The 63,549-nt window shown below is 39.3% G+C and overlaps 6 protein-coding genes, 3 long non-coding RNA genes and 2 pseudogenes across 10 annotated transcripts; 6 read left to right on the plus strand and 5 right to left on the minus strand.

Annotated features, from left to right (window-relative positions):
• Window positions 1-1,204: 1,204 nt before the first annotated feature.
• LOC124329154 lies at window positions 1,205-2,508 on the plus strand. The gene is made up of 4 exons (XR_006916586.1): window positions 1,205-1,390; window positions 1,452-1,710; window positions 1,940-2,183; window positions 2,244-2,508. It is a non-coding gene; the product is annotated as an uncharacterized LOC124329154 (long non-coding RNA).
• A 13,477-nt stretch (window positions 2,509-15,985) lies between these two features.
• On the minus strand, window positions 15,986-17,837 carry LOC124314622 (mediator of RNA polymerase II transcription subunit 6-like). Its single transcript, XM_046779893.1, has 5 exons — window positions 17,719-17,837; window positions 17,473-17,632; window positions 17,238-17,412; window positions 16,438-16,510; window positions 15,986-16,380 (listed from the first exon to the last, which is right to left on the minus strand). Exons 1-5 carry the CDS (start codon window positions 17,732-17,734, stop codon window positions 15,986-15,988), a joined length of 819 nt encoding a protein of 272 aa, XP_046635849.1. The 5' UTR covers window positions 17,735-17,837.
• Window positions 17,838-18,000: 163 nt separating this feature from the next.
• LOC124314684 lies at window positions 18,001-18,694 on the plus strand. The gene is made up of 3 exons (XM_046780023.1): window positions 18,001-18,184; window positions 18,252-18,470; window positions 18,677-18,694. The coding sequence occupies exons 1-3, from the start codon at window positions 18,017-18,019 to the stop codon at window positions 18,692-18,694; spliced, it is 405 nt and encodes a 134-aa protein (XP_046635979.1). The 5' UTR covers window positions 18,001-18,016.
• A 96-nt stretch (window positions 18,695-18,790) lies between these two features.
• Window positions 18,791-21,736, minus strand: LOC124314760 (annotated as a pseudogene).
• Window positions 21,737-21,744: 8 nt separating this feature from the next.
• On the plus strand, window positions 21,745-22,496 carry LOC124321205. The gene is made up of 2 exons (XM_046784110.1): window positions 21,745-22,317; window positions 22,384-22,496. The coding sequence occupies exons 1-2, from the start codon at window positions 21,752-21,754 to the stop codon at window positions 22,472-22,474; spliced, it is 657 nt and encodes a 218-aa protein (XP_046640066.1). The 5' UTR covers window positions 21,745-21,751; the 3' UTR covers window positions 22,475-22,496.
• A 1,255-nt stretch (window positions 22,497-23,751) lies between these two features.
• On the plus strand, window positions 23,752-25,794 carry LOC124314838 (annotated as a pseudogene).
• A 1,909-nt stretch (window positions 25,795-27,703) lies between these two features.
• On the minus strand, window positions 27,704-28,929 carry LOC124321257. Its single transcript, XM_046784169.1, has 2 exons — window positions 28,900-28,929; window positions 27,704-28,784 (listed from the first exon to the last, which is right to left on the minus strand). Exon 2 carries the CDS (start codon window positions 28,673-28,675, stop codon window positions 27,794-27,796), a length of 882 nt encoding a protein of 293 aa, XP_046640125.1. The 5' UTR covers window positions 28,676-28,784; window positions 28,900-28,929; the 3' UTR covers window positions 27,704-27,793.
• An 801-nt stretch (window positions 28,930-29,730) lies between these two features.
• Window positions 29,731-34,216, plus strand: LOC124320835 (peroxidase-like). The gene is made up of 16 exons (XM_046783737.1): window positions 29,731-29,793; window positions 29,866-30,343; window positions 30,413-30,850; window positions 30,912-31,224; window positions 31,289-31,509; window positions 31,574-31,619; window positions 31,712-31,839; window positions 31,898-32,091; window positions 32,148-32,367; window positions 32,435-32,783; window positions 32,849-33,005; window positions 33,075-33,159; window positions 33,223-33,311; window positions 33,373-33,571; window positions 33,636-33,738; window positions 33,817-34,216. The coding sequence occupies exons 1-16, from the start codon at window positions 29,782-29,784 to the stop codon at window positions 34,136-34,138; spliced, it is 3,354 nt and encodes a 1,117-aa protein (XP_046639693.1). The 5' UTR covers window positions 29,731-29,781; the 3' UTR covers window positions 34,139-34,216.
• Window positions 34,217-35,144: 928 nt separating this feature from the next.
• LOC124321160 lies at window positions 35,145-36,047 on the minus strand. The gene is made up of 2 exons (XR_006914166.1): window positions 35,763-36,047; window positions 35,145-35,694 (listed from the first exon to the last, which is right to left on the minus strand). It is a non-coding gene; the product is annotated as an uncharacterized LOC124321160 (long non-coding RNA).
• Window positions 36,048-37,688: 1,641 nt separating this feature from the next.
• LOC124329404 lies at window positions 37,689-51,721 on the plus strand. Of its 2 annotated transcripts, XM_046788480.1 has the most exons (8): window positions 37,689-37,945; window positions 38,028-38,102; window positions 38,180-38,393; window positions 38,455-38,609; window positions 38,678-38,879; window positions 38,951-39,202; window positions 39,263-39,751; window positions 51,712-51,721. In XM_046788480.1, exons 1-7 carry the CDS (start codon window positions 37,808-37,810, stop codon window positions 39,745-39,747), a joined length of 1,521 nt encoding a protein of 506 aa, XP_046644436.1. In that variant the 5' UTR covers window positions 37,689-37,807; the 3' UTR covers window positions 39,748-39,751; window positions 51,712-51,721. The 2 variants fall into 2 exon arrangements, with proteins under 2 accessions (XP_046644436.1, XP_046644433.1); XM_046788477.1 differs by lacking the exon at window positions 51,712-51,721 and having other exon boundaries at window positions 39,263-39,832.
• Window positions 40,115-41,031, minus strand: LOC124329425. Its single transcript, XR_006916796.1, has 3 exons — window positions 40,844-41,031; window positions 40,651-40,718; window positions 40,115-40,357 (listed from the first exon to the last, which is right to left on the minus strand). It is a non-coding gene; the product is annotated as an uncharacterized LOC124329425 (long non-coding RNA).
• Window positions 51,722-63,549: the final 11,828 nt, after the last annotated feature.

Below are 63,549 nucleotides of genomic sequence, written 5' to 3' on the forward strand. Positions count from 1 at the left end.
TTTATTAAGCGCTGGCTCTTATTCGGGCCATCGTTGCTATTGTTTGTCACACTGTGTACATAATATGGGCGGTGGCTCAGTAACCCGAGGAAAGGCAATTATTATATAACTGATGCACCATAGTCCATACACACACACACACTGTCCTATACTTCTAACGTCTATAAAATTGCCAATAGAGTGGTTGTGCGCAACTTTTTTTGAGACGGACGGGAGTAACGCTGTTCTCCCTTTATTTTATTGTCCTTGCAATAATAATTAGACGTAGGCGGGCAGACTGTACATGTAAGGGAGAGGGGGGCTAGTTGGCAGATGGGGTAAGTTTGCATTTTGCTAGTTAGACCCCATACAGACCAAAACAAATCAAGCCTTTTACACCAAATCTGAAAGACATCACCCAGATTGCTCACACAAAATTTCAAAAGTATACGAATTCCCCAACAGGAGTTATAGCAAAAAGAAAAAAAAAACGGGAAAAAGTTTTTTTTGGGCCTCTCAGCACTTTTCATTTTTCTCATAGTATAAAACTCTAAGAGAGTCAGAAAACCCAAGCAAAAAAGAATTAATGTTTTTCTTATTTTTAAAAGAAACCCCACATTTCTACATTAAAAAGTTATTTAGTTATCAATTTATTTGTTCGAAAAATGTTGTGGGATGTGGGGTTAGTTGGCAGAAATTTGGTGAGGCATGTTGGCATACAGATTTCTCACGAGATGCTGAAATGCAAGTTTTCAAAATTTGACCTAGAAATTTGTGAGAATCGTCAGCTTTTTTTGCAGTTTTTCTCAATTTCACAATTTCGTGTAAATGAACATTGTAAACAAATTCGATCAATTCATAGAGAATTAAAATCTGAATCTGATTCATTCATTCAATTTGCAAAACGTGTGGTCAAAAAATTCAAATAAATTCACAAAAAGTGACCCTGCCAACTAGCCCCCCTCTCCCCTACGCGCAGAGAGAGATATTTACTCTATACATGAACTAAATTGACCAAATCATTTCTAATCTCTCAACCTTTTTTTAGTGACAGGTAAAACAGGATTAACTTCTTGTCTTCCAAAAAAGGCAAGCGGTTTCGTTCATTCGGTTAATGGGGTTCCTCCGAAAACTGATTTACACATGTTACCACACGGAGTCTGGTGCCAAGATTATGGCCACCTGGGGTCCGATCCAATCTGGATTTACATAAGGAAAGTTGTGGACCATGCAATGCAACCGGTCCAATGGTAAAAAATGGAGAAGGCAAATGGAATATGCCACCCTTGAAATGCATTTGATCTTCCGCAAACTGTTTTTTGATAGTACTTGTGACAAGATCATCAAGTGGTTCTGCAATTCCTTCATACCTCTTTGAAAATCTGCGCAAATGTATTTCTGACAATTTCTGGTAACAATTTATTTAATTTCTTAACAAATAATTTTAAGTATTAAAATGTTTCTAATTTTAGGATAATTAGAAAATTTCTAAAAGACACAACCGGGATAGACTATGAGATCCATATCATTCAAGAGGCAGCCGCCAATGGATCTATCCTCAGTTTGGAGTCGGACATGCACAACCATGACAAATCGGGCGCTGAAACCACCGATCTCCATCTTCCATTGGCACATGTATCCGATCTTTTCAAGTACCATTACATGCCAAATTGGAAATTGGGATACATGGTCAACTACCCCGGTGATTTCAATGGGAAAATCTCTAATTACGTAAGTATCCTAAGACAATTACTAGGCGCTCCTTCATCCCACGCAACCTCTTGTCCCCTTCTACTTTTTTTTCCATATTTTTTGTCTCCCCCTCTCTGTTATTGAGAACGAAAAAGAAAATATTAGGAGTCCATCCTTCTGGGATTTTTTTCTCTTATTCTATCTTCTTCCGCCCACTGAGATGACAACAAACCCATTTTAACGCGATTCATTTTTGCTAAAAATGTAGGTCGCAAATTTGAAGGATCTACAAAATGCAGGAATACCACCTGCTGATGTCATCTACATGACACATGGTATTGAAATTACCGGATCCTAAAAAAAAACAACAGGCGGTGTTCAACCAAAATTTATCGTGTTTAATGGACAAATGCTACTATATGATGTTAAGATAATACGTTCCCCTGACAGTAACGGCATAGCAGACTGTATATATCCATCGGTAGCTGGTTTTTTGTCGGCAGTTGGAGAACGTAAATATTAACTAACTATTTTAAAATTAATAATTAATTTTTATTTTTTTTTAAATAAAGACGGAGTTTCTCGTACGGTTCGGAATGCGAGCAGGCGTAAGCTTCAAGTAGTTCCAAAATCGGACTTAAATTCGTTGGATTGGCGGTCCTACGCCGTCATGTCGAAGACTTCTTTAATGATTCATTTTGTTTATCTGGATGAACTCATTTTGTCTCTGTTTGAGTTTGTTGTATGAATTGATATGGCAACGTCATTCGACATGTTTAATCGAATTTTGTTTTTGTAAATGTAATATAGGGCAAGTTCAAAAGCCTTATAAATAAAATTCAGAATATTCCCAAATTTTAAAAAATATAAAAAAAGATTTTTTTTGTTGGTTAGTGAGTAGATAGAGAGAGAGAAGGGGTGATAGCCTATTTCAACTAACAACTAATGCCCAACTGTCATAGATGACGTCTATGATAAGATGCCATTTGGAAAGTAATGGCGACTACCGTCATACCTCCCTTCTCCCTATAGTTGGTAACGCTGCCGAATGGTGGCGCTATCTTAAAATTTCCCTTCAATCTTTATCTGGGTTGAAATCGCAACATGGTCTCCACGTACGTACGGGCATGTCCGTACCAAAAAACCGTCGCATTTCCAGCCTTCTCATTGGCTCACAGGCTTCAGAGGGATGGGCTATTTATTTTTTGTTTTGTTTTCCTTTCTCGGTTTTTAATGGCCGCTTCGCTCTGGCACATACAGTTGCTTTTTAGTATCATTCCTGTTTATTCAAGTGCAACTGTCAGGTGTCAAAATACTAGCAATTTATGATAATTACAATTCAAATTCAAATTCTCACATTTCAATTCTCAAATTACAATTCTCACATTACAATTCTCAAATTGCAATTCTCACCTCAAATTTAATCTCCTCTCATGGAATTTACTCCACAACAAAGTGCTTCAACATCCCGTCTGAAATTATGCAAAGAGTATTTCCCAATGTCCCCTGATATTTTTAATGCAACAGGTAATTGATTGTTATGTCCGCGTGTTATGTTTTTTAATAGTGATTAATAATCTACCCTCTCCCTCTTGATATAAAGACTCAGATGAAGAAGGCTCATCATTGGCCGATGGTTCTGCCAACTCATGTTCTTCAAATCAGATGAGTGAAGATATCGAAGACAATGAAGTAACCTATTACAAACAGTGACATGATTTGATTATATATGTGTTTGATTTTTCAGGTTGCATTTCTTCGAAGAAGAATTCAAGTGTTGGAGATTGAAAACAGGTCCCTTTACAGAAAAATTGACGATATGGAAAAGAAGAATGCAGAACACAATAAAGTGAATGCTAAGAGACCAAGAACAAGTCATTTATTGGTAAGATAGTTGTCAAACATTTATTTTCCTATTTTCATTCATGTAAATTTCAAGGTTCCTTTACTACACGCATCGACTGTGGAAATCGAGAAATCGGAGCTGGACGAAGTGTTGGTTGCTGCCAAAGCTTCACGTGAAAATTTAAATGCTACTGTCAATCGGCTTTTAGAAGCTGTCTACTCCAAAACCTTTTTAGGAAGTCATTCGTTATCTGGGGGAGTGCCGAAAACAAAGAAAAAAATGTCTACCCATCCAAATCAGACGGTCAAGCCAGGTCTTCCCAAAAATGACCTGGATGATATTATTCGTAAGCATTGACTTTAATCTTTTAATCTACTTGTTTAATGGCGTGTCTTATTAAATATGGTTCAAATTTGTTTCAGGGTTTGTTAAGAATACTTGGGAAGAGATTCACGGCGACGTTCTTCCAGAAAAAAACTGTCCCGTTAGAAGTGCAATTAAGGTTAAGCTAAGCACTGAATATCGTGCCTTGAAAAACACGTCCAAGTGAGGTTTGTACAAAGAAACGACAAATTTAATGAATTCTACCATTACAGAAAAAGTTACCTTACAGGTTGTGGAAATTATTCGACCAAGTGAAACTGCAGGGCGCTTCATTTCATATCGTCTTGTCTGTTAATATCCACATTTAAGTACCATTACATTTTTGGTCGGAGTTGTGAGCCGCTTCTTTCGATGTGCTGATTGCCATTAAATAAAATGTCTTCGGGAAAGCTATTTTGCGTGCAAGTGTACTATTATGTCACTATTTCATACTCGGTGTCAACTATTTAATGCATCCAAGTGTTGTTATTGATGTCTTTTTGGCAAAGCATAAACATTCACCATCCATTTTAGTATTTCAACTTAGGTATATTGACGTATTGTTGTAAAGGTTATTGTGCTGTAGGCACTAGGCACTAGGCAGTAGCGGCGTAAACTCTTACACAGTTTAATTTTAATTTTTAAGATTGTAGCCAGCTTACATTAACTTTATTTCATTGCATCGCAAACATGATAATTTTTCCAGAATCAACTGTGAAATATTTGTTTATTCACGTTTAAAACACGTGTCGTGGTATACTTAACACAGATTTGTTTTACATTCGTCTGCATCGGAGATTAATTTCCTGCACTGCAAAAAGAGATTACGCGAGATTAGGTTATTGTTTTAATTTATTTAAAAATGGATGTTAGCGAAGGTTCCGATCAGCCTGATACACCAGAAATTGATAGATTTGTGTTCAAGAAACCGGCTTCAACTTCTGGCATTAAATCAGTTGGATTCTTGAAGAAGCATTCGGTGAGATATAATTCGACATTTTAGTGAAATTATGACTTCAATCGAATGTTTTATTTAAGGATCACTTGAAAAATAATGGCAAGACCGACAAGAATGCAAAAAATTTTAACAAATCAATACGATCCACAAGAAAAAAAAAACTTTTTGAGCAGGTTTAGTAATATCACAGTTTAACAATATCACATGTGTAATCTAATTACTTCTTGTTCTTTTTGACAATTCTTATAGGCTGATCAGCTTCATTCCAGTGGGATGGACACTTTGATCTTTACATTTACTGAAAACATTAAGGGCAAAAATGTTGTTGATTGTAAGGTAAAAGGGGACTACGCTCAAAAAATGTTTTGTAGTTCAGCGGGCAATCATTTTCAAACTTATGGAAAGGGAAAGAAGCTGTTGGAGGTAAATAGATAGGCCTACTGTGTCTTATGAAAATATCTAAGTGTAAAACTGATTCTTACAGCCCAAGAAAGTATCGAGGAAGTGGAAGCTACTGTACCAAATGTAGCTGACACAGACCAACGTTCAGCCGGTTCAGCATCACTGTTGGCTACTGGAAAGGAAGTTGAAGTGGAAGCTACTGTACCAAATGTAGCTGACACAGACCAACGTTCAGCCGGTTCAGCATCACTGTTGGCTACTGGAAAGCGTTTGCGAGAATCATTTACTACTCACGAAGAAAATATGGATGCCGATAGTAGTCCTGTGGCTCGAAAAATTCGCGTTAATACAGCTAGGGCTGCTAGTGCTATGCCTAAAAAAGGCATCTAAACAACAGAATCAGAGGAAACCCAGATTTCAACAGATGTTAGTCCTGTTCCCAGTGTTACCCATCTCACACAAGAAAACCAGGGAAAAATGAGATATAAGTTCCTAATTCACCTGTCGGATGTTAAAAGTGAAGCCATAATTGTTTATATTCCTAACAGTCGGACTAAGTGTTCCGAAGAAGAACTCTGCAACAAAGTGAAGAAAATGTGGGAAGAAAAGGTAGCAAATTATTGTTGTACATCTTTATTATTGTTTACTGTAATATCTTCTTTTTCAGAACAAAGTTGAGGCCCAGAGAGCTACAATTGTCAAGCAACCTGCACTCCTGCAGCAATCAAACATGTAGACTGTTTTTAAAAGTTTTGATTATTGGAATGTCATGATGCAAATACATTTCAAATTTTAAAACAATTCAAATTTTTATTCAAAATATGTTATAGAATACCAAAATATCACAAAAAAAACAATTATGGGACAATTGAAACGAATTAGGATTGCTTCACAACAAAACTTTTTTTTTACTTAAACAAATTATAGCTTTTTTGCATAAGGTTAAAAACAGTTCTGCATTTTTCATGCAATCTTGCAATAACAATTTGAACAATTATGGGACAATTAAAACAATTATTGAGTAAAATTAAATTGAAAAGATATAATGTGTCATGACCGGCATGACTTAATTTTGAGCACCTTGTAAAGCAGACAACCAGATTGCTAGCATGTCATTTTTGAAAGCAATGTTGCCACTCTTGGTCAAAGCGATTTTAGCGAAGGCGGAAGAAAGAGATCTAAAAAAAATGAATTAAAATTTTGAACAGCTTTGATTCAATTGAAGCTTATATCCTATGAAAGCTCTTAATCGGATACGTATTTTTCTGTGAATATATAATGGGTAATTCAATTTCATAACTTGTAAATTAAAATTTTAAGTTATGGTAGTAAATTACTCACTAGTACGGAACTGTCTATGTTTTTCAAAAATTTATTTACAGCTTAAATATATCTCAAAAAGCCTAAAACTTTACATAATTCGATAGCTCTTGATGAGATCTATCTTTTCATATAAAATTTATTTAAAAATGTCAATAATATCGAAATCCCCTGAAAACGGATTTTTTTTTACTCATACTTTTATAGCGAACCACTTCTGTAGGCGACTCTGTAGACAAAACGGAAGAACTTTTGTATGAGAAACTTTTACTTTTTACATTTTTATAATAAATATTATATATTTAGATAGATCTCCTTAAGAACTATCAAATTTCGTGATGTTTTACGCATTTTTAGATGTATTATAGCTTCAAATAAATCATTTACAAAAATAGACAGTTCCGTACAAGGGAGTAAATTACTGTCATCAAACAAAACACATCTCTTTCGGCTGACAACTAGTCTATATCACTTACGACTATAGGTACCTTATGCGAAAATGAATTTTCCATCCATTCGCCCGGATAAGTCTTGTCTCCTTAAATACCAACACCTTCACCAGCGCGAGAATTTAAATTATCATAAACCGAAGTCATTAAACTTCGCAGTGAATAATCATCAGCAATTGGTTGATATTTAGTGTATTGTGCACTTCAAGAAGATTTGTATTTTACAAATTATCCAAATATATAGAAATAACAAAAAAATGACTCTTCAAGTAATTTATTGGGTTTACAATGACAACATACAAAATTAATCGTCCTCATCTTCTGATGAAGACTCATAATCATATTCGTCGTCGTCTTCTTCTAACTCATTGTATTGAATTACTGATTCTTTGTCATTTTCAAGATCCGCACAGGCATAGATTATTACAGATAAGGTAGAATCTCTTCTGAAAGAGGAAATGACATTCTCCAAAGTATTAGCAAGACGATTAATCTCCAACAAGACAATATTGGCTTTTGACTGTAATTCAAGTTGTTGCAATGATGATCCAGACAAATCTTGAAGATACATCTGTCGATCCTCTTGCAATTTGATTCGCATGTCGTACAACGATTTCATAAATTGCGTCATTTCTTTTTCCGACTGCACTATTTCCTCCTGGGACCGCTGCCAGAGCTTCCATGTGTCAACAATATTGAAATTCTCCATGAAACTAACTTGAGATTGAAAATAAAATTGATGAAGTCAAAATAAATGCACGAATGTCAGGATTTGTGTTTGTTATACTTTCTGGCTTATTCCAAGGGAAGATTCCTACTAACACGTCAGCATGGGTGAGAGTTAATGCAGAGCGGTTGTTAATAAAGCCAAGTAATATTTCACTTGCTTTGTTCATGGTCTTCAAACTCTCCTGATATTCATCTTGTTTCTCGTTATTCTCATTATTGCGCACCACAGTGTCAACATCTACACTTATTGATTCCCTGACCTTTTCAAATGAGTCGCCATCGGCTGCAATTGTTCTCCCTACATTAATAGATGTTTAAAGAGCGTTATTTGAGAGGAAACAACAAAAATTTAAGTTTAAAAATAGTTACTTGTAGATCTTTCGATTTTCTCAGTCAATAAACGACAAACGAGAGAGACTTTGTTCAAATGCTCTTGAGCCGAAAAGAGTGGTAAATCATCGGAGATTTTAAAGCCTAGATGGATTTACGATGGCGACATTAAAAAGAAAACTTATTCGAAAATACTGTCTTGTAACTTACTTTTATAGAAGGAAATCTCTTCCCGCCACGAATCTTTAACGTACAAGAAATACATTTACACATTAATACAATATTGCGCAATGTATATACATGTCAATTTTACCTTCTACAAGAAGCCAAGGAAAATAACCTTGTTCAAAATCTTGCATAGTCAATTCGTACGATTTCCCCCCAGATTTTTTAAATGCATTCATTTTTGTAATTAGCTCGGCAGCTCTTTTTTTTACCAGAGTTTCCGCTTGGCGGAACTTTTTCCGTTCAATTGATGATGCTTGAAAAATAGTATCAGTGATTACGATTTAGGATCATTAAAGATAGATATGCATTAACTGCATAACGAGTGTAACACTTACTTCCAACCTTTTTAACTTTAACTTGCAGATTTTTCATGTGTACATAACTACTCTCTAGCTTTAGTTTTGTTACTGAAAGCGTTCCAGTTCTTGATCTCTCCTCCGCTACCATAATTAGAAAATCAATATTAAGCATTAAGATGATTCATTAGTCATATTACCAAGACACTTCCTGGCAACACTCTTAAGGTCGAGTTCCAATGATGGTAAAGCTTCAAGAGAAATTTGTTTCTCTTCCAATAGCTTTTTAAGATTGACTTTGCTGCTACGAAGCAGAGAAATAGCCTTGGATAAAGACCGAAAAATTTAGAAACCTTTCGTTAATCGAATATATGCTTTCTACCTTATTTCGACGCCTCATTAGTAGTTTCGCCATTACGCCTTCTTTTTCGGAATTCCAGAACATTATCCCGGCCGTAAGGTGATCATTGCGATCTAAAAGATACGACACGTTACTTTCAAAATAGTTCACTAGCGAAATCATACGCAAATTTTTATTACATACTTGCTTTCCCCATGTGTTTAGTGACACTGTTGTAGCGCGACATTTTTGAAAACACTTGCTCTTGTTCCTCTCCGGTTGTCAAGGCAGCATTGTCCATCCAATGTCCAATCCACAATATCTAAACGATTTATAAATAGATCGAAATAAGCAATTTAATGTATTAAAGCTAGACATACCTGACAATGGAGCACATGAGCTTTGGCGTGCATTCGCGGGAGAAAAGGTTTCGTTTCCTTTGTTTTGGCTAGCAATTCTGGGTGTTTTTCTGCCGTTCTTACGGAGAAATCCCAATAGCGGCATATAACATCACTAGAGATGAATTTGAAATTTTTTTCGGCCATATGTTTGTGAATAAAATTTGTTTGGCGAAACGTTTCTCCGTGAAACATGTTAACAGCCCGTTGTACCACTCCATGTCGACAACATCCCATAACCACTCCAGTTTCGTCCAAGTTCTTACGTTGACTCGAAAAAGATTTCGCTGCCTTGAAAGTAGAACCACCACAACTTTCACTCGACGTACTCTAAAAAGATGGCATTAATAAATGAAAACCCAAACAAATAAGCCGTACACAGAAAATTACTTTGGTTTTTTCAGTGCTATCCACAACAGCGACAAAATCATTCAGATATGAATCCGAAGCAATAACAGCATCGCCGTACAGTGATTTTGATACAAGTCTAAAAATATGTACAAAATTATATTTGAATTTTGAGTATACTTAGGTCAGCATCTTCTGCCCTACCCTTTTGCTGTCAGCCAGCGTAAAATTTTCATGTTTCCATCAATATGACAAGAAAGTGGATCATTGGCACACGCTTTACATGTTGTTTTGTCATGTCTTTTTATCTTTTCTTCAACGGTGTAAATAAGAAATTCGTATTCTTTAGATGCCCGACTGAACTGACTTCTGTTGATTGAACCACGCTGAAAATTAAAACAAGAACACTTTAAATTTAGTACTGGAAAAACATGATAAAAACACCTTACTCGGCGAGTGTCTTCTGATAATCCTTCTAGGCACTCCAAAATTTTTTTTTCTGAACTGCTAGGTAAATTATGCTTAATAAGATACCACAGTCTCAAAACCTCAACGGAATATAAAAAGTTGAGAGCCTTTGGATTCCCTGGCATGAAATTGGATTGGACATATTCGTGAATAGTTGCATCAACTTTGGCGTGACATTCCAGGCATGAGAATATAGATGACTTGCATTCAAAACGCCCTTCTGAAGTGACGACGATTACTACACGAGATCCTGATTCAATTTGTACAGCAGGTGAACCACACAAAGTACATTGATGGGGTTTAAAACAGGGGACTGGAACATCTGAAACAAAATAATAAATAATAATTTAAAAGCAATAAGATGAGAAAATCCCCAGTTTCCCAGTGGAATCCAAAAATTCCATCGTTTTCAAGGAGTACCAACTATCGCTGGAAACTAACCATCGATTATGAAATGGTTGCTGGGCATGAAAGGAAAAATCACAGTCCCCACAATAATGTTTTTTGCATGTCAAACACCTGATAGCTCTCCCTCCAGAAAGTGACTGCGAGCAGTTATCACACTGAATTACCAATGGATAAGCCTGCTTTGAAAGGAAATTGTTGTAAACAGATTCTCTGACTCCCTCCCACAAAGAATCCATGTTTTCCATTCTTTCTGCCCAAGAAGCACCCTTTGCGTTTTCATTTTCTGGGTAGCAGCTTGAAGGAATATCATTAAAAATAGTTGCTACATCAACAATCATTTTCAACAATTGTTCACCACCTGTGCACAAGAATAAAAACAAATTTAAAAAGAATACGAGGGATAACAAATAAGATCACTTATAAACTCACTTTGTGCAAGCTTTTCTTGACAGGAAACATCAAACCTATCATCAAGTTGGGTAATATCACTTTCCAATGCAGTTGAAAACACATTTGCAGAAGGAGAACTAACACTATTATCAGGATTATCCATGCGAGGTTTCTTTGTAGCTAATGATTTAGCTGTTTTCTTCCTTTTTGTAGATTCACTATTTTCTGGTGAACGCAAAGCACCCAAACAACGAGGTCTTGAAGAGGGTTTACCCTGGGCTTTCACGGCTTTGTCTTTAGCTTTATCTTCCTTTCTTTTTTTAGTTGTTTCTCTTCTGCGTGCATTTCTTCTTAACTCGCGAGCAGTAGGCACCTTTTGTAAAATGACGTTTCCATCCATTTTTAATGAAAGCAGGCGGCCATTAAAAACCGAGAAAGAAAAACAAAACAAAAAATAAATAGCCCATCCCTCTGAAGCCTGTGAGCCAATGAGAAGGCTGGAAATGCGACGGTTTTTTGGTACGGACATGCCCGTACGTACGTGGAGACCATGTTGTGAAATCGCGACTTACTACTTGGACGATCCAGATTAGCGTAGATGGTTGCAGTATAACTGGTATTTAGAGTAGCTTGAAGCAGAGTAGCTTGGAGCAGAGTAGCTTGGAGCAGAGTAGCTTGGAGCAGAGTAGTAAGTGGGGACATAGCAATAACTGGGGACAGCCATAGTGTAGTAGAGTGTATCAGTGTACTACGAATGTGCAGCCGTGATGTAGTAAGTTGGCACTTCATAACACTTTGGTGCTACCGTTGTGTAACTAAGTGTTGGGTAGTATTCGGGTTCTCCTTGTAGTTACTTGGATTTGGAGATGCTGTAGTTGTATTGTAGTAATATTCTGGACACTTTGTGGTGTACTTTGGCGGATCAGCAGTTGGGTAGTATTCTGGAGTCTTGGTGTAGTAACTGAGAGTCGCATAAGCGGCGTTGGTGTAGTATGGCGCTAGTGTGGTGTAGTAAGACGAGCCCATAGGCCCATCTTCTATGTTCGCGACAGAGAAGGGAGTCGAAATGTTGCTGCCAGCACTGAAAGTGCATGACGTGGCCACACGTTGATGTATGAGTTCAAATCCGCCTACCGGCGTCAATCAGCATCAGCCAAGTTTCGGGCAGCGGCTCTACCGTCACCGCCTTTTCGTTCTTCTACCTAAAAACGGTATACACCTGAACGAAAGACGCCAGCACCATGGCGGGCTGCTCGACCGTCTGGCGATGTTTTTCCTGGCAAACGATACATAAATGGTTTCGGTCGTTGAGGAAGCCACTTTGAAGCCCGGGCCGAGGAAAACATGGAAGATTTGAGCGCTAGAAGGAGATTAAGTCAAGTCAATGGCAGATCCGCTTAGAGTTGAACCAAGATTCGAAGCTGTCGGGGCGCCACCACTCTCTGAAACATGAAATTGTAAAGTGAGAAGACGGGCAGAGATAAGGTGGGGAAAAAATATGAGATAGATTAACCTGTTTCTTGGAAAAGTTTTGCATTCTCCTTGATGAAACTCTTTTGCTGGGCTGACATCTGATCCAAGATGGCAGCTCGTTGAGCTGCCGCCATTTCAGCCTTCCTTTGACGGGCAGCAGCTTCCACTGAGGATTCTTGTCCAGGTCACTCGGCTGATTCGGCTTCCATCGAGGCACCATCGTCTCCATCTGTAGAGCCTCTTGACTGTGTTTGAAAGTAACAAGCTCGTTTTATGTTCCCACCATTAACAAGACGATTTCATGAACATGTCATTACCTGGGCAGCAGAGTGTACTGAGCGAAACTTGCGGATAGTCCACATCAGCAACGGGCGATGAACGTCCACCCGGCCGTTTGTCTGCAACGACTCGAGAACTGTGAGCAATCGGAAGTTTTCTTGAGCTTGTACGTTGAAATCGAAAGGCGGCCGAGACTTGTCTTGCTGGCGAGATTCTGCTTCTCGAAGTGCCAGTCCAGTCAGATGCAAAGCGGCCTGCAGCTGGCCCACGGAGAAAGTCCTCAAGCGTAGGTCGTATGTCCTCAACAGAACCTAATGGATGAGGTGCATGGTGATCTGGCAATTCATCAATCAGACTAGATTGTGCAGGGCAGGAGCCAGGGGAATAGGTACGGGTGGCGGACAACAGTTCTCCTCGTTACGGCCACGGCGGATCTTGCGGTCATTGCCTCCGATCAAGACTGATCTTCACGGCTGTATTGGTAGTGGTACACGTTTTAGTCGCCATAGAATTCCGGTTTGAGCGAAAAGACTCCGTGACCAGTCCCCTGCAAGGGTTTGCGGAAGACGGCCACTTTGTCAGCAGGGCCTTCGGCAGGGCCCGATTGAGAGCCGCATGTCCCTGGGATTCCACACACAACAGGTGAAGCACTTCGTGGCTAAGACACTCATCTTCATCCACCTGTTTTTGAAAGTGATTTTAATTAATGGATGTCGAATAGATTGAACTTGGGCGAAATTTACCTATCCAATGCTGGGCGTGAATCTCTCTAGTGACAAGATGATGATGAGACGGAGAAACTCTTCTGCGATGAATATCGTTCGGCGGAGTCCGTCTTCTTCGGCGTTGCTCCTTTTGGTGGAAGAAGTCGTCTGTTTGTCCAGCAGCTGTTGGTTGGCGTCGAAATCGGCCTGGCCCAACTCAGCAGACTGAAGCGATGGAGGCATGTCAATAGGAAAGAATCGGGGGAATCGAAAAAGGCGGCGCTGAGCTGCAATATACAATGTCACGTTCGTACATTTCCGTCCGGCAGCGCACGTTGTGATAAAAGTAGAGCTGATTGATCAGCGAGTAGCCATTGTGACGCCACATTCCGGCTTGCACTTGCGCCATCAGGACTTAAAGTCGGAAAGGAGATTCCATCAGCTGGAGGAGATTTGGTTTCGCTTCCAGTGTCATCTCCGAGCAATCCCATTCGAGTCCGTGTTTGGGCAGGGCCAGCAACAATCCGGAGATCATTCGCGATAGCGGAAGGTGAACGCTGACCGGTTGCGTGGGGACGTCGTTATCGTAGCAGAGCTACGTAAAGTTCAAGAGCGTAATGGCGTTCTTGGGCTGCTGCTCGGTCGGCTGTACACAGCCGCGTTAAACTGCTTATTTTACCGATTTCCAGTACCTACACACCCCTAACAGTTTCAGTACCCTTCAGTATGGTACTGAAACGCAATTCAGTATTTTACTGTACTTGCTTAAGTACAACTTTTCTACTAACCATTCATTTGCCTACTTTTTACTTTATTTCTAGTGAAACTGTTAGTAGGCATAGTTCTGTTCAGTAGGTCGGTCCAGCAGTTTATAAAGATTTAGTTAGTAGTCGGAAAAATTCAGTATGTTCAGGTAGGGTTAGTAGTTTGATTTTAAAAAGTAATCAATAATAAAAGCAATGTAGGTTATAGCTAGTAGTTTACAAAAATTTAGTACTTTTGTTATAAGTAGTGTGAACAATTCAGTACCTTTGATCACTAGTTCAAAAAGTTCAGTAGGAATGGTTAGCAGTTTGATGGAAAAAAGTCATCAGTTGTAGGTTAGTAACATACAAAACTGTAAGTAGTATGTTTTCACATCATTGCGGTTTAGTAGGTTACAACTTACAAGGAATAAGTAGTATTCGTTAGGATAGTAGCTTTTGTATATATCAATGTGGCGTGCCTGTAAGGCACTAGACTGCCACACAAAAGGTCCGGGTTCAATTCCCGAATAAATCAAGTCTTCTTTCCAAGTTAAATAAATGGAAATGGTCAATTAGTGGTGCCGAATAATATCAGTAGGAATGCCAAAACCAATGCCGTAAATGAAGTGGTCAGAACTTTTTAAGTAAGGGGTGGGTAGTAAAAGCAGGAAAGAATTTAAAGTGGTTTAGTTTATAATTAGTAAGGCGAGTAAGAAAAGGTAGAAGAATTGAGAAGTAGTTTCAATCAATTGGTTAGTAGGCTGGGTACCGAGTAGCAGTTACATGAAAGTAGGATAATGCCACTGTGTAGTTCTTGAAACTTTTTCAGTGCGGCTCTGGTGGATTTGAGAAGGACTTTGTGATCTAATGCGCACCACTGAACAATAAGGGTCAGGACGGGCGCCAGTTTTTAGTGATGGTTGAAAGCGGCTTCCCATTCCGCTTCGAATTCCACGTGTTGGCCAGTTTGGCGGACGACACTGTCCATTCCCTGTGTAGAAATCAGTGTGAGTCAAATCTATAAACATTTCTTTGAACAAGGCGAATCTTTTCTTACCTCCATGGATGAAAGTAACGAGAGAAGCATGCTGAGGCCCTGAAGAAAGCCTTTGCGCAAAGGATAACTTCATCGTCCGAATGTTGAATCCGTGTCATCGGACACATGCGTATGCATTTGTAAGCCTTCGTCCAATTCCGAAAGAGGAACAGCAGACAATAAGTACTTGATGTCGTAGAGGACGTACATGGCCCGCCGGTATGACTGTTGAGTCCGACTTCGGTCAAAGGACAAGAGTCTGTCTGCGTATCATATAAATTTCAAATAAGTTTACAGGGGGAACAAAAACACGTACGACATGTTGTTGGTGAGGTTCAGGGCTTACCCATGTTCTTCTGGTGATCGATCTCGCCGAGAAAGCATCGCAATGACGCTGCTAAGGCTCCGTTATGTCCCATAAAGTACTGGGCGAGCGTCGGTACGGTGAACAGCTGTACAGAGTGCGACGTCACGCTATGCGAATGATCGTGATCGTCTGAAATAAAGTCGGACATCAACCGGCCATAGTGTCGAGTAAATATCTGGCGGAATTTCAAAGGAATTAAGAGGCCATATTAATCAAAGTAAAAGAAAAATGAAAAGAAAAATTACGGTGGCAAAGTCTCGTTTGGCATCAGGATCCATCAGTAATCCGGCGATAAAGAGCCAATGCCAAGCAGATCGAGCGGCTTTCCACAACTGAGAGTCGGACAGAAAGACGGATTCGAGGAGCGATAACTAAAAGCCCTGCGTAATCGACTGAAATGTATTGCAAATTTACGGAATGATTTAACCATCAACGCTTATGATTTTGCTGATTGGGCAAAATAAAAATCTCCGATACCTTCATGATGATATCGGCCAAAAGGAGACGAAAGCCTTGGCAAATGGCAATCAATTTTCGCAACCAGTCGAGGAGGCGGAGGGCGTGTCCCTGATGAGCCAACAAGGGTCCGAGGAGGACGCAGACTTTCAGGGCACGTGGAGGCAATCGTGAAGTTTGTCGCTCGATGGCAGATTGGATAAGGAGTATTTTTAAGAGGAAACTTTTTGGCAAGGTCAGCAAGCAAAACGTTAACTCGATGCCTTTGGAACAAGGAACCACTCTCCTCCTTTGCTTTTTCCTTCAAACTCTTTTTCTGTGCTATCTTCTCATCTTCATCTTTCGATTCTGTCTCCTTAAACTCCCACCAATAACCTTAAAAATACCAAAATGATAATAAAATTTACTTTAAAAATGTAAGATATTGTATACCTTTGCTTGGGTGATATCTTGAGTATGTCCTAGCTTCATCAAAAGCCCCTTGGAGATGATTGACTGTTGTAGACTGATTGAAAAAAAATTATTGCGAGCCCGAAGGGCGAAGCTAATAATCGCATACGCAGAAAAAAAAAGCCATGTCACTTTGTCTGTATGTATGTATGTCCCGCTCCATAGCTCGGGTGTTTCAAGACAGATTTCGGATTTTTTGGTCTTAAAAATTACACAAAAAATCTGCGGTGCGACCAGAACAAAAATAATTCCATTTACTTAATTAGTTCCCCCGTAATTAATGAAAAACTGTTAAAATAACAGCTTAATGACTAGTGACATCTGGCGGTGGCGACTACAACTTTTTCACTTTAGGTAAAAATAAATCACCACCAGATGTCCATAGCATCGCCGTGATGACGCAATCTGTGATGTCCCAACCATGACGAAACAACCAGATTTGAATTTAATTTTTGGCAGTTATTTGACTAAAAGATGGTTATTTTTAAATTCAATTATTGAACTTTATGTGTGTAAAATAGGAAAATATGAGTTGAGCAAACTAAACGTAAATAACTTGCAATGATATTGAACTGTGACAGATAAATCCCGTTTTAAGACCAAAAAGTCTGTGAAGAAAATTAAGAATTGTGAAAAAGTCCGACATAACAATAGGCCCTGAATTTGTCATTTAAGACAGTTTTCAACTGGCTTACGACTATCCCTTCGCGGCGTGCTGATAAGCTTGCTTTTCTATCTTAATTAGTTAAGACTGATACTAGAACATTTTCCAATTTTCTTACAATTCGAGAATTGATCACATAATCAAGATCTGGTGCTTGATAGACTACACCAGCAATTATGTAGAAATCTACAAGTGGAGTAACTACAGCTGCAGAATGCCTATGCTGCTTTCGAATTACATACAAGATTGGTTCTTGAACATGAAGAAGCATATACTCAAGTCCTGTCAGGTTACAGTTGAATTTTATAAATGATTAATAGTACAGTTTTAATCGAATGTGGTTTGTAATATACTTCAGGTGTTCCATATTGAGACGCTGCATTATGACAATTACATTGTTGCAAGTTCGGTCATAGAAAGGGTTTGTAGTTGACTGAAAGTAATCCATTACATTGGTAGGATAAAGAATGGGTATCCAAGCAGAGTCATGCCAAGAAATCCACAAAAGGTTATCTAGAATAGAATGCATGGAGGGAAAAAAGTTGTTTTTACATAATGGCTGATTGAATTGAGGTTTTCTTAGAGAATTGATGACCCACCTTTAGAATCAACCATTTCGAACCAAATTATATTCCTCCTTGTTGTTTGAACTCAAATTCATTCACACAAATTTTCATACGAGTGTGTAAACAACAATAATTTTGCACAACTGTCATAGCAGACGTCTATGAAAAGGTGCCCTTTTGAAATTAATGGCGACTACCCTCATAGTCTCATACCTCCTTTCTCCCTATAGTTGGTGACGCTGCCGCATGGGAGCGCTATCGTAAAATTCCCTTTCCAGTATTAGTCTTCTGTTTTTTGCTCACGTACGTGTTTGTTTACATTGATTCAAAAATGTTTCCATGTCCAAATTTCGCCAAGTGTTTAAAAACATTCGAAACGAAAGCTAAACAGTCCAATCATTACAAAAATTGTTTAATTGATAGGATATGTCATCGTTGTGTTTCTAAACCAGTTTTCAAGAGTGAATCTGGATTTCGATATCATGCAAAAATGCACAAGGTATTGGTATTCAGAATTTTTTCTTCTTTCTTTTATATTTATGATAATTTGTTTTTTTTTACTTTAGGATCCAACATATCCAACTGTTGTGCGGTATGGTGTAGGTGATACTGTTCATCAACCTACACCAGATCCACCACAACCTTCGATCGACAATTTTCTGCCTCGAGATAGCTTACCGGCAGAATCTGGTGATGGGGGCAGCTATGTCACCGAAATCGCCGAGGAAGTGGAAGAGGCGGAAACCGAGGAATCCTTATACATCCAGCAACAGTTAGCAAATGTGGTATGTAAAAAAGTCTTTTTGTCTAAGTTTGTGTGTGTGTGTGTGTGTGTGTATACACACTCAAACTGTTTATTTGACTCGGTGGCCACTGATCCTACGGGTTTATCTGCGGACGGGACCGTTTTATCCCCAGTCACCAACTCGACCTGCTCCTTGTCCAGTGGCGCATTTTGAAAATCGACAGTTTGTTCTCCTTCGGCCAACAGATCGCCCAAGTTGAGTAAAATGTTATCGAGCTCTTCCTTCGTTAACTTTAGTCGTCAGTTTTTCAATTCCAGAACGACATCATCTGATTCCGGTTCGTCTTCTTCGGTATCAGACTAGGCTATCGACGCCCATTCTACTTTATCCTCAGTTTTTTCGCTGGGAGATTTAATAGCAGGTCCGTCCTTTTGCGCTTTGTCTAGTTGTATGTTTCGGGTTTCAAGTGCAGCTCTCTGGCCTCGTACTAATCCGCCATCTTCGATGTTCGGCAAAGTTTCGATCGACAGAATTGCTGATTGTTCTAATTTCCTTTGCGAGATGGACGTTCCGTCGATCGGGTATTCTTTCAGCCAGATTTTCCGTTCCAGCTCTGTTCGTATTTGTTTGGATACTCTCAGGTCTTCTCGGGTTTTAATGAGCATTCGGTTGGCTCGGGTTAAACGGTTAAACCCTTTTTGTACACAGCTAGCTTTTTTATGGTCAATTCTGAAGAATCCGTCGCTTTGGTGTAGCATTCATGCCGGGGTAATTTTTGATTTCCCCGCCTTGATGTTGGCGACATCTTTCGGAAGTGACTCGTCTTTAGATGAACAAACGGCTGTTGGGATATCAGTTATCAATACTGTGTTTACTAGCCAAACTAGGTGCAAAATCTTGTGAATCCAATTTCCCCATACAATGCATCTCAACACCCTCACGAGTACGCCCTGTCCCATCAATAGGCGGATACAAAATTCGAAGATCTTCAAATTCATTTTGTAGTAAACTTGACAACATGTCTTCATTTCCAACTCCCCTCTTGCCTTTATAGCTTTTCAGTAGACTGATTGAATTAACAACCTATCAATCCTGATCTTTTCCATGGACATTTGTAATTAACGAAGTTTAATCATATTATTTTGATTGAATTCGAATTTGACAACATTTTACCTTCATTTTTCAATAATAATGTAGGACGTAAATCGTGTTTTTGATTAATCACGAGCTTATTCTGTTTGACGATTTATATTCCGACTTCTGTCTCTCCCCCATCATGAGTCCGTCGCACAATTTAAAAAAAAAATTATTGTTTGGGTTATCGATTGGCGATTACAAACTCAATTTCAGGATGTTCTATTTTTCGCGATCTCGCTTCATTATTGCATCAGGAAATCCTATTATTGCAGAATTGATTTCACTTGGTGTTTGTTAATTGTTAAACATTTGAAAATGTAACGCAATAAGTTGTTGGCAGTTTACGCCATCTAGCGAGTGAGTCTATTCTCAACCGCAAAGGCAATATTCAAATTTTGATTTCAATGAGCGTGCACGAACGCAGCGAGCTTGCACGAGTGCACGAACAATTTAAAATCACGAGGTTGAACTAAATTAAACAATAATACTCACCTAATTTACAAATTAACAATTTTAGGAGAAAATAAAGGAAGCGCAGTTTGAGGCAAGTACCCAACTAACTGCTTACTATCGCAAAAAGGAGAAAGAAATGCTACAGGATAAAGAAGAGCTAGAAGAAAAAAAAAGGAACTTGATGAAACAATACAGCGGTATAATTTGTATTTTATTTAAGAAATTGAATGTTTAATAAAAAAGTTTTAAATTAGATTTCGTGCACGCGCTGAAGACGAGCAGAGGGATGTCAAGTTAATTGTTGGGGAATCAGTCGTTGACGGTGTTGAACATGTCACCGTCCGCTGGCAGGATTCCGTACTCCCCAAGGAACAAGTTATTCCAACTGCTCCTGATGCTGTCGCGGCCTACGAGAAGAAGAAGAAGAAAAAGGAAGAGAAGAATTTGGCCAACAAAAGGAAGAAATGAGGCTTGGCGCAGAATGATGTCCGGGCGCAGCTGTTGGCGCAAACTTGGTACGTCTGGCCACCGCGGCAGTGAACACCTTTTGAAAAACACAAAATATATAAGAGAATGATGGATTGACGCAATTTTGTGTTCGGGTGGAGAAATAAAAAGGGAGAAAAAAATACCATCCGTTTTTTTTTCGTATTCCCGAGTTTCGACCTTGCACTCGTCCATCGCGTTCAAAAGTTCAAAATCTTGGTGCCTTTTAATTCGTTTGATAGAAAGCGATTTGGAATGGAAAGGAATGACCGTCAGGCTATACGTAGCGGATGATGAAGCATCGTTTATAGGTTCGATGACAGGTTGACGCCTCGCGAGTGACACTTTTAGTTGAATACCGGATACCATGCTACCATTCATCTAGTATTCAGTCACGCAAAAAAAAACAATTGCAGTGTATATTATTATTACATTCGTCATGTAGTGACGATAGAATCTGGTGCGCTTAACAACCTGGAACACCTTTTTTAAATTTCTAAATAAATTTACTACGAGCCAAAAATTCCCACTATAGGTAATGGGCAAAGAAACTTGGTATCAAATTACAATTTGGTCAACTACTAAAGAATTTAAAACTACAGGATTTTGTTTGTCTATTTTAGTAAAATAGGCAATAAGTGAGGAGTAGATTTTTTAAGGGAATTCTCTATATACATACTTCACTGATGGCTCTGTCTGCTGAAGTTGTTTTTCGAACGTAACGAACCTGCAACTAAGAATAAAAAAGTTATTTAACATTTTTCTTCTGTTTTCTTTAATAGAAGATATTACTTTTTCTCAATTTCCATTGAAATGTTTACAACATTTCCAAAAGACTGGAAAGCTTTTTTGAGGCTTTCTTCTGTAGGCCTAATGCTGTAGCCAAACACCTAGAAATGGCAAACAATAGCCTAATATGATTAATCAACACATTTCATAAAAAATCTACAGCCAAGAAATGATTACATAAACTGTGTGCCCCACTGTATAGGTTTCTGGTGCTTCACTGGAGAAATGGCAGGAGAAGTAGGTGTTTCTTTGGTGTTTGTTGGACTAATTGAAGCAGGTTCAGCATCTGATTTTCTTGAAGAAATGAAATTTTCATAGATTATTTTCGAAACTGTGTTTGCAACTCGTTTATTTCTTTTGTGGGTTTCATGGTGAAGCATATTAAACCCCCGCCTGTCTTTGATCACAATGACGTACTACAGATACGTATCATTTGTCATACGTCGTCGGTAGAGATGGACAGGCAATTTGCTCGAATTACGCAAAAGGCAATAGAGATTAGCAGAACAGTTCGCCTGGGAGATGCGGAGAACATTCCTGACCAGCAAACCATGGTAGAAGCCTGTCCTGTGTCAATGTCATCCACAGGTCACCTTTTAGATTCATCTCCTTTCAAGGAGACCGAAGTTGATGACTCTGATGATTCAGACGGTTCTGAAATCTTTATTGAACAACAAGTCGAATCGACTGTCAACAAGGAACCTTTAATCAATTCTCAAGATGAGCTCCTCCTTTATATTCATGATGCAATTCCGATCGAACCTCCCGGCGAGTCCTGTTTTGTTTCACAACTTTCTGATGAAGAGAGCCAAGAAGAAGAAGACTTTAGTAAGAGTCCAATTATTACCAATGAAATCGACCGAATTTCAGTTGCAGATATCGAAGATGATAATTCGTCTCTTGATGGATCGATCGAGCCTCTTCTTCCATTGGTTTTATCTTCACATTTGGCGACTAATGCAGAACTTATGGAAGCTATTGAAGCAGATGAAAGCTTCATAATTCATGAATGCTATTACCAGTAAAATAATCAGACTATCATTGTAATAATGGACAATTATAATTATTACATTTTATTTCGCTTTAGATTTTTGGGCTACATTTCCAAGTATCATTTTATACTCAGATTTTATTTTTTTCATTTTTCATCAGATTTTTTTTCATTCATCTACATTTGAAGACCTTTAATTTATGTTTAGTTGCGAGTGTCGACCTAACCGACCAAACGGTTGCTGCCGACAACATCCACTTATGTCCTGCAAATCAACAAGAAATCCAAATATATTCAAGCCTCCCTTGGAGGCCTATATAGTATAGGAGGCATTTTACTTTGGCCTATTTTACTATATATAAAGATAGATAATAATAATAATAAGATATAATAATAATCCTTTAAAGGAGTTCACTGAAATTGAAAAATATCTCAAATAACTGTACGGCGACAAAGAAGATGTCAATGATTTACGAGAGAAAATACGCGGCCGGGTTCGTTAAAAAAAATACTGAGATGATGATAATAACCAATACGGAATCATAACGCGGCGCAGGAAGAGAAAAAAATATAATAAAGGAGGCGCCTTTTCTTATATAGTATCCTTTGGAGTCCTATATAGTAAAAGGAGGCCTAATCCGTAGGACTCCTTTACTATGGACTCCAAAGGAGGCTTGGTTGAGTTCTGATGGCCCTGCCTTAATAAGGGTCATATGCTTATTGCACACCGGAAGGAAGTTCATCTTTCACCGTCCTTTGCCTGTACAGTAAATTTGTTATAATTATCATTTGTGTTAGAAAATTGCAACTTTACTCAAATACCTAGTTTTTGACGCAGAGGAACTAGCAGATGATTACTCCAACCAACAGCGACTCCAAGAATCAACCCGAAGACTATGCTGGTGACGATGACCACATTTTTTGGATTTTCGCTTTCCTGGTTGGCAGCAGACTTTGCAGTTCAAGAATTCGAAAGTAACACCGCTTCAAGTTGTAATTTTTATTTTAGACTAATTCACTGTCGTCTATGTTCATTTGGCAGAGAGCTGCATCTTGATTGTGGCGACGTCGCCGTGAAATTGAGCGTAGATCGCATATCCATATCCTTCCTCTAAACAACTAACTGTAACCATTACGTCATTGGCGGTTGGACCTTGATATTCTCCACACTGGTGAACGACAGGTCTGGTGGCAGCTTCGTCGAGAAAACGAATTGCAATAGCGACAGACACATCGATATCTCCTTCCTAGAAATCAGAACGTTTAAAATATCATCCAACTATAATCGAGGACTAATCGGGTTATCTCTTACCGCTCAATCCCAATCAAATGTAGGGGGAGAGGGGGGCTAGTTGGCAGGGTCACTTTTGGTGAATTTATTTGAATTTTTTTATCACTTTCAACAAAATTGAACATTTTCAAAAAAACAAAAGAAAACGAGCGAGACAAAATAATTCGAATAATATGGTTCAACCAAGGGTTCAACATTTACCGTGCTCCAAGTGTCAATTGCCTTCCACCAACTGTTGTTCAAAGTGCCACAGAGTGTACTACTGCTCCCGGGAACACCAGAAAGCTGACTGGACAAATCACAAAACATTGTGCGGACCTCCTTTTAAGGTTTGTCTGACACACTGACAAGTTTTAGCATTCGAATTTATCCTTTTATTTATGTTGGTTTAGATCGAAGAATCACAAGCTGAAGGCCGTTATCTGGTAGCCAGTCGTCTCATTAAAGCGGGCGAAGTGATCCTACAGGAGTTACCACTATAGTGGTCGGACCCAAACTGAAAACATTGCCGCTATGTCTTGGCTGTTATAAGCCCATCACTGACACTTATCGGTAATTTTATATCCAAACCTTAATATACCATTTAACCAGTAGGCCTAATAGCCAAATTTTTCTAATAGATGTTCGCGTTGTAATTGGCCATTATGTTCAGCAGCTTGCGAAGAATCTGCCTTCCACAAAAATGGAGAATGCCGATTGATTGATCCGACTTTGATGACCAACCATCTCAGTCAGGGCGCCATCAACAGCCAAGTGTATCAATGCATAACTCCTTTACTCTACTTGACTTTGCCGGATTCGTTGACGGGGAGCGTTTAGACGAGCTCGTTTCACATCTGGAACAACGTCGGGGTACGGACATCTACCGACTAGTTGAACAAAACATTTCCAGTTTCCTGCTCTATCGACTGTTGCTGACTCAATACGATTCCGAAAGTATCCAGCCATTCCAGTGAGTTTGCGGAATTTTGGAGACCAACTGCTTCGAGATCCACGTTCAGCGACGTGTGAGTGTCCCAGGATTGTATCCTACGGCGTCGCTAATGAACCACGATTGGGTAGCAAATACCCGGCATGTTTTCGATCCGGCTGATTTTCGGATAAGAATTTTTGCAACTAAAGATATTCCGGCTGGAGACAAAATCAGCACCACCTACACGCAAAGCCTCTGGAACACCCTGGATCGTCGCTTGCATTTGAAATCCACCAAACATTTTTGCTGCCAATGCAGCCGGTGTGCGGACCCAAGAGAACTGATGGGGACATTATTGAGCGCCGTCAATAAGTGTACAGGTTGCGGAGGTGCGGTCATCAGTCAAGATCCGCTCGATCAAATGTCAAATTGGGAGTGCAGCGATTGCGGATCAGTGCAGAAAGTCGAACAAGTTAAAAGGGCACATGATTCCGCACGGATGGAATGGAAACAAAGTGTTCAACTGGCACAGAATCGTCTGGAATTACTAGAAGATTTTATCCGGAAATATTCCGGAGCTATCCATCAGGATAGCTGTCACGTGATAGAGGCCAAATACGCCCTTGTTCAGCTTTACGGAAATACTCCGCAACTTCTTTACCATGGTTTCTATAAGAATGTTTGATTCTATTCTCAAGGAGTTATACTTAACCTGGGCAAGCGGCTGCAAGCAACTAAAGATGTCTGGATGAAGATTCGCTTTTGCATTTTGATCTTTGCTACTTGAAATAGTATGATCTAACACAATTTTTCAAAGCTTTTCTTGTGCTTCAATTCATTCATTTTTTGGGCTGTAATTCATGTCGCTCGACGTTGTTGCAACCAAATTTTTTTTTTTTATGTTTAGATTTGAGTGAAGAACTGATTGAGGGGAAGCTGGATTACTGCCGGCAGCTATTGAAACTTGCGGATGTCATTGAACCTGGTTCGAGTCAGTTGAGAGACCATTTGCTGTTTGAGCTACAGTCTGTCACGGAACACAAAGCTAACCGTGCTTTTAAACGTGGCTCTGCTGAATTCAAGGTAATTACAATTCATTGTGGATTATTGTGATCTGTGGTGTTTAAATTATATAAATATTTTTTTCTTTCTATGAATTGATCAAGGACGCAACCAGTCATAAGATGGCATCGTTTGCCGAAATACTGCGCTACGAGATCCATTGGGTAGACGTCCTGGAGAAACGTCGATTAGTTCTCGAAAACATTTAAAAAGAAATTAGATTTTTAATTGCTACTGCTAATAAGAAAATTCACATCGATATTTTAATAATTAATACAAAGAATCAAAATGGGCAAATTGCGCTGTCAAATTTGTTTACACACTCTGAAACGTTACTACTGTATCATTTAAACAGATTGGCACCAACAGTGAACCAGCAATACTTTAAAGTAAAAATTTAAATGATTACCCTTTTAAATTACTTATAATGTGGAAGAGTGGGTGCATCGGATAAGGCGTCGTCGTCACTAAGAAGAAGGTGTGAATTGTGACTATGGTACGAAACCTCTGGTGAGCATTATTAGCTGCTAATACATCCGTTCTGGCGCCACTGTAATGCGATCCGTTTGGTGATCGAACTATCGGCGAATCTAGCGATTCTAGACAGAGGTCCCGTCCGCGGGTATAGGCTCAGACTAAGAATCCCAATTGGTAATCAGGTGGTAGTCAGGTGTAGTGCCTGATGAGATGTATTTGATCTAAAGTCATACTAGAGGGTCAGTCCGTGTATGCGATGATGTCAGACTAATGGGGTTATTGATTGTTGCGCGGGATTATTGAGCAACCGAAAGGTTGTCAACGACGTGCCCGGTGAACACTGACGTGATTAAATTACGTGTCACTAACAAACATTTGACACATCGCACAAATTGACCTAATACCGATTGCAAAATTTTTGATTTTCTTGATTTAAAAAATTTGATGAAGTTTTTTTGCGTATCCGGGAAGAAATATGGATAACATTCGACACCCGTCCTTCTTTATTTTGATTGACCCCCTCCTACCACCCACTCTTTAAATTAATAGCTATTTAATCCTCTTTGTTTAATCGCCTCCGATGTGGTTCCTTTAATTCCCAAACAGTTATCGAGATCGCAGCAATCGTGCGCTATTACTCGTGGATTAAACTTTCAGACGGATGTAATTCGAACCAAAAATGTTTTACGTCGCGTGTTATTTAAGGGTTCTTTCAACACGTTTAATCTAAAATAGTGTATGAAAGCACACGAATCCATACGCGGAACCAGAGTGTTGGTAACTTTTTCTCCACTTTAGTTTTCACTTTTCAGATTACCTAATCACAGCCGCGTCCTTCATCAACCATGTTTGTTTTCAAACTGGATTTTCCCCCTTCAAAGTTAATCCGTGAGAATGAATATGCCATTGCAATCAAAATAAAATTCACGACGCGTTGCCGTGGCAACTAGCAGGCACATAATTTCGCAATGAGTTGCTCAATTTTATTCATTTCCTTTCGTCCGCTTTCGTCACATTACTCCCAATAAAGAACTTCTGGATTTTCCTGAATCAGGATTCAGGAAGCGTCTCACTTGCCATGCGAGTTAAACAAATTGTCTAACTGATTCAGGTCAGTGATTTTACTAGAAAATTCCCATCAATCTTAACAAATAAGATAATACCCTGACCCATACCAATACCATGCCATTAGATAATCTCTCCATACCCATCATGCTTCAGCTTAGCTAAAATTTACGGCTGTATATTGTTTGTTAATTTCTAAAGGGAAAATAAGAAGATTTTATAACTTTTAAAAAATAATAATCAAATGGTGGATGGTAAGAAAATATTAATCAGAAAACAAATTTTTAAAAGCCTTTTTGTAATTCATCGATAGCTTCAAACGTATTACATTGAAGACAAAAAGAAATTAATTGTACGATCAGAACTTTGCTCAGTTTAAGTTTACGCATTATCCAGTTTCTTCTAATTCATCCGTTTGTCAGAGGCAGAAGCCGAGTTCGTGCGGATTTCAGCAGGTTCAAGAAGGCCATTAGTCTCTGAATCCGGGCCCGGCTCATATTCTTCCGTGTCCGACTCAAAAATAATTAAGTATTGCACCTTCAGTATTTACGGTGAAATGTTGAAAAAAAGAAGAAAAAACTAATTTTTAAAAGACTTTTTGTAATTCATCGATAGCTTCAAACGTATTACATTGAAGACAAAAAGAAATTAATTGTACGATCAGAACTTTTCTCGGTTTAAGTTTACGGCGGTTTCTTCTAATTCATCCGGTTGTCAGAGGCAGAAGCCGAGTTCGTGCGGATTTCAGCAGGTTCCAGGCCATTAGTCTCTGAATCCGTGTCCGACTCGTCCGTAGAAGTGTCCGTGTCGCTCTCGTCGCTCTCAGGTTTCAACGTCTGTGTCGTTGCATCCGATTTCTGTATTTTCACGTCCGGTTGTTGAGGGACTTTGGGTGGAGTTGCCGCTCGTTCCAGAGCCTCGAAGCAGGTCAGCAATTGTCTCTGTCGGGTCGGAGTAATCGAATCACAATTTTCTCCGGGTTCAGCGATGAGCAGCGTCGTCAGGAAGAGGCAGAGTTGCTTAACCGATTCTTCAGTGACTCCGGTCTCGAGACGGTGGACCAGAGTCTCGGCACAGTCTGTGATCCAACCGTCCGGCACTCCGGGCATTTCTCTCTTGAAAATGGCGGCCATCAGTTTGACGTTGTTGAATTTTTCGAGTCTCAACTTGCCATTTTCGTCGTCACTGTCAAGCGGCCGGTTGAATTCCTCGACGGCGAGTTGGAACAAGAGACGGACGATGTTTTGTGTCCAGCCTTTCTGCTGGTCGCCGCTCCTAAGTCGCTTCAACAGTTTGGCGTAAAGATGAGAAATGCTTCCGTTTTTCAAAGCTCTGCTGAAAATGGCATCGACGAGGTCTTGTTCCGCTTCCGATCGATGAAGTTGGTGGTAATTCATCAGGACCTCGATGCCATTCGCCACACTCTCGATTGACTCTGGCGTATTCTTCAACATGTCCAGGTAGCGGTTGATTTGGTTGCACCATTCCAAACGAGAGACGACAAGAGGTGCCACTTCGTCGTCCATTCCGTTTTCTATGAACGCCGCCATTGTGGATTGGATTCGACGTTGGAATCTCATCGACTCGGGTTGGCCATCTTTGCGGGTCGGTTGTACTGGTAATCCTTGCAGTTTCAGCTCCGATTTGGATGGAGATTTTATCAATGTGCGTATTGTGCGAACGCACCAACTGGCGAAGAGACCCGCGAAGATGACAACAGTAGAGACAGAGACGAGAGAAATAATCATGTTGGTGGAAGACATGGTTGCTGAATTCAAGTTTTGATCTGTGAAATTCGATTTACTTTAGAAGTCTTCGGTCTCCTTTAAGTAACCTTTCGTCTGACTAGCAGCAGTGGCATCCCCATTTTTTCTAGTTTAAACGGTCCTAAAAGTAAAATTTAAATGATTTCAAATTAGTAATTGTGTTAATCAAATGTAAAATGTTTTTCCGAATATTATTCAATAAAAAAATAGTTTAAAGTTTAAACAGTTAAATATTTAATAAGTAAAATTTAATTTAAATCCGGAAGTCAATGATTACATAACACTTTCCTTAGATTCTGGCGCCATCTATACCTATTACGTAATTTCAATACTGGCCTGACGACTGAAAGTTCAATCTGTTGGGAAAACCAAATTTAAATTATTTCAAATTAGTAATCATGTTGATCAAATGTAAAATGTTTTTCCGAATAATACTCAATAAAAATAGTTCAATTGGTGAAATATTAAATTAGTAAACTTTAATGTAAAGGCGGAAGTCTTTACATAACCAACGCTTTCCTCAGATTCTGGCGCCATCTAATTACGTAATTTAAATATTGGCCTGACTTAACCGTAGGGAAAACCCGCGACCATAAAACACCTTTCACTTTTTTCGGCTCTCATTTTCAACTGGCCAAAATCAGGGCAAAGGGCGCTGACCAGCAGTAAAACATGACCTTCTCAACAAATAATACCTTTGCCCCAATGTCCATTTTAGGGTACTTTCTAAAACTGTCAACCGTTAACTGAAGACTCGAAGAATTGATTATTCGTCTGCCCTTGAGATTGAGGATCGACTTCTTCCTTCCAAAAACTGATCCAGGGAGAATCTTTTCGCCTTTTCGCAGTGCATTATCTCTCCTGCTGTCGAGGGGTAAACTAGGCCTATTTGCTCTGCAGTGACCAACAATCATTGCGTCATGAAAATCACAGTAAGTTTATTTTAAAAATTCTGTTCTATTTACGTAATCATACGGTAAAAAATTTATATTTTTAATAATTAGGCCCTACAGCTGCCCATCACTAGTGTCTTATGTCTTTTCCTTCTAAGTGCTGACGCCGAGCCCGACAGAAATTGTCAAACGATTAAAATTGGGGATACCTGCTCGGAGATTGCCATCTCATGCGGAATCGATCTAGATGCTCTGTACAAAATCAATCCGTCCTTGATTGACGGCCAAGCTTGCGATAATCTGACGATTGGAGAAGCTATTTGCTGTCAAGCAGCAAGAAACGCCAAAGAGAATTGGAACACTGGCGACGGAAACGTCAAATGGCAATTCAATTGCGATTATTACGGGCACGATTTGGAGCGGTTGCCGAGTTCCGGCGAAAATTGCGGAGGCCTCTGTGTTGCCAACCCCAAATGCACCCATTTTCGTTACACTGACGATGGCTACTGTTACTTGAAGACATTACCGTTAACTACTTTTCGTACCCCCGCCAGAGGTGGCGTGTGCGGCTATCTCCCGTTTAAATCCGGTAATTTGACGTTTCCTGTATTTATTTTATTGATCAATCGTTACAGTATAATTTACCATCATGTACCAGAATCACCACCTCGGGACGTTTGGAATTCCGGAGAGGGTGGCGTCAAGTGGCTTCTCAACTGCGATTTTTACGGCAACGACATCGGGCGAATCGAGACTACCGGAGAGCAATGCGGTGGCCTATGCGTTGCCAATCCTCAATGCAACCATTTTCGCCACAGCGATGGGACCTGTTACCTTAAAAAAACCTCTTTGAATACTCCTCGTACACCCATCAACGGTGGCATGTGTGGTTACGTGCCATCCAGGGATTTTGACTTCTCTTCTCCAAATTCTTCTTTCAGCAGCAGTTGTCCGGCAGTTGGCGGATTAGAGTCGAAATGCCGGCCGGTCAAAGATTGCGCTGTATGGTACGATCTCGTTTTGGCCACTCCCGGCGCGGGCTGCGCCTTAGTCGATGGCGGTCCGGGAGCTTGCTGTCCAGATCTTCCTGCAAACAGTATTTAAATTTAGACATTTTATAACTTGAATTTTTACAATGTTTAATTTCATTTTGAAAGGTTACGGAGCACCTCCTCTGCAAGAAAACGAGAAGAAAGCCAAGCAATATAATCTCGAATTTAATTCACCTAAACAACAGTTCATTTCTGGAAGTATTGACAAGTTCTCTGTGAACTCGGCGGCTGAGGCCGGTCGACTGGAGATGAAGGTCACCGATACGATAGAGACTCAACTCTTCGTGCACAACATTTTCGTTTTGCCCGGCTCGTCTCGTGCTACACACGCGCTGGTCTTCACCAGCACAGCGGAATCAGAGAAAATGAGTCGTGACGCAATGATCGAAGCTTACACCGTCACTGAGATTGTCAAAAGGTAATTTTATCTATCCTTTGTCATTATTATTATTTTATTTAACAATAATTTGTGTGCGAAAAAGATTTAACATTAAGCCGGAATATGTTGAGAGGACCCTGAGACAATTCAACTTAAAGGACACGATTTTGTCGGGAACGTGCACCGCCGATCCTGTTTGTGACGAAAAAACAATCCGTTCCCCTTACAGAACGTTGGATGGATCGTGCAACAACATCCAGCGACCTTCCTTGGGAAAATCGCTCACACAATTCCAACGGGCTCTTCCTTCTGCTTACGCTGACGGTATACCCAAATATTTTGTAAAATCTCGAATTATATTTATATTCACATGAATCAAATTTGATAGGTGTGCGGACTCCCAGACGAGCTAAAAATGGCGGTGAACTTCCCAGGTAATCAAAGATTTAAAAGATATTATCCGATATTATCATTCGCTGAGAAATTGACTGACTGAGAAATATTTGATTCGTGTGCTGAATTGTAGCGCTCGCTTGGTGTCAACAACCGTCGCCCGCGATATTGATTCTCCCAGCGAAACCGACACGACTTGGGTCATGCAGTACGGACAGTTTATCGATCACGATTTCACGAAAACTCCTGAATTCAAAATGGGTACTATAGCAAGTTTCTTTACATTTACTTATTCTAAACCTCATATTTATTTTAAAAGCCAATGGAAGCACTATTCCGTGCTGTATGCCGGATGGGAAATTTATCGAGAAAGAGCTGATCCATCCCGAGTGTTTTCCGATTGAGATTCCGGAGAACGATTCTTTTTTCTCCAAGTTTGGCCAACGTTGTATGCCCTTGGTCCGTTCGGCACCGATTCGCAGGTTGGATTGCACCTTCGGGGCCTCCGAACAGGTGAGTTGATTACACTTATTCATTTGGCAATTAATTATCACCTCAATTTTGGGTAGATGAACCAATTCACGCACTTTTTGGACCAATCCAACGTCTACGGTTTCGACGACAAAACAGCGCGGGAATTACGAACGTTTGAAAAAGGCGGCATGAAAGTCACTCCCAGGGACGAATTAGATTTACTCCCAGCCGACGAGGAGTCTAAGGTGTCGTGTACCTTGTCCAAAACAGTGTCCGGAATCGATCCACCCACCGATGTCAAGTGCTTCAAAACAGGTCAATAAAATTTAGACAACATGTACCGTCGGATAAGAAATGTTAAACATTTTTTGGCGCCTTATAGGAGATACACCTCGAGTGAACGAGCACCCCAATTTAGCCGTGACCCATACAATTTTCTTGCGTGAACACAACCGACTGGCGGCTGAACTGGCCCGTTTGAATCCCGGATGGGACGACGAGCGTCTCTACCAGGAGGCCAAACGAATTCTGGCCGCTCAAATGCAGCACATCACCTTCAACGAATGGCTGCCCATCATTATCGGTCGAGCGAAAATGCAGGAACTCGGTCTGCTGCCACTGCAACAAGGTTCCAGTCAAGATTACGACAAGAACCTCAATCCGTCCATTTTGAACGAATTTGCTGCAGCCGCTTTCCGGTTCGGCCACACCCTCATCCAAGGGAAGCATCAGTACGTAAATCATTTTTCTTTATTATTATTTAATTGCGAGTCTGATGAATCGAACGTTTGTGCAGTTTGACTAATCAGCGGAGGACCAAGGAACGAGAAATCCTGTTACGTCAACACTTTTTCAAAACGCAAGAGATATACACGCCGGGCAATCTCGACAAGTTTCTCATTGGATTGGCCAGTCAGCCCAGTCAAAATGCGGAAAACTATTTCACCCAGGAGGTAAATTTGATTATTACAATTTCATATCTTTATTTTAATATGCTGATGGCGTTATTGTTTGTGTCACAGGTGACAAATCATTTGTTTGAAGAGCAAGGCAAGGGTTTCGGCTTGGATTTGGTTTCACTTAACCTCCAACGCGGTCGTGATCATGGTATTTTGTTCTATTTACTACGTCTTTCCATTAAGCTAATAATGTAATAACACTTTTGGATAGGTATTCCCGGCTATAATGCCTATCGGACCCAATGTGGCTTGCCACCTGCCGACCAATTCAGCGACCTTCTTAATTTGATTTCCCCGGCGGTACGTTTGAGCTCACGCTAAATTCACGTTAACAAAGATTATCAGATGATATACTTAACAGATTGTGGATAAATTTGCAAAATTGTACAAAACGGTTGACGACATCGACCTGTTCATCGGAGCCATGTCAGAGCGATTGGCTCCAGGTGCTTTGGTGGGACCCACTTTTCAGTGCATCATAGCCGATCAATTTCTGAAATTCAAACGGGGCGATCGCTTCTTCTACGATCTCGCTGGACAGCCCAGCAGTTTCACCGAAGGTATGAAAACAATTAAAGCTTATAAATTTTGATTTGATCGATTAATTTTTTAACAAAATTTTAGATCAACTGACTGAAATCCGACGTGCTAGTTTTGCCCGTCTTGTCTGTGACAACAGCAACGTGAAATCCAGTCAGCCGCTAATTTTTAAAACCCCATCTCACGTGTAAGTAAATCGACAAATTAATTTAAAAATTACGATGTAGCAGCATTGGCTAACTATTCCCCGTTTGATTTACATCAGAAACCCGATTTTGAATTGCGATTCCGGCTCTATCCCTCGTCTTAACCTTCGCCCATTCGGGGTGGAAGATCGCTGGCCGGAATACAACAACGGTGACGGCGGAGTCAAATGGCTCCAGAATTGCGACTTCCCCGGCTACGATCTGAGTCGAAAGACCATCCCGGGAGAACAGTGCGGCAGACTCTGCATCAATGACGGCAAGTGCAACGCGTTTACCTACAACTCGGTGACGGGAATCTGTTTCTTGAAAGACATTCCGTCGTCGTATGGCCGCTCACCTTTTGACGGAGCCATCTGCGGCTTACTTCCATGGAAATTTTAATGTTTAACTTTGAATCGACTGCTCAAAATCTGTCCTATTGCAGGTAGATTTGTATCGCGCCTTCGTGTTAGCAGTCTATTGAGCAAAATACAAAATGTCGAGTGAAATATGAGCCAGTAATGGATACGGCAGTCAATTCAGTTTTTTTTGTCGATAATTGGTTGGTGTGAAACACCGGAGGTTTTTTTTTTCAGACTGTCTGAAGGCTACATGAAATTTATTTATGTTTGCGGTCAAACAAAACACAAGTGCGCAGTTGTTTACATTGACAGCTTGATTGGAAAAGTCAGGGTCTAGCGAGGGCGTTAACTATAAACAACTGGACTCTTTCAGACAAGCCGCGAACCCGGAAACACACACTTGCCGACTCCATGCCATGTACAGTGAAGTACTCCTTATTTGGTGCAAACGCCATTATTGATATTGTTTACCTTCTGTTTGTTATTTATTCCTGGTCGGCTGCCAGCACGTGTAGGTTTTGAATTTAATCCGCCGGGGAAATCGAGGGGGAAATGAAATGTTAAAAAGGCATAAGCTGGTTCAGACTTCAGAGTGAACATGATTAAAAAATCGCAAAACCGGTTCGCCCAATTTATGTAGTTTAGTAGGTAGGGTATATGTGAGGTGAAAAAAAACAAGTAAGGAAAATATAGGCAATGCCTATATTCTTCGATTTTATTAAATAATAAACAGAAGACAGATTTAAAGCCTTATAATGCTTGCATCAACATCTGTTTCAGAGTGAGCATTATAACAAAAATCAACAAACCGGTTCGCCCAATCATGTTATAGTCACCGTATAGTGTGTTTGCCCAATAACAAGTTTTACTATACAAAGTAAAGAAATCAACTTATAATTAACGATCGTTTGCTAGTTGATGCGTGACTTTCCGCTTATTTCAACCTCATAAAACATCCATACTATCATTTCGGGTTGGTTCTACCAACCTATATTCTTCATTAAGGTACGTATACCTTCAAAAGACTAAAAACATAAACACGACCATATGTTTGACACATTTATTGGTATCGCCGGTTCCAAATCAAACATAGAAAAAATTAGAAAAACAAGTGGAAAGCCGGTGAACAACAAAAGACAGTATCATGAGAGTAAATGGTACATTTTGTACAGGAATTGATTCAACTGCACAAAACTCCAAGTTAAATTAAGGTTTTCCAACACCAAAATCGGATCCCTTTCCCAATATCGACGATGCTGATAAGGCTTTGCATCATCATGCGGGGCTACATCCGATCAAGATACTTCCGTTCAAAAAGCATCAAAGTGTGAACCTCTCTCTAGAGGTCGTTTTTTTCTTTCAATCTTACACAAACGTCCTTACGCAACGATTTCTAAGGATTGCCAAAAATAGTGGTTCCAAATGGCACATACAAGTACTTTCGGAAAAGGTTGCACATATTTAAGAATTGAATGGGGTCCTCTCTTGGTTCCTCTCTAACAATTTCGAATCTGTAAGTATCTGCCGGGACTGTGGACGCCGGAGCAGCAACTTGCATTTCGACAATATCTCCCAGGACTCTCGGACCCATAGGTTCTTTTGACAAATAAAAGTTAGATAAATTTTGAGGATAAATGTATACACATATACTCAGTGGAGCTTACGTGATCGCGTTGACGACGCCATAAGACAGAAGACAATCAGTAATTTACCAGTCATGTTTGTCGGTAATACTGTGAAATAACTCTTGAGTTGTAGTTGGTGTTGTTGATGTTTGTTATCGAATGAAGAAAAACAAGTCGAACGGTCGGCTTATATTGGGCTAGTTCAGGAAGCGCTTACGTGACATGTCAGCAGTTATTTTGAAGGTGGCAAACAAACTACGACGGTTGCTGGCTTCCAGATTTCGAAATGGCCTTGCGCGATGTGCAGCAATATAACAATTTTGTTTACGAGAAAATGTCGAACCGGTTTGTTTCCCAGAAAGATAGCCGAATGGGTATATAGTATACGAACGCCCGATAGGAAACGATTTAGGTACGCCAGAATTGATTGTGTTTTTCATTCGACGTGAAATACACAAGGTCTCTCTCTTTCCCGTGCCCGCAGTTCTGACGAAAAATACAAAGAGAACTTGGATTGCTTTAGCGGACAAGGCCGTCCAATTTTGTCCCAAACATATTCCCTGATTATAAACTGATGATTCACTGGAGCTACTATATGCGGACATGATTTTAGAAAGTCATCAAAACATTAACTTATATAGGATTATATCGCTTGGAAGTTGTGTCGCTTGCACTTCAAAGTCGGCTGGCATTAAAAGAATTAGATTAAAATTTTCAACGGTCGTTGGACGTGAGAATGCAAACTTGTTAAGCGATCGAAAATGAAACTTTTAAGACAAGCTGAAAACTAGCTGTTTTTTTCGTAAGGGTGGGTCGAGTTACAGAGTACACTATATACTGTTTCGTGAACGCAAGTTGATTTTCTGTGCGCAAAGTACTGGCTCAAACTAGTTACTACTGATGTTTACAGGAAACGAAGCGCGATCGAACACACGATCGATACGGCAACCAACTTGACCTAATTATTCTCGCGGAAATAGAGAATGCGTTTGACAGTTTGAATCCATGCTGATGGACCAATTTTAGTGGACATAGCAAGGTCCACATATACTCGATAAGATTGATACTGCACGGCGTATTTCCTCACAAGCTCTATCAAAGAAAAAGATCGATTATTGTCCATTTGAGGGAAACGCCGAGTTCGAACGGAGACTAATCCGGATGACTATATTAGTCAATAGTCACTTGTACAGCACAATACTTAAATGGGAATACCGTTTTTGGCGTGGTAGAGATATGCCAGACATCAGAGCTGAATTGGCAGTGGGCCAAAAGCTAAAAATAATGAAGGTGAATGCTCAATAGAGATGTCGAAGTTGAAAGGAAGTGAATTATTATATATTTTGTGAAAGGAATGGATATAGCGTACTTTACGTTATCCATTTGTCCAATGAGATGTCTCGGCATTTACGGAAGAATAAAACAAGGAAACTCGGTGCTATTATAGAACTATTATAGAACCGGTGAAAAAAAAAAAAAAATTGGCAAAAAATTCCTTCCATCAAAAGAATAAAATCGTGGATTCCATTCATTAATGAAGAATGCGATTACAAAGGTGATAGTAACTATCGAGTTGACTAGACAAAAGCGGATTAAATCGCTGAAATATCTCTATCTCGTCGTGGTACCCCAGACACTGGATCTGATTCACGTGTCGAGGCATTAAAGTGACAAAGCAGAATAAAATCAGCCAGCCAAGCAAAAATTATTCAAAATACTCAAAACAAATATTTCTAATTTCTTTACCTGCAATAGGATTCTTTATTCCCCTCTAGCGCAATCTACTTTGATTCTAAATTGTTCATAGCAAAACCTCGAAAATAAATTTTACTGCTCATTATACGCGTTATACTTATGACGTGAAATGTCACGTCATAAGTATAACGCATTTCGGTAACGCATAGCAACAGCCTTTGCCTAAAGTTATGTTATCTAATCGAGCCTTCGAGACATTGCGATTAGACTTCAATATTTCATTCGCCTACGATACATCAATATTTCAATCACCTTCGATTAATCTATCATTTGATTAAATTAACCCAGAAAAGTTCCATTCGGAGTTCAACCACTCGAGAGTCGCGACCATGGCTCGCCATTACTTGAAAACAATTTTCGGAGCATTAGCTATTTTTATTTTTGCATCGCCAGTAAGTTGTTTGGGCGTACCAACCCTTACCTTGGAAGAATTGCAAGAACAATTCCAACAACTGAGAGATAATCACGTAAGAAAATTTACCGTATCACTTTGTACTGTGGGCTATACAGAGCAAAACCTTTCATTGTCTCATAAAATATTTGTATCAGATTGAAATGAAAATTAATTTGGAAGGGAAAGTCACTTTACTGGAGGAACAAATGAAACTAAAAGAAGAACAGCATGTAAGTTTTGCCAATTCAATATTTTAAAATAACATTGAATTAAAAAAAAAGAATAAGAATTCCGGATTATACACTAGAAAATATTAGCTGACAATTTGGCCAGATTGGAAATTGCATTCCAGAACGAAATAAAAATTAATAGAAAAGTAGCTGGAAAAAGTGCCATGGTCAGAACATGCAGAGAACTTCGAGCAACTGATCCCACCCTGACTTCCGGAATGTATTGGATCGATCCTGACGGACAGGGAGTTGGTGAAGATCCGATTAAGGTTTACTGTGACATGACGACAGGTAGGAAAGAGAAACAAAACTTTAATATTAATTGGAAAATCCCAACTGGTTGTCTATGCAGGATCGACATCCGTTCCACACGATAGTGAATTGCCGATTAATGTGGGCCACTGTACAGACCCTGGTTGTTATTCCAGGGCGGTCAATTACAACGCCTCGCAAAGACAAATGAAAGCATTGGCTGACATTTCAGCAGAATGCCATCAGTCAATCAAAGTACGTAAATTACATTGATTTGGAAAAACCCAAAATTAATTTTATTATCGTTATCTTTTTAACTTCAGTACGAGTGCAACTACGCCCCACTGGAATTGAATGGAGTCTCATACAGTTGGTGGAATGACAAGGACGGAAATGCGCAATACTTCTGGACTGGCAGTAACTCAAGTGTTCACACCTGTCAGTGCGGCATCGATGGAAATTGCATCGATCCTGCCGTCAATTGCAATTGCGACGCAACTCTACCCATACCTCAAGCCGATAGTGGTTAGATAAATACAAATAATTCCCTTTTTTGTCAGATTTTAGTAAAATATAATGAGAATTTTAAATCTTAGGTATCATAACGGATAGTGGAATCCTTCCTATCACTCGCCTGAATTTCGGCCGAACTCCACTGGAAACGTCTTCCGGTGTCCACACGCTTGGTCGATTCGAATGCACCGGAAAAGTGGCCGTCACAGGAATGCCAAAGTCATGCGAAGATTTGTGGAGAATGGGACACAGTCTGAGTGGATTGTATTCCGTCATGGGAAATAAAATGGTCGAGAGCGTTTTTTGTGATTTTACTAAGCCGCCATCTGATTCAGGTAAAAGTTAATCTCACACCATCGAAAAGTACTTCATTTCTGCCTCTATTGAATTTTTAGGTTTCCAGACATGGATTGGCTATGCAGATATAAAATCAGCTCCTGTTTATTTTTATGTACAGAGGAGCGATGTTGATTTCAATCAAAAAAACATCCCTATTCCATTTGATGTGGAAATATTAAACGCGGGCGGGGCCTTTAGTACAAGTTCAGGAAAATTCACTGCCCCAGTAAAAGGGAAATACTTTTTCTCATTTATAGGAATTCCACGTCTCCCAGTATCTTCTTCAAGTAGGCAGGAGTTCGATGTTGGTCTATTCATGAACGGGGGTTTAATTGCTGCTGCCGATTCTGATGAGACGAATAGCGCCGTAATGCTACATGAAACATTTGCCCTTCAATCAACACTTGAGTTGCAAAAGGGAGATCAAATCTGGTTAGAAATAATGGTCATATCTCCAGGTGCAGTTCTCTGGGGTAATGGTTTCGTTCACTTTAGTGGGTTTATTCTGGAGGAGGAAATTTCGCAATCCCTTAATAGCTGAAAATGTTCGTTTGGTTATTATTTTATATGGAACAGAACGATAAAAAAAATGGTTCGCAATAATACAAATTTTAGTAAATCGGAAACTTCTGAATCGGAGTCATGTTAACAAACTTGAACTACATATTTTAATTTTCTGTACACGAGTTTATCTTTGGGTTAATGTATAACTCAGCATTTTTAATCGTTTGTAATAGCTGCGTTAAGTAATATAGAGGAATCGTGATGAATGCCGATAGCTCCAATTGTGCCCCCCAAAACTATAACGGCTGGGCGCAAATAAACGACGAAAACATGCAAATAGATAGACATTCCTAGTTAAAAAATTACAAGAGTTAAATAAAATTTTAAATGATCAAAAACGGGAATCGTGACGAAAAAAAAAGTCAACCAGATCTTGGCATTTTTCACAGTAATGGGAAAACGAGTCAAATGGTTAATTGCAAACTGGAAAATGTGTAGTTCAAAGAAATTTGCAAGAAAGTCCACGTTGACGATCCATCACTGACAACTTCTATCACATTTCCGTCGATCCTACCGTTTTAACTGACACTCTCAAGACCATAGGCAATGGGCAATTTTTTCATCAGGAAAAAAAAAGAAAGCGCCCTCTTAAAAAAATGCGGATGGAAAAAAGAATTAATTTCTTTCGATTAAGTAATCAAACGCTGCAACGAGTAGGAACACATAGTAAAATTAAAAAATAACAAAACTAAGTTTCCTCTAACTATATTTACAAATTTTTACGACTTTTCCCATTAAGCTAGCACTCGAAACGAAACGAAACTGACTTTTATAAACACACCCCTATATCGTCACCAACATTATTTATCCATCAACACAGACGAATAAAGACGTAGGCCTAGTAAAAAAAATCAACACATAATCAAATGCATCATAATACCTTGAAGTGACGCCCGCGAGAACTCTAGCTGCTTCGTCCGGCAGTTGTTAAAACAACGTGATGTTAACCTACAAAATAAAAAATAAAAAAAAAATTCGTCAAAAATTACGTAAAGGATATAACAAAAACAGACAAATGATGCGAATTTCTCTCCGATTCTATCGCAGTTTGGTAGAAGGAATGGATGGCGTACTTTACGCTATCCATTTGTCAAATCAGATGTCCTTTACGAAAAAATCAAACAATGAAACGTGACAGAACGGATATACAACTGGTGAAACAAAAATCGTTAAATAGGCCCGCCCTTCAATCAAAACTAAATCGTGAATTCCATTCATTTGAAGAAAATGAGAATGAATTTGAAATTGAAGAGAACGAGCTAGTAATAAGCCGGTGCAACCCGTGCTTAATACTGTTACGGAACGGAGAGAAATAACTAAAAAGGGGAATTATCCGACACAACTTAACTAACTGTATTTAAAAAGACAGGGACAAAAGACGAGAAAGACAAGTTTAAACAATAAGACGACACAAAACGTACCCTTATGAGAGACCAAAACCCAATCTAAATACCAGACTGTAACAGAGAATACCCAGTATCAATACCAGACTGTAACAGAGAATACCCAGTCTCAATACCAGACTGTAACAGAACTACCCAGTCTCAATACCAGACTGTAACCGAACTAACTAATGGACCACAAGGAAGACCTTATATTATTGAAGCTACTGACGTTCCAGAGTTACGCCTCTTACGGACGTTCAGGAATTGCGCATCAGAACAATACACAGGTGTCACACAACAAGCCCCCCCCCCCCCCCCCATGATAGAGAAGTGACTGGTGCAGTTGTCTTTATAAAATTTCATAATTTCAAAATTTAATTATTTTCAAATTTTTATTTCGACTTGTCCGTAGGTAAACCCCCCTTTCACTTACCCCTCTCCCAAGGGTGCGCGCAGTCCCCTCCGCTCGACCCCCCTTTAGGCCGGTTCATAACTTATATTTATATTTAATTTCGAATTGTAATCTGATCAGGACAATTCGTGTAAATAGAACAAAAACATTAATAACTGGCGTTGCCTTTGTCAGTTATGCAAATAACTGTTATGCAGTTTATCCTGTTATTACGGTTGTCATGCAAGCAGATTTATGCATGAATTCATGCAGAATACCGTCATGCGTCATGCAGATTACCGACACCCCAAGTAAGTGACAAACTAGAATAAAAATCGGCAAGCCAAGAAAAAATAATTCTAATAATAATAACTCTAATCTGTAATTGGATTTCCCATTACTCTGGTGCCGCATTTTACTTCATGTTGGCATGGGAATTGAATAACTCCTGAATTTTTTTTTCAGATTTTTATTGTTAAGGGCACGGCATCCATAAATGGATGTAAAAGTTTAGGAACACGCGGTAGGAGCTTATGAAAATATGCTACTTTACCGGTCTATAAATACGGAACTAAAAGGCTTAGAACGACGCAAAAAGTTGTAAAATAAAGAACTTTGTTAGGTATACAACATATGTCATTTTCAAATTTTTCGAAACTTATTTAATGAGATGAATTTCGAATAGAAAATGGAATTTCTTATTTTATCCCTTTTCCCTCTTCTGTCCCATCCCACGGTGTTGTCGCGATTTCTCCTTTGTTTTATTTTCGTAGGATGGGTAAATATCGCCTTATAGAACAAAGGCAAAATTTTCCACCTCCAAAAACAAGGCAGGACTCCATAAAAATCTCAGCGCTGCCTCATTTTGCCACCACCGGCCACGGGGAGCGGACGTGTTACCCAATTTTCCGTTTGAAACATTTGCCTGATTTTGATTTGAAGCCGTTTTTCATATCAAAATTAGGCAAAAAAGAAAAATTGAAAATTGGGCAAGAAAAGTTATTTTATTTTTTGTCAATTTTAGGTTTTAGGGAAACTAGAAACCGGAAAAAAGGGTGAGCCTCACAGCGTGATGTAAAAAATGAAATGAAAATGTGAAGAATTACGAAAAATTTATTGCGAACATAACGCTATCCAAGACGCTTTGAACTTTCTTAACCTTCAAATGTTTTTCGATTTTGTTAAACGATTAAACATATGTTTCTTCGATAAATGGCATAAAAAGCATAAAGCCACATTCTCATATAAAGAAAACAATTTAAGCAAAACGTTTTTTAACGTTCAGCGTCGAGGTCTTCGTTTGAAGGCTTCTCCGGGCTAGCAGGGGGATTTGCTACCTCTATATTTCCTTCTTCTTGATTCTGATCTCTTCTCATCTTCTCATGCATTCATGCAGTTTTCTTGGTATGGGTCCGCTACCCAGTCTTCTTGATTCGGTATTAGATTGGGTTGGGTCCAAGCTCATGGATCATTTACCCAGTCGTCGTCCTTTTCTTGGTGATTTCGGGAAATTTCCCTCTTCCTCACTTTTTCACAAAGTTCGGAAAATAATAGAAATTGTCGTCATGGTCGAGCTTTAGGATTAATTTATTGGGTACCTATGGGGAAAACTAGGGGATTATCGGCTGGTATGCTATTGTAACAAGAGGGTGAATAGGTGTGAATAGTGTATTGTCTACTAAGTGGAACTGATCAGTGAGTACAGATACTGACTGAGAAGCTCTTTGTCGGTCTCTTTTATGCTGGATCGGGCGGATCAACATGAGAGGCTACTGTTATGCCCATTGCTCGGGTTTTAGCGGATGCTATCGTTTCCTTTACAGGCTACAATATTGGATTAAGGCTAATGATCTATCCGTTACACTATTTTAAAAATATTGAAAAAAACAGGCTTAGTGGGAAAAACTGCATAGGTTAGAAAAACTCTTACGTTACGTTCTTACACTATCCAATCTTTAATGTCTCCAGAGTGATTTAATTTTACGCTTGGGAAGTTGCGATCTTTCTTGTGAAAACACGTTTAGCTTGTAATTGCTCAAAAAAGAGTTGAGTTGCGTTCACCCCTGGTATCACTTTGTCGACATTATGCAGAACGGGGGAAAATGTCCTTTTTAAGGATGATAGATGTTCCAAAAAAGAAATTATTTTGATTTATATCATTTTATAGTCACAGTGATACCAAATATAGAAAAAACCTTCTAACCAGTCGTTATTGTTGCCTTCCGGAAACATCGGGCCGTTATCGTTATCGATACAGCGTACTGTGACCAGTCTTTAATTACCCACATCTTTTCGAACATTCCAAGGTAGGTATTCCAAGCGTTGATATTATGGTTTAAATCATGATAACCACGTTTCTCCAGTTTCGCCTGGGCGCTATTTTTTTCAAAAACAGACATGTTTCTGGCTGTTTTTTTCCAGTCTTCTGCGCAGTCGCCTGGGCGAATCTTTCTGAAAGGTTGTGTCATCACCGTAATTTTCTCATTGGTCCACTTCGGAACGTATCGGTCGGGGAGAATCCAATCTGCGTTGATCAGCAACCCCCCATAATACTTGGAAGTATAAAAATGCGATTTCTTTGTAATGGATTGTATGTAATTGGAAAAATCATCATTTTTCGTACGCCATTCAACCACCAATCGTGATCAAATTCTGATATAAAAATGAATAGAATTAAGTAACTCTATAATTAATAACTAATTTTGCCAATTAATGGACATACAAGTGAGTCAACCAAGAACCAGAAATTTAAACAGTGCAAAATTCACTTACAAAGGAGTAAATTTGGGATTTGAGAGTGGATAGAACCTCACATAAAGAGGAGTAAATTTGGGTTTCGGGCGTGGATAGAACCTCACTTTTTGAGGAGTAAATTTGGGTTTTGGGGAGTGCATAAAACCTCACATATAGATGAGTAAATTTGGATTTTTATAGAGGATAGAACCTCATTTATTCAGGAGTACATTTGGAATGATGCGATGAATTTAAATAAGTTTTAAAAAATAGTACTTACTAAGGTAATGATGCTTAAGATGATGCTGTACAATTGTCCTAATATAGTTTTGTGATATGTCTTGTCGGACATCCACTTGATGAAATATGGGCAATTGGCGTTTTTGTGTCCTTTGCCGTTGCAAATATGGCATCGCATTTTCATGAGTCTGCGTTTTGGCTCCGGACAAACCCTTTTGTGGTGGCCAATTTAAGTACAGTAGAAGGACTCAATAGCTAAAAATAGAAAAAAATTGAAGCAAAATTAAAACACGTTACCACTAAACATTGGTGAGATTAATTAAATACCTAAATACTCGGGAAATTCCTTTTCCTTCCCATAAACAATCATTTTTGGTTGTGGAGGCCTGCCAACTGGTATTGAATTCTCTCCTAATAAACGAAATAGCTAAAAAAAATTTATTCAATGGTTTGTAAATTGAGGTCGATTTAACGAACGAACAAAATAGAAGAAAATACACAAACAAAATAATCGGCCAGGGGGGTGGGAAAAAAGTTTCACCTATTCAACCCAAAATGGAAAAAAAATTAGTTAAATAATGAAACAGATCATTATTGGCATCAAACCTCTTATGGCAATCGCTCAAAGACATTCGTGCAGCCTGAATAACTACATAACTCCTTACATGTTCCCGAGAACAACAAAGAGAAAAACTATAGAAGTGAACAGTAGACAATGCTACCTCTCCTATAGCTATTCTGTTTTCGCCTCTTGGTATAAGTTTCAGCTCGTAGAAAATATGCCAAATCTTCCACTTCGATGCATCTTGGTTTGTTGCTAGGTACACCCACTTTGTTTTGTGAACTTACATCAGTTACCGTTCGTGTAATAGTAGGCCCACGTTCATGTAAGAGTAGGCTAACGTTCATTGATGAATTAATGACTTTGATCGGAGACTGCTGACTTTTGTATTCCGCGAAATTAACCGATACTACGGCCCAGATGCAAAATGCGAAAACGGCGAAGCAGTCGATTTAATTCACGAAACGATTCTCTCACAGAAGGCTGGCACGCAGGATTGTGGTGTTTTCGTAATCCATTATGCCTTCAAACCTCTGAGGGTAAATTGACACTCAGAGTTGTTTGTCCATTCTAATGAAATGTTAATTTCTTTCTCAAACCTAACTGACCTCAAAGATCTCGCCACAAAAAACAACAAACCATATCTTGGGGATGGTTTCCACATATAGTGTGGCACATTGGAAGCAAATACCATATTCGAGGTAATTTAATTACTTAAAATCTATTTCCATTTTTTTTCCGTTTAACTAACTTGTTTATCTATATGCCGATATTGGTGGGATACCTGTTGGTCCACAACTCTGACGTATTGACATCGCTCTCCCTTTTTCCGACATTTTTCATTTACTTGTCATAATTTTCAATATACCCAACGAGACAATTTGGGGAAATAAAGGAACGACGATGGTGGCGGTTTTTGTGCCTATTAAAAGAAGGACGTTATGGTCTTTTGTTTCTTTAACTAGCTTTTCCATCATAACTAAGACAATTGGACCTGGCGATATAGAGTTCGCTCTCACATGCGAGTTAAACCGATGGATCGTTTGACGGTTAATTTGATTTTGATTACCCTGCGGTTTAAATTGAAATTGTTGTTGAGAAATATAGAAGAAAGGGATTAATTGTGAATTATTATCCTGTTTTTTTTACGTGCTCAATATAATGTTTAAGTGAGATTATTTATTTGGATTATCGTGTGATGACGGACACGGAAATGATACAGTTTGACGTCGTGTGGCTCAAATAACTTTGATTGCGTTTGTTGGATCTATTAGAAATATATAGACTCAAAGTAAGCGGGCCCAGTTGAGTGTAATGGATTTCCTTCCACTAGAGAAAGAGATCAGAAATGATTGTAAAGGGAAAACGTCAAACAATTGTTTTATTTTTAACGAAAGAAAGAAGAAGGGAAAAATGCGTTTTGTTTTGTTTTATTCGCGTCATCAGGTCTCATAAGTGGTGCTCCCATATTTCCAACGTGGAAGTTATATTTCCCTTCGCAGAGGTTGATGTCTTTGTGACACTTTTCTAACCAAAGGCGTATCATGGTCTATAACCTGGAGGTCGAAGAACTGTAGTCTGCTTGCTTTGGTGTCTGCTTAAGCTTAAAAAAATTTTGGTGCATTTAATACGCGGAATTTTGGCGCTGAACCCGGATCTTTATTAATCCCCAGATAGTCGAGAGGTGGACTAGATGTAGCCGCTGGTATTGCTGATCAGGTAAAGTAAATCTCGTTTTTATTGGGTCTCCCAGTTATTTTAAAATCTACCTACGAATTTTTGCACTTTCATCTTATTTTTTCTACTTTTATCTCATCAGCTAGAATAATGCCCAACTAGCTGGGAGAGGCTTCCTCAAACTTGCTTGAACTCGTTTGGTAAGAATTAATGGAAATTTTTCTTACTTTGTTCTTCCTATTAAAAATTAACCTCCTTTCTCTCTCCTTTTCTCTTTCATCCCTTTTAAATAATCATAAAAGAAGAAAAAAGCATGCAAACATGTAAATACGTAATACGTATGTAAAACAAAAATGGAAAGAATGCTTAATGATTTATTATTTTTATTTTTTCTTCTGACGGTCGACATGTAGGATTGAATCGATATAGTAAGATTGAGAAGAAGCTGCTTGCTTTTTCATATTGTTTGTAATGGAAATCTCAGTCGTGTATCAGTCCTGTAAATCATTAATCCTAGTTTGTTTTTATGTAATCTTTGTAGATGACAAGGAAATTTGATCCAAAAAACTATCAGTCGTTTCTGTTTGGATTCCTCACAAGATATATGGGAACTTCCTTTTTCTTGAAGAAAATGAAGCATCCCAATGGGTATGAAACCACATTGTCAGTCTACGGAGAGTCTTCTGAAGTAACACATTGTGATCGTGTGATGGAGCGGTCGAAGAAGTATTGCCTATTACGGTACATCAACAACCTTGTAGTCAATAAGTAGATGACTTGGTTGTCCGGGTACGACGGGCATAAAAAAAACTATCCTATACTTAAAATTATTCCCCTATATAAAAAAAGTTTTATAAACTTAAAAATGAAAATGAACTGCGTTTCTTTTTTTGCCAGCTATCGTTCTAACACAAAACTTTGAAAAACACGTTTACTCATGTCTTAAAGTTTTATAAATTTTTGAAACTTTCAGAAACTTTGCAAACTAAACGAAAAGTTATAACGTTTGAAAGTTTTATAAACTTTTGCAACTTTCAGAAACTTTGTAAAATAAACGAAAAGTTACACTTTTTGAAATTTTTATAAACGTAAAAATGAAAATGAACTGGTGTTCTTTTTTTACCAGCTATCGTTTGAACACAAAATTTTGGATTCCACGCTTACTCATGTCTGAAAGTTTTATAAACTTTTGAAACTTTCAGAAACTTTGCAAACTAAACGAAAAGTTTTGAAACTTAAAAATGAAAATGAACTGTGTTGCTTTTTTAGCCAGCTATCGTTCGAACCCAAAATTTTGAATTACACGCTTACTTATGTCTGAAAGTTTTATAAACTTTTGAAACTTTCAGAAACTTTGTAAAATAAACGAAAAAGTACACTTTTTGAAAGTTTTATTAACGTAAAAATGAAAATGTACTGGTGTTCTTTTTTAGCCAGCTATCGTTCGAACCCAAAATTTTGAATTACACGCTTTTTTATGTCTGAAAGTTTTATAAACTTTTGAAACTTTCAGAAACTTTGCAAGCTAAACGAAAAGTTAGACTTTTTGAAAGTTTCATAAACTTTTGAAACTTTCAGAAACTTTGAAAAGTAAACGAAAAGTCATACTTTTTGAAAGTTTTATAAACTTAAAAATGAAAATGAACTGCGTTTCTTATTTTTAGCTATCGTTTGAACACAAAATTTTGAATTACACGCCTAATTATGTCTGAAAGTTTTATAAACTTTTGAAACTTTCAGAAACTTTGCAAACTGAATGAAAAGTTATACTTTTGAAAGTTTTATAAACGTAAAAATGAAAATGAACTGGTGTTCTTTTTTTACCAGCTATCGTTTGAATACAAAATTTTGGATTCCACGCTTACTCATGTCTGAAAGTTTTATAAACTTTTGAAACTTTCAGAAACTTTGCAAACTAAACGAAAAGTTTTGAAACTTAAAAATGAAAATGAACTGTGTTGCTTTTTTAGCCAGCTATCGTTCGAACCCAAAATTTTGAATTACACGCTTACTTATGTCTGAAAGTTGTATAAACTTTTGAAACTTTCAGAAACTTTGTAAAATAAACGAAAAAGTACACTTTTTGAAAGTTTTATTAACGTAAAAATGAAAATGTACTGGTGTTCTTTTTTACCAGCTATCGTTTGAACAAAAATTTTTGAATTCCACGCTTACTCATGTCTGAAAGATTTATAAACTTTTGAAACTTTCAGAAACTTTGCAAACTAAACGAAAAGTTTTGAAACTTAAAAATGAAAATGAACTGTGTTGCTTTTTTAGCCAGCTATCGTTCGAACCCAAAATTTTTAATTACACGCATTATGTCTGAAAGTTTTATAATTTTTGAAACTTTCAGAAACTTTGCAAACTAAACGAAAAGTTATAACGTTTGAAAGTTTTATAAACTTTTGCAACTTTCAGAAACTTTGTAAAATAAACGAAAAGTTACACTTTTTGAAATTTTTATAAACGTAAAAATGAAAATGAACTGGTGTTCTTTTTTTACCAGCTATCGTTTGAACACAAAATTTTGGATTCCACGCTTACTCATGTCTGAAAGTTTTATAAACTTTTGAAACTTTCAGAAACTTTGCAAACTAAACGAAAAGTTTTGAAACTTAAAAATGAAAATGAACTGTGTTGCTTTTTTAGCCAGCTATCGTTCGAACCCAAAATTTTGAATTACACGCTTACTTATGTCTGAAAGTTTTATAAACTTTTGAAACTTTCAGAAACTTTGTAAAATAAACGAAAAAGTACACTTTTTGAAAGTTTTATTAACGTAAAAATGAAAATGTACTGGTGTTCTTTTTTACCAGCTATCGTTTGAACAAAAAATTTTGAATTCCACGCTTACTCATGTCTGAAAGATTTATAAACTTTTGAAACTTTCAGAAACTTTGCAAACTAAACGAAAAGTTTTGAAACTTAAAAATGAAAATGAACTGTGTTGCTTTTTTAGCCAGCTATCGTTCGAACCCAAAATTTTTAATTACACGCATTATGTCTGAAAGTTTTATAATTTTTGAAACTTTCAGAAACTTTGCAAGCTAAACGAAAAGTTATACTTTTTGAAAGTTTCATAAACTTTTGAAACTGTCAGAAACTTTGCAAACTAAACAAAAAGTTATATTTTTTGAAAGTTTTATAAACGTAAAAATGAAAATGAACTGTGAATGAATTTCTTTGCCAGCTATCGTTTGAACATTACAAAGAAAAATCCAACCGAGAATTAGGTAATAAGTCTTGGTAGATTTTGGAAAGGGAAGGAGAAGCCAAAAATTTTGTTTTTTTCTTTCTAAGCACTATAAAAGATCTTGCAAAGCTATCTATCGAAGGTTTTGAGTAGTATCTATCTTTTGAGTAGTATAACCAGCGACTAAATAACCATATAACTGCACTGCATTGGATCTTCTTGTAGTAACTAGTCGAATACATGCCAGTACGTTGCAATGTTCCCATTATTATTCCTCGTCGCGAGTTTATAACTTAATTCTTTGGGTTTATTCGTCACCATTGGCCGGGATATCCAATGGGAATTAGGGAGTTAGAGGCTTTCCCTAGAGATAGGCAAGGAAGGCCATCTTCACTAAGGCCGGGGTTTTCTCTACGAGCGGGATCACCAATGCTGGGACCGTCTAGACGATCCCTGTCATCAAGGCCGGGTTCGTCAACCCAATCAACGAACGCAAGACCAGGACCCTCTAGGAGATCGTGGTCGCCACCAAATCTACTTATGGGGAGAAGGAAATATTCTACTATTAAGGTGGAGCTTTGTAGTAAAACGACGAAGACATCAACTACTACCATGATTTCCAGTAACATATTTACCTATGGGTGTCGCCATTCTTACAGGGGAAATCAACATTAATGAAAACATGTTTTTATAGAAAGAAAAGTAAAATAATGACTACACGAAATTACTTCTGATGAACCCAACCACGCACCAGAATTCTTTCATTGAGAATATGTCGATGCAAACGCATTAGTTGGCGTAAACACATTGTCTGAAATTATTTCAAGGACAGCGTCCACGGAAAGCTAGTGGAGCTCTATCCACGTCTCCGCGAGTGCCTGCCTGCTTTTTGGCTTATATTGTTTATTGGTTTATTACATATAATCTCTATTTTCTGCTGTGGGAATCGATCCACACATCCTTGGAATTCCATGTCATTACTCTATCATTTTAACTATTGAGTTATATCCTCTATGTTTACTTATTTATAGAAATGATTCCGGTTGTTTCGTCGTAACAGTCACCACAAGTTGCGCTTTCTGCGAAACCCTTTAGCTGTTTCACAAACGCTCACAAACGCAACCTGCGAAAACTTTCTTAAACACATATAGCTTTCACCTTAATTTTTGCAAATGTATGTGCTGTATGCAATCCTTCGTTAATTTCAGCAATAAGACTAGCATAGCTAGTTGAATGTAAAAAACTAGTACTCCCGCAAGAACGAATTTTTTGCTAAAAAAGTGCAAAATTTTACAAACGTAGTTTCTTGGGAAGCCGCTTTCCCAGAAACCACGTTTGTATAGCGTAAAGCATCCAAAAGAGACGTTTTATAGTGATCAACGTGTCCGACCACTGTGACCACAGGAGGAAGCGGAAGTAAATCTTCAGGCCGATCTTTCTCTTGCTGCAGAATACTTCCAATCATCTAATCAAAAACGTGAATAGGCCTTTGTCCCATTTTTGTGGCCACAAGTTCTGCTGTGTCCCATCCAATGTCTGACCTCAGTCACCATATCACAATTGGGTCATTGAACGACTAAGGGATTGGGTGGAAATCATAACCATTCTTAACAATCTCAAGTTTGAAGAGAGATTGCGGTTGAAATTACGATTTAAAAATAAAAAAACAAACTGATAGAATCAGCGTTAAAATCTGATTTGAATGGTTATTATTTCGACCCGATTCCTTATTCATGCAAAGACCATATTTTAAGAAGGATTTTGATAACATCCACGCTCTTTTTAGACATATGGCTTGCAAGTTCTTGCACCGTGATGGTGGAAGCAATCGTGAAATCTCGAAAGAATTTAGCAGTCGCAGGGATAACAGCTCTCCTTCGCTTTCTCTTAGAACGAATGCCTGAAGACGAACGGCGCCTTTCAAGAGAGGAGGCCTCCTCTGTATCTGTTGCCCTAAAGGTGCATGAGGTGACTTTTTGTGGCTGCCTCTTTATGAGATGTCTCTCATCTTGTGCGTTTTGATGAAAGGAGCTTTTTTGCGCTCTTTTCCAAAATTTTACACATCTTCCTCTTCTGTCGTTTGGGAGGAATGGGGAGATACGGGCTCTTTTTTGCGCCAGTCTTTAGGTGTCTCCATGTAATCTCCAGAAAATGCAGGAGAGGTCAAATCTGCTGAGGAAATCTCCTCAGATGAGGTGTTTTGAATCTGGAAATGGTCGGGAGTTTCAAGGGACTTACGGGAAAGTTCTTCAAATGTGCCTGCTCATGCAGAGCCTTCGTTTTGGCCAGTTGCTCTGCTAAAGCGGCTTTCCGGGCAGCCATTTGGATAAAGCCTTTTGCTACCTTAATCCGTGTTTCTTGCTCTTTTGCCGTCAGTCTAGAGTTATTGAAAGTGGATTCTGAAGAGGAAATGTTTCCTCGTACAACACGTTTTCGTTTCACCTCAACTGTTAGAGCTTTAGAGAACGCCCGTGAGAAAAACTTTGAACAACCTATTTTTGGGTTTTATTATTGTTCAATCCACTCGTGGAAAGCGTCAGAGGAGCGACACCCTTTGGGGGAGAATTATTTTAAGGATTGTTATCAGCAATTTTTCAACAACATCGGGTAAGCCAGATTGTCTTGCCGACATGATCCTTCCTGTTCTTTTCTCAGAAGGTATCTCCTATTTCTATAAGTATTTCTCCCAAGAGGTCTGAAACATCCTGAACGGACAACATATTTATTTTTCTACTAGATGTTACAGTAAATCCCTAAAAGGACTTCGAATGTTTCGAGAGAAATTTGTCCTCCCAATTCTCGAAAAAGCTCCAAGTGAACCATCTTGTTTTCAAGATAAACTAGGGCTTTTTAAACATCTTGGGCGACCTCTTCTGTGAATCCTCCGATGGTTAAAATATCTTCCATCGGTAAAAAGCAATTACTTCAAGCATTTTGAAGTTTTCAGCCATGAAAATGCATGCCAATAATCAAGTAAATAATCAAGGCTTCAGTGATTAAAAGGAATTTCTGGGAAACATTTGCTGAACGCCTTTGGGTTTCCACAGTTTCGGTTAAAATATCGATGGATGACCCCGTCAATTCACAGCCTAACCAAACATTTTGCCCTTTGCTACAAAAAAACCCAATGGCTAAACTCAGCTGCTCCTCAGGAACCACCACTTTCAGACGTCGTTCATCTCCCCCCATGACGACTTTTGTTACCTCAGCATGCTTAAGAGCGTTCATTACGAAAGTGACAAGATCAGGAAACTAGTTAATAATATCTACTTTCTCTCCACACAGTTTTCGGCTCACGGCCTGAACACGACTTCCTCGGACACCCACTCAAGAGCCCACAGGGTTAAACGAAGGTTCTTTTGAAAAAAAAACTAATTTTGGCACGGCTTCCTGGATTCCATTTCAGAATTGTTGATTCGAAGACGCATTGATATTCTGATTGAACTGGATCATGCAACGCTAATCACCCCAATTGAATCCCGCTTTGGACGGAATGATGATCCGACAGCATCTAAGACCCGACTTGGCTGGACCCTACAAGGAGCGGTTGGAATCGGAAATGAAGCCAACCCAGTGAGAGTTCATCGAGTGTTCACCTCGTCAGATGTTGGTCAGCAATTGGTGGAGCAAGTAAGGCGCTTCTGCGAAACGGAATCGTTCGCGTCGAATCGACCAGGAGAGCAGTTATGAAGCTGGAATCGGTTTGAGAAGCTGCTCATTTAAAATAGTATAACTTTTCGTTTAGTTTGCAAAGTTTCTGAAAGTTTGAAAAGTTTATAAAACTTTCAGAAAGTATAACTTTTCGTTTAGTTTGCAAATTTTCTGAAAGTTGATGAAAGAAATAAGAAAAGCTCGGCAACTGCCCAAAGTTTCGCTCGGCGAAGCGGCTACGCATGGCGCCAGTTCCAGGGGGTAGGGAAATGTACAAAAAGGGGGGGGGGGCGTATTTTTGGTCATGTTAACAGTTATGTTGTGACCCCCCTCTCCAAAAATCTTAACACTACAGCAACTAGGTTGCTAATAAAAAAATAAAAACTAAAGTTGCGTAGTGCCATAAGACGCCATTTAAAAACGGGCGAAGTTGGTACGCAGTTTCGTAACTTCGGCTCGAAGTTCGACAACCCTACGCCTTTCCAATCGGTGCGTTCCATCCCCAAAGGAATGAATTTTTTTACGGTGGTGGATGCACTAAAAAGCTATCATCAATGCGCGCTCGACGAGGAATCCATGGCGCTCACCACGTTCTCCACGCCGGAGGGCCTCTACCAGTACACACGCCTTCCCATGGGAATATGCCACGCCGGCGATGATTACGGTCGCCAATTTTCCGACATTTTCGGACATATCCCCAACACCACCCGCTGCATGAAAGACCTGGTGATATATTCGCGCACCTATGAAGAACACGTCGACCTGCTACGCATCCTTTTTAAAACGGCCAACGACAACAATGTATCATTCAACAAGAAAAAAACGGTCTACGCCAAAACAACAGCTATTTTCGCTGGCTACAAAATCTCAGCGGACGGATTCCGGCCCAACCCGGAACTTACACGAGCCATCCGGGAATTCCCCCGGCCGTCCAACGTCACAGCCCTGCGTTCGTTTTACGGCCTCAGCCAACAAGTGGGGAATTTCAGCGACAAGGTCGCCGCAGCTTTGGCCCCTTTATATCCACTTTTAAAGAAGAATATCGCCTGGGAGTGGTCCGCCGATCATGAACAAGCATTCTGCGCCGCCCGCAGTACACTAGCCATCGTTCCAGACCTCGCATTTTACGACCCGGGCCGTCCAACATCTTTAGCAGTCGACGCATTTCTGTTAAACGGCCTCGGATTGTTCTTAAAGCAACAAAACGAGTCTGGTACGTGGCACGTCGTGCAAGCTGGCTCCAGATTCCTCCGTCCGCCTGAAACGAAATACGCCATGATAGAACTGGAATGCCTGGCCGCATCTTGGAGCATGAAACAAAGCCGCCAACTCATAGAAGGACTCCCGAACTTCGACTTGGTTACAGATCACCGCCCCCTAGTGCCGATCCTTAACGACTACGCTTTAGACAAGCTCGACAACCCGCGGCTCCTTCGTCTACGTCTTCAGATGGCGTGATACAATTTTACCGCTCGGTGGGTGCCGGGAAACCGCAATATCGAGGCCGACGCCCTCTCGCGTTCACCAATTTCTCCAGGCACACCCACGGACGAGCTTGGGGAGGGACCCCAAACATTCACGGCCAGGATCGCTGGGTCGGGGTCATTGCCGAATCCCCCGCCACAAACATCGACATTACGCTTGAAAAAGTGAAACTAGCAGCCACAGCAGATCCAGTATTAGTGGCGCTGCGCACCACCATACGGGAAGGTTTTCCAAACGACAAAAGCAATCTGCCTCTCGCCCTTCGCCCGTACTGGGACGCTCCCCACCAACTCACCATAGACGACGCCGATGACATGCTCGTTTATGGCGCACACATCGTACTTACGTACCCCGATCCATGGTGAAAGAAACGACCCAGACACTTGTTGGCATGCACCAGGGCGCCTCAAAGATGCGCCAACGAGCCAGGCTATCGCTCTACTGGCCCCACATGGACGTCGATATTGCCCACGCCGCAGCCTCATGCGAATAATGCGTAAGTCAACTTCCTTCTTTACCGGCGGAACCTCCGCAACACCACGAACCAGCGACTCGGCCGTTTGAATTTCTTCACGCGGATCTCGGCGAGGTAGAAGGCCGGCACTTCCTGGTCATAGTCGACCAGTTCAGTGGTTGGCCGTCCGTCACCATGTTCGCAGACAAAAACACAACCGCCCGGCGTCTCATCAACGCGTTCCGTGCATTCTTTATGGACACCGGGGGTGCCCCAGTAAAGATTAATGCTGACAACAGCCCATTTGGAGCAGCCGAACTCCAATCTTTCCTGCGAGACTGGGGCGTATCATTCGGATCTTCCTCCCCCCCCCCCCCCCCCACTATCACCAATCCAAAGGCAGGGCGGAAGCGGCCATAAAATCTATGAAAAAGCTCGTCATCGGCTCCAGAACCGGGGGCTAACCGGATCCGGACAAGCTAGCAAAGGCCATTTTACTGTTTCGAAACGCCCCGCGTTATGGTGGGGCCTCCCCGGCCCAGCTAGTGTTCAACCGACCCATCCGTGACAGCTTGCCCGCCCACCGACGATCTTTCGCCCCCGAGTGGCAGAGAGCAGCCGACGTTCTGGAACAGCGGATGCATCGCGCATTGGCGCTAACAACATCCCGTTATAACGCCACCGCTCATTATTTAGCCGCATTCCCGCTTGGTGCTCATGTGCTCGTGTAGCATCACGCGACAAAGCGATGGGACACCCCCGCCGTCGTCGTAGAGGTAGGCGACAACCGCGACTACATTGTCAAAACGGCATCAGGACGCCTATACCGCCGAAACCGCCGCCTACTCCGCCAACGCGTGGTGGTCATGCAAGAACCACGGTACCGACGAACGTCCCAGCCCAAATCACCCCAGCTCCAGCCCTGGATCCAGACATCGAGCCGCGCCAGAGACAACAACGTCGGCCCAGGAACTACGGCCCGGCAACTCGACGTTCAGCCAGAACACACAGCGCCCCGCTTCTCTACCCGGCCTAGCGCCGCAACACGGGTTTTTCTTTTTTTTAACCCCCTCCCGCTATTTATCCCCCTTCGTCTCAACAAACCAGCATTCTCATTTTTGCTCTTTTTATTATTCATGCCCCCCGCCTCAAATCTAGTATGGCTACCAGGCCATGTATGTATCCAAACGCTATGTGTCCCTCCAACCATTCTCATCCGTTTCCCTCGCCAATTGAAGCCCCGAAAAAAAATTAACAAACAAACAAACACGGAAAGAAAGGGCATGTATTGACTCCGCAGACGACGAGTCAAGCAGACGACGCTGAGAGGAGCAAGGGAGTAAGTCTTGGCTGGCTAGCCTAATCATCACGTTGTGCTCTCGTCCCCTCCCGATTCGAGTTAAGGTAATACACTGTTTAGTGTTTACCCCCTGTTTTATCCCCTGTTTACCCCCATGGAGTTGTACGAAGATGTCGATACTGCTAATGGCGTCGTAATTGTATGGAATCGTAGCGGCAGGCAGCAGCAACAGCTCCGTCTTCTAAACTTGATGTGACGTGGAAAGTAAAAATAGTGGCTCCTACATCACATTGATTTCGCCAATATTTCCAAGTATAGATGGCATTTCTATGGGATGGCAAAATGGCTTTCCACTGCTGGGCTTTTGTTCTGCGAGTTAATGTTTCCTGAAAATGATACAAAGTTTTTATATCATTAGTTTGACAAAAAACTTTTGAGTTTCCATTCAATGGGGAGGAGGAAGGAAAGAAGCAGCACTCTTTCCCATTTCATGAAATCAATTAAATCTATGACGATGACGTTGAATATCACCAAGAAATAGCATTCTTCATGCTGCATATAAATATATACTCCTTCTTGAAACGTCTTTTTATTTTCCTGCCTTCAAAGCTTTCTGTCTTCACTTTCAGCATCACGACTGCAACAAAAACAGTAACTTTAATAAATTCCATAAAAAAATGGAGAACAAGATGGGTTCGCCTGAGTTAGACGAAATTTTTGAACCTCCTAAAAGTCCTAAGGTAATTTGTTGAATTCTTTGCTCCAACATGTATAATAATTTTTTATTTATTTCAGAAACTAAATTGTTCAGAAAAGGAAGCTGTCTCAAAATTGTCTCCCAATGAACAAGAATCTCTATATTTTTCGCCAGTTGAATATCCCCAATATCACCGTAAAAAATGAGGAAGATGAAGGCGTAAGGTAACAAATAGATCTATTTAATGAATTGTATTGGTCTATAAACTGGTATCTTTGTTTTCCAAACAAGGTATACGGTAATGAGGTGTCAAGTTTAGAAAAAGGACTTGGACCATCAGCAGGCAAGGATGTCAAGAGAATTTATATACAAGAAAGAAGAATTTTATTTTAAAATGGTATGTAAAAGAAAGAGATTTAACCAAAAAAAGAAAGAAAATTGAATTTTTTGTTGGATTTGCTTATAATTGCATTGAATGTCTAGAATATAGAGAACAATTTCATAGGAAGCTTCATAAATTATTTAAATTTAAATTTATTTATCTTGAATTTAACATACAGAAAAAATAGATCGACTTTGATGGTATATGTGGTCTATATGATTACTGTAGAACAACCCTCTTGCCTCGGTATACCCAAAGGAAGTGGTAGACGACAACTGACTTAGTGCCTTCAGGGGGCCCCATTTCTTCAAGTAAGCCCTCTAGCGTTAAATAGGGAAACAGACGTTAAATAGGGACAATGCACTGTGACATCTAGGAATAAAATATGAACACACGATGGGAAATAGAAGATGCGGGAAATGCAAGTTTCAAAAATCGGCGATCTTACAGCACACGTTTCGTTATGAAGGAATATATATAAAAAAATTAGTGTAAATGCTCTAACACTGAAGTACTGAAGTATATCATTTTTTCTACAAAAATTTGAGCATAAAAGTAATATGAAATAGGTTTGCAACCGATAAAGAGGATACATATATATATTTCTAGAATATTAAAGGTCTCAGTATTTTGGATACAACCCTACCAGCATACGTACGTCCATAGGACGTTTCAAAGTCATCCGCTTTGTTTGGACTGGACATCCAAGCCGGACGTCATTTTTTATTGTTTTGGACGTCAAAATGTCCTCTCCAATCAACGTCCAAATTGGTTTGGCGTTCGAAAATGAACGTCAAATGGATGTCGCCAGCTATCGTTTGAACACAAAATTTTGAATTACACGCTTACTCATGTCTGAAAGTTTTATAAACTTTGGAAACTTTCAGAAACTTTGCAAACTAAACGAAAAGTTATACTTTTTTAAAGTTTTATAAAGTTTTGAAACTTTCAATTGACAGTTCAACTTTATGGTTGGTATAACAATAAAATGAAAAAGAACTGTGTTTTTTTCTTTGCCTGCTATCGTTTGAACACAAAATTAAGAATAACACGCTTTCTTATATTTGAAAATTAAATAAACTTGAAACTTTCAGAAACTTTGCAAACTAACGAAAAGTTATACTTTTTGAAAAGTTTATAAACTTTTGAAATTTTCAGAAACTTTCAAACTAACGAAAAGTTTTACTTTTTGAAAGTTTTATAAACTTTTGAAACTTTCAATTGACAGTTCAACTTTATGGGTGGTATAACAAAACACACGTAAAAATAAAAATGAACTGTGTTTCTTTCTTTACTACCTATCGTTTAAATCACAAAATTAAGAATTACACGCTCACTCATGTCTGAAAGTTTTATAAACTTTTTAAACTTTCAGAAACTTTGCAAACTAAATGAAAAGTTATACTTTTTTAAAGTTTTATTAACTTTAAAATGAAAATGAACTGTGTTTTTTTTTCCAGCTATCGTTTGAACAAAAAAATTTGAATTCAACGCTTACTCATGTCTGAAAGTTTTATAAACTTTTAAAACTTTCAGAAATCTTTGCAAACTAAACGAAGAGTTATACTTCCCGTACGAAACTTTTAGCTTAATTTTTAACTGTCAGCTAATAACCGCTAATAACAGTCACGCGGTCCTAGGATAAAAAATCAAACCTATTGTCATGCTGCAAGTACCTCGAAATTTTTCATCTTAACATTATTCCCCTATTCGTACGTTATTGCTATCCGGCCCAGAAAGAAAGGTTTTCGAATCGCTATACTACCATCAATCAAGTTCATGCTGAAAGTAATGAGCGCGATGATGATAACGGCCGTGAACGAGCCGTGGTCGTTGGGTCGTTTATAACTGCGACTACCGGTACTCTGCATTAAACTACAACTACGGATTTCAACGTAATACCGACGAATATCATCACCCAGAGAGTAATGGGGTAACACACAATAGAATAACACAACAAATGAATCGGGACAATTGCCCGTTTCTTGGTTTATTCCTGCGTCTGCCGCATCTGATACGCAAATATAAGACGACGCTCCATATGCTGACTCTAATAACCCGGCTAGCGTAATAGAATTAGAAGAACCAGACCATGTTCCACCAGAAAATGATAACCTGGGTCCTGGTCTGGATTATGATCCAATTGACGCTAATAACACAGAACCAGAAACAACAGATGCGGCGTACGAAGAAGAAGAAGCCGATCCGAAAGCAGAGGACCATCACGAAAATTCACCAGATGCAGCACCGGAAGCAGCTAAGGAAATTGGTCCATCAAATTTTGAAGATCCGCCGTCTTATGAAACTATGATTCCAAATGTATCGGCCGGAGAACATTGATGAACCCCCACGAGAATATGAAGATTTGTACCCGAATGTACAACCGCATCTACAAGTACTCGAAACTACCGAACTAGAAACAGCCTCGGCATTAGAAGGCAACAACGAAGAAACACTGGTACCAGAAGAGATTTATATACCAGAAGCGGACGTCGAATAGGTCCATGGAGTAGGCCTACTACCTCCAATTAAAAAAAGCAAAATGGGTTTCTTAAACAAACAAAAAAATTTGTTTTTAACCAAGAAACCGGGGGATGCAAAAAAAGATATTATTAAAGATAAATTTAAAAAAAAATAAGAAAATTCAACGCAAAAAAAAGAAAAGAACGGAAGGTTAAAGAAGGCTCAGTTTAAGTTTTTCGAGTAAAAAATGACCGGATAAAAAGTTGTGTTGGTGGTTGGTGGTTGTTGAGTGGTTAAGGAAGGCTTAGTTTAAGTTTTTCGAGTAAATAATGACCGGATGAAAATAGGGGGAAAAGAATTGGAAGAAGGATATGTAAGAAAGTGACTGGAAGAAAATGACCAGAAGTAGAGCAGGAAAGAAAGTGACTGAAAGAAAATGACCGGAAAAAGATGTAAGAAAGAAAAACTAAATGGGAAATGCAAATGACGTGTTGATGTTGGAAGGAGCCGTATGGATCTCGATTTGTTTCGGATAGGACGAACGAGTTTATCGTTACTTTGGATGGCTGTATCACATTAAATATGCGCCTTGTGTCTATCGTGATTACAACAACTAAACAAAATTTTAAGCCCAGAAAACATTCGTTATTCGTCTTTGCTCCTTAGATGCATCATCCGATAAATAAAAATCCCGATTGGAAGATTCGACTCATTTTTCTTGGCTTTTTTCCTATCCTGGTGGATTCAACTTTTCTACGGCTGAAGCACTTGTGGATGCCCGGCAGTATTTCCCAGGCTTAAAGGTAGAACAAATGTTAGCGGGTTCGGAAGTTAGTGGTCATGGAAGTTAGCGGGTCCGGTTGAGTGTAATGGATTTATTCCTTCCACCAGAGATCAGAAAGGATTGTAAAGGGAAAACAAAATCAAACGATTGATTTGTTTATTAGCGAAAGAAAGAAGAGGAAGAAAAAATACGTTTTGTTTTGTTTTATTCGTGTCATCAGGTCTCATTAGTGGTGCTTCCACATTTTCAACGTGGAAGTAATATTTCCCTTCGCAGAGTTTGATGCGTCATTTTGACACTTTTCTAACCAAGGACGTATCATGGTAACTGGAGTTCGAAGAACTGTAGTCTGCTTGCTTTGGTGTCTGCTTAAGTTTAAGAAAATGTTGGTGCATCCCCTACGCGGAATTTTGGCGCTGGCTACCCGGATTTTTATCAATCCCCGGATAGTCGAGAGAGAATATTTGATGAATCGAGCACACATGACGCTACTACGTATACATGAGGTGGGTAAACTAGAGGAACTAAAGGTAAACTAGACTGAGCCCGGTCGAGCGGACCATCGGTCGGGAGGGGAGTGATATCTAACGGTCGGTAGGGGAAACCCGCATTGCGCGTACATAGCAATAAGTTATATAACAACTTACCGCCCACCGAAAGGCGGGGGAATCCGGTTGAAAACTACAAAAATTTCTGTCTGTAATGAAATTGATTCTTTGAAATTAATATTCAACACTAGTAAACTTCTTTTAAACACGTAAAACTTAAAAGTTTCTTCCTGAATACCACAGTCTTTAATAATACACTTATCAAGCCAACAACAATTTCACCGGAAATGTTTTTTTTAGTGAGATAATATACACAAGAATCGGCCGCGCTTTTCTCTATGGTGAGTTATAGTAATACAATTGCCGGTAGTTGCTTCACATAGCACAATGAAGAATGAACGCACAAGGAATGTTTGTTTTTTTTACTTTATATGACTGATTCGTAAATTTTGAACACATTATATTTATATATTTCAACTCAAACCACAAAAAAAGATGATTCGAAAACACAGCAGGAACATATTTTGAAAATGTGAGATATTTTTGAAAAAGTTTTTGTTTTTCTGACCACTAGATGGCTCCCGTGGGTTTACCCAGCTGGGGTAAAAAAAGAGGAAGGGTGATCGAAATCAGCTTAAATTTTTTACTCGGTGGGGATCCCATTCCTTTCGGCTTCCTTAAATGTAGTAGGCTATGACCTAATGACCTTTCTGTAATTCCCTAACTTTCTGTAATTCTCTCTCTTTCGCGCTCTCTCTGATAGAAGGTTGACGTGTAAACTCTCCTGATTCAATACAGATCGTTCTTATCCAAGCATCCAATGTAAAAGCCAAGGGTTGAAGGAGAGACCAAACTTTAAAAAAATCTACATAGAACTTTAATGAATTATGAATGGTAACTTTTATTACTTCCAAAAACAACTCGCAATTTGCAGTCATTTGTTTTGTTGGGAGACGACCAGCAATGTTAGCGATCCTTTTTTTAACGGAATCGGCACAGTGAGTTACTGCAAAGAACGCTCACGGTCAAACGCTGTGATGTAAGATACAAGTTTTAGGTTTAGTTTTTTCCCTGACTGTCTCCCTGACTGTCCCTGAGCGTCTGAAAATGAATTTAAAATTATGCTTGGCGAAATTGTTTTCAAATTAAAAACCTGCTCTCAGCTGTACACATCGTTAGAACTTTAAAACATCTTTTCAAATCTTCAATCGCTGAATCAATGTTTTTTTATACAATTGCTACTTCGGATAACTACATAAGAGCTTCGTAAAGGTTTTGCTTAGCAGAAGAATCTGTTTTGACTTTCCTGAAAAAATACAAAATCAAATAATAATTAGTCAACAATTTTTCAGTAAAATTAACAAAAATTACCTTTGCTTTGGCAATAATTTGATTTTTTTCATTTTTCATCTTTAATGGGCAACCAAAATCCAGGAAAAAAGTTAATAGCATATTCTGGGCAAAATTATATACCGGTAGCGGTAATATAGATCTAATCATATTATCTATTAGTTCAGAGTTAATTTGATTCTTATAACTCACAACATGAGCGATGAGCCTGCCCATACTCTCAAGGAAAGGACCAATAATATTTTTGTTTTTTTGTCAAGGGAAAATATTTTTCGTGCCTCCATGTAACGAAAATGCATATCACGCTGATGCCCTTATTATTACCATATCTGTAAAAATAAAATACGAAAACATGATAACAAACATTGTTTTCTCCGGCAAGGAAATGATGTAATTTGATACGCAGTTATACCTCTGACTAGTCAGGCAGTGCTATCCTTATAATTTTAAATACTCAAATCTCTTTTATGACTATTCGAAG

Source organism: Daphnia pulicaria, chromosome 1 (genome assembly GCF_021234035.1).
Source record: "Daphnia pulicaria isolate SC F1-1A chromosome 1, SC_F0-13Bv2, whole genome shotgun sequence".
Classification (NCBI taxonomy): Eukaryota; Metazoa; Arthropoda; class Branchiopoda; order Diplostraca; family Daphniidae; genus Daphnia; species Daphnia pulicaria.

Bases quoted from the DNA above. Each gene is read 5' to 3' on its own strand.
- LOC124314622 (XM_046779893.1), bottom strand. The intron at 16,511-17,237 runs GTAAGAAAATTG...TTTTTCAATCAG, and splicing joins ATGTGATCAATTCTCGAATT to TCTACAACAGTCAATCATCT. The intron at 16,381-16,437 runs GTATACAATATC...GGTATTTTTAAG, and splicing joins AAGATATCACCCAAGCAAAG to GTTATTGGTGGGAGTTTAAG.
- LOC124314684 (XM_046780023.1), top strand. From the start codon at position 18,017: ATGTTTCCATGTCCAAATTTCGCCAAGTGTTTAAAAACATTCGAAACG. The intron at 18,185-18,251 runs GTATTGGTATTC...TTTTTACTTTAG, and splicing joins ATCATGCAAAAATGCACAAG to GATCCAACATATCCAACTGT.
- LOC124321205 (XM_046784110.1), top strand. From the start codon at position 21,752: ATGGACAGGCAATTTGCTCGAATTACGCAAAAGGCAATAGAGATTAGC. The intron at 22,318-22,383 runs GTAAAATAATCA...ATTTCGCTTTAG, and splicing joins ATTCATGAATGCTATTACCA to ATTTTTGGGCTACATTTCCA.
- LOC124321257 (XM_046784169.1), bottom strand. From the start codon at position 28,675: ATGAGATTCCAACGTCGAATCCAATCCACAATGGCGGCGTTCATAGAA.
- LOC124320835 (XM_046783737.1), top strand. The intron at 32,368-32,434 runs GTCAATAAAATT...GGCGCCTTATAG, and splicing joins TGTCAAGTGCTTCAAAACAG to GAGATACACCTCGAGTGAAC. The intron at 33,739-33,816 runs GTAAGTAAATCG...GATTTACATCAG, and splicing joins TTTAAAACCCCATCTCACGT to AAACCCGATTTTGAATTGCG.
- LOC124329404 (XM_046788480.1), top strand. From the start codon at position 37,808: ATGGCTCGCCATTACTTGAAAACAATTTTCGGAGCATTAGCTATTTTT. The intron at 38,103-38,179 runs GTAAGTTTTGCC...ATTATACACTAG, and splicing joins AACTAAAAGAAGAACAGCAT to AAAATATTAGCTGACAATTT. The intron at 38,880-38,950 runs GTTAGATAAATA...TTTAAATCTTAG, and splicing joins CATACCTCAAGCCGATAGTG to GTATCATAACGGATAGTGGA.